The sequence below is a fragment of the Heptranchias perlo genome, chromosome 14 (genome assembly GCF_035084215.1).
Source record: "Heptranchias perlo isolate sHepPer1 chromosome 14, sHepPer1.hap1, whole genome shotgun sequence".
NCBI lineage: Eukaryota > Metazoa > Chordata > Chondrichthyes > Hexanchiformes > Hexanchidae > Heptranchias > Heptranchias perlo.
In genome coordinates this window covers 38,423,245-38,495,333 of record NC_090338.1, presented here as the reverse complement: position 1 = coordinate 38,495,333, position 72,089 = coordinate 38,423,245, and the positions used below count along the sequence as shown (strand labels likewise).

At 41.4% G+C, this 72,089-nt stretch overlaps 1 protein-coding gene and 1 long non-coding RNA gene across 4 annotated transcripts in view; both read left to right on the top strand.

Annotated features, from left to right (window-relative positions):
* Positions 1-880, top strand: part of LOC137332455 (transcriptional activator protein Pur-alpha-like) — a 23,058-nt gene extending 22,178 nt beyond the window's left edge. Inside the window, exon 3 of the transcript XR_010965669.1 lies at positions 340-880. The gene's annotated coding sequence lies outside the window, so the exon portion shown is untranslated. The remainder of the gene's footprint in view (positions 1-339) is intronic.
* A 23,347-nt stretch (positions 881-24,227) lies between these two features.
* LOC137332122 (uncharacterized) lies at positions 24,228-55,927 on the top strand. Of its 3 annotated transcripts, none has more exons than XR_010965590.1 (4): positions 24,228-24,470; positions 33,562-33,774; positions 36,303-36,413; positions 54,538-54,719. It is a non-coding gene; the product is annotated as an uncharacterized lncRNA (long non-coding RNA). The 3 variants fall into 3 exon arrangements; XR_010965591.1 differs by lacking the exon at positions 24,228-24,470 and adding an exon at positions 55,274-55,927 and having other exon boundaries at positions 32,814-33,774; positions 54,538-54,604; XR_010965589.1 differs by lacking the exon at positions 24,228-24,470 and having other exon boundaries at positions 32,816-33,774.
* The last annotated feature ends 16,162 nt before the right edge of the window (positions 55,928-72,089 follow it).

Sequence of the window (72,089 nt, the reverse complement as noted above, 5' to 3'; positions counted from 1 at the left end):
ATCCAAGGTCAGAGGTTCCTCTTGACGACCCCTTCCTGGCCAAGGTGGTGGTTAGAACAACCATGGAAGACAATGGCAGATGCTGCAGCACTGTGCAGTACCAGGGCTGCCTCCAGCATCTGCTGAGGTTACTGCAACACCATGTAGTACTGAGTCTACTCAGGTTTTGAGGCAAGAGCTGGAAAGACAGTTGTGTCATTGGAAAGTCTTGATACATCATAAAAGGCAATTTACAACCTGATTTCATTCGTGTTGAAACAGTCGATGGTACAACCAATTACAATTTCCTCCGGTATTAGATGAATCTCTCTGACCTGGAGTGTTTGTGCTTCATTTTAGGTTTGGACTGCAGACCCAATACTGAAGACAGACTCCTGGTGAGTTCAGGTGCATCGTGCAGATCCTTCTTATGTTCAGAAAAGCCCACAACAGGATGTGCAAAATTTGAAGCCTGGTATGAGCATATAGTGGAGCACTTTTAATTGGAAAAAAACAATGTATCAACACAGAAACTGAGGATGCCACAGCTTCACAAGTTGGAATAATCAGATTTCAAAGCAGAAAAGATTTAGAACTGTTCTTAATGAAAAAGTAAAATCTTCCTGCTGAACAAAAAGAAAAGAAAACTGAAAATGATCTTGCAAGCTGGGTTTTATGTAGTATGAGAAATGGAATATCATGTAACTTTATAGTATAAAACTCTTAGACCCAGTCGCAGTTATTTCCCCATTGTAAAATGGCTCTAAGCAAACTATCTGCCGACAAGTCAACAAATAAAAGGCATAATTTTCCAATGCCATGCGTTTTATGCAGCGATGCAGTTTTGCAATCCCTGAAAACTTGACTAAGATGTTAATTTTTAGGGAACATACCACATAATATGATTAAGGAGCAGGATCTCTCAAACACCATTGTTGCAATAAACAAAGATAGAAAAATTCAGACAAAGAGAATAGTCATTTTTACACCGTCATGCTGTCAGTGGGACTAAATAAAATGCTTCTTGAAGGGGAGTAGAAAAAAACAACTTGGGTGCCTAGTTGCTACCTCTTGTACCAATGTGTATTCTCCCAGGTACTGAGGGGATGGTTTGAGCAGCAAGTGTATCTGTGGACACTGACCAACTTAACTTGTGTGATTGGGCAACAAGAAGTGCACATCTGAGCTAGGTTTGGTTCACTTTTTTCCTCTTCCTCCTACCAGTGCATGATTAACTTACTGTTAGGTAGTAACATAGCTAAGAAATCTTTAATAATGATCTAGTCAAGGTAGGATTGAGTTGTGCTGCAGAGGCAGGTCTGGTTCAGTCAGTGTTTCTTCCTCTTCTGTCTGTGGAAGAGTAAATTACTGTTATGCAGTGTTCCAGTAACTTAGCCAAGAAATCTTAATACAGATCTAGTCAAGATAGGATTCATATACAGCCCCTGGATTTAGAGTCTTTTGCTGTAATACTGAGCTGCTACAGCAATATGTTTATGCTACAGTTTTTTATGGTGGCTTGCTGACTGTTGGTGTATTCCTAAAGTTCTGTTGCTGTGGTTGACATTGATGGGACAATGAGCACGTAGCTCCAGATCTTAGCTGGCAAAACATTTAAAAGCAAAACATTGTTGCAAACTTCTGGAGTTGTCAAACCTTTTGAGTTTTTTTTCCTTTTCCCTTTCCTCTCCTGAAGGTGTTGACTCCTTGATGGGGTATATTTCTGAGTGTCAGCTATCCACTTGTTTTCCCCCCCACTCCCATTATGTATGTGTAAGCTTTGATGGTACGTCCATAAACTATTCAAATGCAGTGGGCATCGCAGCTGAGCCTGGTCCTGTTCTTGCCTGACATTCCAAAACATGCAGTTCTAAATAGCTATAAAGAGTAGGAACCCTAGTTGACTTTCCCCACTCAGGTCAATTGTAGTGTCCCAAAAGCTTTCCTGATTGAGATCAACAAATTCAGCAAAAATTGGGGATAGAGTTTGCATAGCTCAGCTACTAACTGGGTAAACGAACTGAACTATCAGAGACTTTAGAGCTTTAGATAATAAAATTAGAAATGTTTTCTAGCTTGGGAGATTGGGTGGTACTGTGTGATTAATGCACTAGCTTTCCAGCTAAGATGTGGGTTTGGCTTAAAGAAGGGGAGGATTGGGTACTTGATTATTCCTGGCTACAAGGTGTTCAGGAAAGAGAGGGAAGGAAAGAAAGGAGGGGGTGACAGTATTGATCGAAGAAACAATTATGGCACTGGAAAGGGATGATGTAGTTGTAGTGAGACTCTATTTGGCTAGAATTAAGGAGCAATAAAGGAGCTACTGGGTGTATACTATAGGCCACCAAATAGCGGGAGGGAGATAGAGGAGCAAACTTGCAGGTAAATTACAGACACGCAAGAACTATAGAGTAGTGATAATAGGGGACTTCAATTATCCCAATATAGACTGGGTCAATCAATAACAGTGTAAAGGGCGAGGAGGGAGATGAATTCCTGAAATGTGAACAAGAGAACTTTCTTGATCAGTGTGTTTCCAGCCCAACGAGGAAGGAAGCAGTGCTGGATCTAATTCTGGGGAATGAAGTGGAGCATGTTTCAGTGGGAATAGTATTTGGGGATCAGTGATCATAGGTTTAGAATAGTTATGGAAAAGGACAAGGGACAATCAAATGTGAAAATACTTAACTGGAGGAGGGCTAATTTCAGTGAGTTAAAAAGATTTCTTGCCCAGGTGGATTGGAATCAAAAATTGATAGGAAAAACAGTAATTAAACAATGGGAGGCCTTCAAGGAGGAGATGGTTCGGGTACAGACTAGACACTTTCCCACAAAGGGGAAAGAAAGGGCATCCAAAGCTAGAGCTCCCTGGGTGACTGAGGATATAGAGCTTAAAATGAAAGAGAAAGGAGACTTATGATGAATGTAAGGTTCATAATTCAGTGGAGAACCAAGCTGAATGCAGAAAGTACAGAGGAGATCTAAAAAAGGAAATGAGGGGCAAAGAGAGAGTATGAGAATAGATTAGTGATTAACATAAAAACCCAAAAGTCTTTTACAAACCTATACATAGTAAAATGGTAGTCAAAGGAAGGGTGGGACTGATTAGGGATAAAAAAAGGAGATCTTGTGGCAGCAGAGGGCATGGCAGAGGTAGTAGAGAAGAGAATGCTGCCAATGTAGCAGTAAAAGAGGAGGTAGCGATATTGGATAGGATGAAAATAGATAAAGAGGAGATACTTAAAAGATTGGCAGTACTCAAAGTAGAAAAGTTACCCGGTCCAGATGGGATGCATCCTAGGTTACTGAGGGAAATAAGGGTGAAAATTGTGGAGGCTTTGGCCATAATCCTCCTCAGATATGAGGACAATGCCAGAAGACTGGAAGATTGTAAATGTTGTACCCCTGTTCAAAAAAGGGGAGGGGGATAAACCTGGTAATTATAGGCCAGTCAGCCTAACGTCAGTGGTGGGGAAACTTCTAGAGACAATAATCCGCGACAAAATTATTTGGCTCTTGGAAAAGTATGGGCTAATAAATGAAAGTCAGCACGGATTTGTTAAAGGAAAATCATTTTTGATTAACTTCATTGAGATCTTTGATGAAGTAACAGAGAGGGTTGATGTGCGATTGATGTTGTGTATATGGACTTTCAAAAGGCATTTGATAAAGTACTACATAGCAGACTTGTTAGCAAAATTAAAGCCCATGGGATGAAAGGGACATTGGCAGTGTGGATACAAAATTGGCTCAGGGACAGAAAGCAGTGAGTACTGGTGAACGGTTGTTTTTCAAACTGGAGGGAAATATACAGAGGTGTTCCCCAGGGGTCAATATTAGGACCCCTGATCTCTTTGATATCTATTAATGACCTGGACTTGGGCATAAAGGGTATAATTTCAAAGTTTGCAGATGACACAAAACCTGGAAATGTAGCAAACAATGTGGACAATAGTAACAGACTTCAGGAAGACATAGACAGACTGGTGAAATGGGCAGACAGATGGAAGATGAAACTTAATGCAGAGAAGTTTGAAGTGATACATTTTGGTAGGAAGAATGAGGAGAGGCAATATAAACTAAATGGTACAATTTTAAAGGGGGTGCAGGAACAAAGAGGCCTAGAGGTGAATGTACACAAATCTTTGAAGGTGGCAGGACAAGTTGAGATGGCTGTTAAAAAAGCTTATCGAATCCTGGGCTTTATTAATAGAGGCATAGAGTACAAAAGCAAGGAAGTTATGCTATACCTTTTATAAAACACTAGTAAGGCCTCAGCTGGAGTATTCTGGACACCACACATTAGGAAGGATGTCAAGGTCTTAGAGAGGGTTCAAAAGAGATTTATGAGAATGGTACCAGGGATGAGGGACTTCAGTTATGTGGAGAGACTGGAGAAGCTGGGGTTGTTCTTCTTAGAACAGTGAAAGTTAAGGGGAAACTTGATAGAGGTGTTCAAAATCATCAACGGTTTTGATAAGGAGAAACTGCTTCCAGTAGCAGAAGGGACGGCAACCAGAGGACACAGATTAAAGGTGATAGGCAAAAGAGCCAGAGGCGACATGAGGAAATATTTTTTTATGCAGCAAGTTGTAATAATCTGGAATGCACTGCCTGAAAGGGTGGTGGAAGCAGATTCAATGGTAACTTTCATAAGTAAGGAGTCTTACAACACCAGGTTATAGTCCAACAGCTTTATTTGGAATCACAAGTTTTCAGAGCTTGTGATTCCAAATAAAGCTGTTGGACTATAACCTGGTGTTGTAAGACTCCTTACATTTGTCCACCCCAGTCCATCACCGGCATCTCCACATCAACTTTCATAAGAACATAAATAGGAACAGGAGTAGGCCATATGGCCCCTCAAGCCTGCTCTGCCATTCATTGAGATCATGGCTGATCTTCCTCAACTCCGCTTTCCTGCCCAATCCCCATATCCCTTGATTCCCTTGGTGTTCAAACATCTAACAATCTCATTTTTGAATATACTCAATGACTGAGCACCCAAAGCCCTCTGGGGTAGAGAATTCCAAATATTCACAACCCTCTGAGTGAAGAAATTTTTCCTCATCTCGATCCTAAATGTCCGACCTCTTATCTTGACGCTATGACCTATAGTTCTAGACTCTCCAGCCAGGGAAAACAGCGTCTCAGCATCCACCTTGTCAAGCCCTCTCAGAATTTTATACATTTCAATGAGATCACCTCTCATTCTTCTAAACTCCAGAGAATATAGGCCCATTCTATACAATCTCTCCTCATAGGACAACCCTCTCATTCTAGGAATCAATCTAGTGAACCTTCGTTGCACTCCCTCTAAGGCAAGTATATCCTCCCTTAGGTAAGGAGACCAAAACTGCACACAGTACTCCAGATGTGGTCTCACCAGAGCCCTATATAATTGCAGCAAGCCCCCCCTTACTCTTATACTCAAACCCTCTTGCAGTAAAGGCTAACATACCATTTGCCTTCCTAATTGCTTGCTGGACCTGCATGTTAACATTTTGTGATTTGTGTACAAGGATACCCAAATCCCTCTGATTACCAACATTTCTTAGTGTCTCATCTTTTAAAAAATATTCTGCTTTTCTATTCTTCCTGCCAAAGTGAATAATTTCACATTTCCCCACATTGTACTCATCTGCATTCTGCCCATTCGCTTAACCTGTCTATATCCCTTTGCCGCCTCTTTGTGTCCTCACAGTTTACTTTCCCACCTAGCTTTGTATCATCAGCAAACTTGGATACGTTACACTCGGACCCCTTATCTAAGTAATTGATAGATATTATAAACGGCTGAGGTCCAAGCATTGATCCTTGCGGCACCCCACGAGTTAAAAAAATTGCCAACCCAAAAATCTGACCCGGGATGGCAGGTTGTAACTCGTGGGGTGCCAAAAGGGAATTGGATAAATACTCGAAGGGAAAATGTTTACAGGGCTATGAGGAAAGAGCGGGGCATTGGGACTAACTGGATCGCTCTTTCAAAGAGCTGACACAGGCACGATAGGCCGAATGGCCTCCTCCTGTGCTGCACCACATTATCATAGAATCATAGAAAATAAGAACAAGAGTAGGTCATTTGGCCCTTTGGGCCTGCTACGCCATTCAAAATGATCATGGCTGATCGTCTAATTCAGTACCCTGTTCCCACTTTTTCCCCATATCCCTTTAGCATTAAGAAATATATCTATCTCCTTCTTGAATATATTTAATGACTTGGCCTCCACTGCCTTCTGTGGTAGAGAATTCCACAGGTTCACCACCTCTGAGTGAAGAAATTTCTCCTCATCTCGGTTCTAAACAGCATACCCCGTATCCTGAGACTGTGACCCCTGGTTATGGATTCCCCATCAATCGGGAACATCCTCTCTGCATCTAGTCTGTCTAGTCCTGTTAGAATTTTACATGTTTTGATGAGATCACCTCTCACTCTTCTAAACTCTAGTGAATATAGGCCGAGTCGACCCAATCTCTCCTCATACATCATTCCTGCCATCCCAGGAATCAGTCTGGTAAACCTTCGTTGCACTCCCTCCGTGGCAAGGACATCCTTCCTCCAGATAAGGAGACCAAAACTGCACGCAGTGCTCCAGATGTGGTCTCATCAAGGCCCTGTACAACTGCAGTAAGACATCCCTGTTCCTGTACTCAAATCCTCTTGCAATGAACGCCAACATACCATTTGCCTTCCTAGCTGCTTGCTGCACCTGAATGCTCGCTTTCAGCGACTGGTGTACAAGGACACCCAGGTCTCGTTGCACCTCCCCTTTTCTCAATCTATCACCATTCAGATAATAATCTGTCTTTCTGTTTTTACAACCAAAGTGGATAACCTCACATTTATCCACGTTATACTGCATCTGCCATGTTCTTGCCCACTCATCCAACTTGACTAAATCACATTGGAGCCTCTTTGCATCCTCCTCACAGCTCACATTCCACCCCAGCTTTGTGTCGTCTGCAAACTTGGAAATGTTACATTCAGTTCCCTCATCCAAATCATTGATATATATTGTGAATAGCTGGGGCCCAAGCACTGATCCCTGCGGTACCCCACTAGTCACTGCCTGCCACCCGGAAAAAGACCCGTTTATTCCTACTCTCTGTTTCCTGTCTGTCAACCAATAGTCAATCCATGCCAGTATATTCCCCCCAATCCCATGTGCTTTAATTTTGCACACTAACCTCTTGTGTGGAACCTTATCAAAAGCCTTCTGAAAATCCAAATACACCACATCCACTGGTTTTCCCCAACTATTCTCGTAGTTACCTCCTCAAAAAACTCCAGTAGATTTGTTAAGCATGATTTCCCTTTCATAAACCCATGCTGACTTTGTCCAATCCCATTAATGCCTTCCAAGTGTTCTGTTATCACATCCTTTATAATAGGCTCTAGCATTTTCCCCACTACTGATGTTAAGCTAACTGGCCTGTAATTCCCTGTGTTTTCTCTCCCTCCTTTTTTAAATAGTGGGGTTACATTTGCCACCTCCAATCTGTAGGATCTGTTCCAAAGTCTATAGAATTTTGGAAGATGATCACCAATGCATCCACTATTTCCAGGGCCACTTCTTTTAGTACTCTGGGATGTAGATTATCGGGCCCTGGGGATTTGTCAGCCTTTAGTCCCGTTAATTTCCCTTTTTTTTTTACTAATACTTATTTGTGTCCTCCTTTGTGAAGACAGAACCGAAGTATGTGTTTAATTGTTCTGCCGTTTCTTTGTTCCCCATAATAATTTCCCCCATTTCTGACTGTAAGGGACCTACATTTGTCTTCACCAATCTTTTTCTCTTGACATATTTATAGAAGCATTTACAGTCAGTTTTTATGTTCCCTGCTAGTTTACGCCCATACTCTATTTTTTCCCTCTTAATCAATCTCTTTGTTCTCCTTTGCTGAATTCTAAACTGCTCCCAATCCTCAGGCTTGCTGCTTTTTCTGGCAATTTTATATGTCTCCTCTTTGGATCTAATACTATCCCTAATTTCTTTTGTAAGCCACGGTTGAGCCACCTTTCCTGTTTTATTTTTGCGCCAGACAGGAATGAATAATTGTTGTAATTCCTGCACATGGTCTTTAAATATTAGCCACTGCCTATCCACCGTCATCCCTTTTAGTAAAGTTCCCTAATCTATCCTAGCTAACTCGCACCTCATACTTTCGTAATTTCCTTTATTTAGATTCAGGACCCTAGTTTCGGATTCAACTACTTCACTCTCCATCTTAATGAGGAATTCTATCATGTTATGGTCGCTCTTCCCTGAGGGACCCTGCAATACAAGATTATTAATTAATCCTTTCTCATTGCACAATACCCAGTCTAGGATCGCCTGTTCTCTAGTTGGTTCCTCAACATATTGGTCTAGAAATCCATCACGTACACACTCCAGGAATTCCTCCCCAACAGTATTGTTGCTAATTTGGTTTGACCAATCTATATGTAGATTAAAGTCACCCATGATTATAGTTGTACCCTTCTTGCATGCATCTCTAATTTCCTGTTTAATGCCTTCCCCTACATCTCCATTACTGTTTGGGGGCCTATAAACAACCCCCACCAACATTTTCTGCCCCTTGGTGGTTCTTAGCTCCACACATACAGATTCCACATTGCGATTTTCCGAGCCAATATCCTTCCTCACTTATTGCATTGATTTCCTCCTTTACTAACAATGCTACCCCCACCTCCTTTCCCTTTTTGCCTATCCTTCCTAAATATTGAATACCCCTGGATGTTCAGTTCCCATCCTCGGTCACCCTGCAGCCATGTCTCCGTAATCGCAACTATATCATACCCGTTAATATCTATCTGTGCTGTTAATTCATCTACCTTATTGCGATATATTAAGATACTATGAATCTAGCTGAGATGAAAGTTCCATTGGTTTGGCTGTAAAGATCCTACGTGAAATAAATTTGGGTGGTCTCAACCATTTCTAGCTGCAGAATGGCTGGCTTGGCATATGGAAAATGTGACACTGGTCCAACAGAGGGTAAGCGGGGAAGGGAGGGCTATACATAACATCTAACCACATTATATCTTTACCTGACAATGTTTGATACTAATACTAGGTCCCCAAAATGAAGTGTTCCATTTCTCAGTGTTAATCATCACTCATCTTAATGAGTGCAAAATTCACAAAAAGCAGCATTTTAGAACTTGAAAGAAGTATTGAAGAATGCATGACAGTGGCCATATTTAGTTCGAAGGATGACCCTGTTTTTAATTTTAAAACCAATTTCTTAAATTAGCTCACCTCACCAGCAAATTAGTTCTTCCTCACTATTTCAAAGAATGGTGCATGGAACCATAATTTTCTATTTCTTAGCTCAATACCTGGTAATATCCACTTTGCATTATTTTTAATGAACTGTGAATAGGTTCTACAAGGCAAAGTTCAATGATGAAGCATTAGGTCTCCATATTTCAACCTCAAATACCACCAATATGCAGTCTCAATTTGGGATGCCAACCACCTTGTGGTGAATTGATTTTTTTTTTAAACTTGTATGTATTTTAAGATTTTGTTTGAAATAGGTTTTTAATAACACCGTTGTGGGGGCTTATCCTAGAGAACTCTCATTAATGTCATGTGAAACAAATAAGACAGCTCTGCTCTATTTACAAGTTAATTTGACAGCATTTCCAATAGATCAGATTGTGTGTTGAATACATAATTAAAAGAAAATACTTTATAAATGGTATTTTGTCCTCAGTAATATATATATACAAACAGCATAAGGGAACCTAAAAATGAGTCATGGGGAAGAACTTAGTGGATTTAATATAAGTAAAATGTAAAAAATGGTAATAGAGAAAATAATGAGACTTAAGATAGACAATTCTCTAAAACCTGATGGTTTTCAGCCCAGGGTATTAAAAGAAATAGGTGAGGAAATTGTAGATGCATTAGTCATAATTTTCCATAGCTCACTAGATTTAGGAATTGTGCCTTTGGATTGAAAAATTGTAAATGTAACTCCATTATTTTAGAACGGAGGGAGAGAAAAACCAGGAAATTATAGACCTGTTAAACTGACGAGTCTGTAGTTAGACTAACATCAATTGTGGGGAAGTTACTGGAATCTATCATCAGAGATAGTGACTGAGCGCTTGGACAAGTATGAACTGATCAAAGATAGTCAGGATAGATTTGTGAAGTGTAGGCCATGTCTAATCTAGTTTAATTTTTTGAGGAGGTTACTAGTATGGTGGATAGGGGAGTGTCTGTGGATATTGTCTATTGGACTTCCAGAATGCATTTGATGAGGTTCCACAGAAGAGATTATTAGCAAAATTGAGTGCATGGAATTGGAGGTAACCTTGTGACATAGATTGTTAATTGGCTGAGAAGTTGGAGCTGGAGTAGGGATAAAGGGTTCATTCTCTGATTGGTGGGATGTGACAAGTGGTGTTCCCCAGTGTTGTATATCCAAGTTTGCAGATGGCACTAAGTTAGAATGGGCAGTAAGATGTGTGGATGGGAGCAGAAAGTTACAATGGGACATAGACAGACTAAGTGAGTGAGCAAAATAATGGCAGATGGAGTTCAATGTGGGGAAGTGTGAGGTCATCCCCTTAGGATCTGAGAACAACAACAACAACTTGCATTTATATAGTGCCTTTAAGGTAATAAATTGTCCCAAAGTGCTTCACAGGAGTGCTATCAAACAAAATTTGACTCGAGCCACAAAAGGAGGTATTAGGACAGGTGACCAAAAGTTTGGTCAAAGAGCTAGATTTTAAGGGGTGTCTTAAAGGAAGAGAGAGGTGGAGAGGTTTAGGGAGGGAATTTCACAGCTTAGGGCCGAGGCAGCTGAAGGCATGGCCCCAATGGTAGATCAATTAAAATCAGTGATGCGCAAGATGCCAGAATTGGAGGAGCGCAGAGATCTGAGGGTTGTATGGCTGGAGAAGGTTAGAGATAGGGAGGGGTGAGGCCACGGATGGATTTGAAAATAAGGATTAGAATTTTAAAATCATGGCGTTCCCAGACCAGGAGCCAATGTTGGTCAGCGAGCATGGGGGTGATGGATTAAAGGGACTTGATGCAAGTTAGGATACAGGCAGCAGAGGTTTGGATGAGCACAAATTTAGGGAGGGTGGAACATAGGAGGCCGGCCAGGACAAAGACAAATCAGAATATTTTCTTAATGGTGAGAGACTAGGACTGAGGAGGAGCAATGGATTTAGGTGTCCATGCACTCAAATCAATAAAAGCTAGTGCACAACTACAAAAAGTAATGGAAAAAAGCTAATGGAATGTTGGGCTTTATCTCAAGGGGGATGGAATTCAAAAGTGAGGAAGTGATGCTTCATCTGTACAGAGCCTTGGTCAGACCCCATCTGGAGTGCTGCATTTAATTTTGGGCGCCGAACCTAAGGAAACATATATTGGCCTTGGGTACAGCGCAGATCAAGCAGAATTATGCCCGTGCATAAAGAGTTAAATTATAAGGACAATTTGCATAAACTTTGTATTCCCCAGAGTTAAGAAGGTTGAAGGTGATCTAATTAAGGTATTTAAAATGATTAAGGGATTCAGTAGGGTAGATACAGAGAAACTACTTCCTTTGGTGGGGAATCTAGAACAAGATGACATAATAAAATTAGAGCTAGGCCATTTAGGAGCGAAAAAAGAAAGCATTTTTTCACACAAGGGGTAGTGGAAATCTGGAACTTGCTCGCCCAAAAGTCTGTGGGTGCTGGGTCATTTGAGATTTTCAAGACTGAGATTGATTTTTATTTATTAGGTAAGGATACCAAGGGATATGGAACAAAGGCGGGTAAGTGGAGTTGAGTTACTGATTAGCCATGATCTAATTGAATGGCGGAACAGACTTGAGGGGCTGAATGAACTACTCCTGTTCCTGTGTTACATCTCTTCTAGCATTATGAGGTGTCAAAAAGTAGCTAAAATATCAATCAGCATAAGAAAGGTTAAGATTTTTATACGCGTAAACCATTAAATCAGCAAATTATAGGTGTAGTTGGACACAAAGCCCATAGAGAGAATAAGTTTACTATTGTTTTGAGAAATGTTATAGAGATGGCAACTTTTAGAATTAGCATATATTTGTTAACCAATTTTGTACAGAATATATTATTGTGCATAAAAAAATTTGATTCTGAACTGGCTTCTGTAAGTTTGAAATTGGAATATGTTAATTTCCTTTACTTCGTGTTGTATAATTTTCATCCTGCATTTACAATTTTCTCAATGATTTACTTATGAGACATGACACAATAATATGTATATGTAATAAGATATTAGATTTTTTTACACTTTAGTTTAATTCTGCATAGGGGAATGACAAATTAATTTAATTTGCTCTGTGATAGTTTTGTTTCGTCATTAACATTTTAAGAAAGCTTTCCATTTTCCCTAGTTTGCTTTAATTATTTTCTGGGTTTTGGTTTATATTTCTTGATTTCATGCATGTATTTTAACTCTTCAGCAGTGAAAAGTGATTTTGTGATTTTTTTTAAAGTGGAAAAGTACATTTCAAACAAAAATTCCTAGAATAGGTTTGTGTGCTAATATGTCCCACAGATTTGACCTTTCTGCTGTTCAGCTGTTAAAGTATGTAAAATAACCTGATAAATATACTAAATTTCAGCTCTGAGGTAATGTTATTTCCTGTAACTTATCCACTGTTTAGTTATATTGCAAGAAATTAGACCAAATTTGGGGGGGGGGGGGGGGGGAGGGAAGAGGCAGAGGAATGGGGGTAAAATAGTGGTCGTGGCCTTTTCTTCCTACAATATGGGATTTTGCTACTTTTATCACTATTTCTTTTTGGAGAAATTATGGAGAAAAACTGGCATTCTCCTGCCTTTCACTAAAAGAGGAGTTTTGGGCGCTATAGGTATGAAATGAAAGTTTCAGATAATTGGATGTTGGGATAAGCCCATTTCACTGAATTTGGATTTGTTGATTGCGCAAGTTTTCGTGTTCCTTTTTAATTCAATTCTGGAATTAGTGGGCCAGCTGTACTTCCCACTTGACATCACAGCATAACAGTTTTATATTAGCAGCAACAATGAGCAGAATAACTGAAGTTAAATCAGCATTAGTTTCAGCCTTGGGTGTTAGGCTACCTCTCAAAGGAAACGTTTGCACTTGAATTTTAATAATTGATGGGGACTGGTGGTGCAGACAGCGGCCTTTCACCTCTGGGTTTAAAGCCAGAGAGTTAAATTGATGCCTGCAGTGGAAAAAGTCCATTCCCTAGCATCAACATCTACTTTGATGAGAACAGAATAGTAGTAGGCTTCCTACAGTTATCGAGACAGGACCATCCTACTCCTTAGGACATCAACTTGAAAGTTTTTGGGAGCTGAGTGGGAAGAATTCCAGCCCACAGTGACAGATCTAGCCCTTCAGTTTCCATTAGTGCACTAGGTTTACCAGGAAATCATCAACAAACCCTGGAGTACTGCAGACCTGTCTGGCTCAGGTATCCATTTACTGAGTCTGCCACAGAGGCTTAACCTAATTCTGAACTTCCATGACTGGGCATGTTATCTTGGAGCCATCTCAACCCTCAAAAAGACCCTGATTACCATGTCTTCGCTCCCCCCCCACCCCAAATGCAAAATAGTCACTAGTTGGTCATGAGATACTGAGTACGGTTTTGATACTCAGCTTAGTAGATAATACACCAGCATCATGACCGATCATAAAATACATGCGTGCATTGCTAACCTGCTGACTACTGCGTGGAGAGATGCATCTCCTCCAATTGGTAGTGCCGCTATTTGATATGCAGAGATTGAGCAACAGCTGCTTGCCTCTCTTTAACCAAATCATGTTAGGCACTAAATCCTCAATATGTGAACATATCGGGGAGATGAGTTTTTTTTTAACGCAGCAAGTTGTTATGATCTGGAATGCACTGCCTGAAAGGGTGGTGGAAGCAGATTCAGTAGTAACTTTCAAAAGGTAATTGGATATATATTTGAAAAGGAAAAATTTGCATGGCTATGGGGAAAGAGCAGGGGCATGGGACTAATTAGACAGCTCTTTCAAAGAGCCAGCACAGGTACGATGACCTAAATGGCCTCTTTCTGTGCTCCATGATTCCATGTTCTCACTTCCAGTCTTCTGGAAACTCCTTCCAGCAATTGTTGTCACAAATCTCGGGAGTACGTTTTCATCAGCTGTATAATGTACGTCAGTCTTCAGTGTAGTGGAAGGACCTAGCCAGGACAACTTGCACTGTGCCCACCACCTTAATAGTCAAGGTGTCTGAGTCCAGTGCCATGTGCCAGGCTTACTCATTACCAATTGCTTAATCTATGCCCTCATGCGAGGGGCTTTGGCAAAGAGACGTGCACTGTGAGGCTCATTCCCCCTCAAGGGTACTCAGTCACAAATTACTGGAGGCCTGGGTCCTCCCTTCCTATACCTTTTATGATCATTATCATTTACCATTTTGTTTAATAAAGTCAACTGTTCTTTAAACAGGCTCTGCTCCTCTGGTTTTCTTAGCAAATTAATATGACTGGATACTAGCTGCATAATTATTTGCTGCAAAATATATTTTAAGTGTCAGTTGGTAGCTTTCTCCCTGTCTGTCAGAAGGTTGTGGGTTCAAGCCCCACTCCAGGATTTGAGCACATAATCTAGACTGACAGCACAGTGGTGAATGAGTGATGCATTGTCAGAGGTACCTTCTTTCAGGGTGAGATATTAAACTGAGAGTCCACCTATTTGCTCAAATGGAAGTAAAAGATCCCAAGTCTCTTTTCCAAGAGAGAAATGGGGTTTTCCAAATGTCCTGGCTCCCTCCTCAACCAACACCGAATTATCTCCTCATTCACTCGTTTGCTATTTGTGAGACAATCTCTGATAGAGATGGCTGCATACAGGGACACCACCATTCCTGGCTGAATGGAGAAGTTTGAGTAATTTCCCCATCAATCACGCCTGGAGACCGCACTGCTGTAAGTGACTGGGATTGATTTTATGCACATAATTTGTAACTATGCTCCACTCACTGCATTTTGCTGGAGAAATCACCCTGCTTTTATCAGGAGAAGTTGTTGTAGTTTTGATCATGAGTTCTGTATGCTGTAGTAGACTCTCTAGGCTGTTTGCTGTAGTGTGCTGTTTAAATAGACTCTGCTGAGTAAATAGACTTTGTTTGCAGTTTGCTGAATAAATAGACTTTGTTTAGTAATGGTCCTGATGTTGCCATTTACAGCTCCTCTAGACCAATCTTTTGTTTCTCTACTTGTCCCATTACTACCCTCCTTGCCTTAGTCATTTAATCACTCCTGCCCTCCACCCTATCAGAAAGCTTCCCTTTTGTTCTTTCCTCTCCTCCCCTTCCTTCCCCTCCCCCTTTTCCCTGGCTCTCTACTTAGAACATAAAAACATAAGAAATAGGAGCAGGAGTAGGCCATACGGTCCCTCGAGCCTGTTCCACCATTCAATCAGATCATGGCTATTCTTCAACCTCTACTCCACTTACCTGCCTGATCCCCATATCCATTGATTCCCCTAGAGTCCAAAAATGTATCTATCTCAGCCATGAATATACTCAATAACAAAGCATCCACAGCCCTCTGGGATCGAGAATTCCAAAGATTCACAACCCTCTGAGTGAAGAAATTCCTCTTCATCTCAGTCTTAAATGGCCGACCTCTTATCCTGCAACTGTGCCCTCTAGTTCTAGACTGTCCAGCCAGGGGAAACAACCTCTCAGAATCTACCCTGTCAAGCCCCCTCAGAATCTTGTATGTTTCAATGAGATCACCTCTCATTCTTCTAAACTCGAGAGTTTGGGCCCATTCTACTCAACCTCTCCTCATAGGGCAACCCTCTCATCCCAGGAATTAATCTAGTGATCCCCCATTGCACTGCCTCCAAGGCAAGTATATCCTTCTATAGATAAGGAGACCGAAACTGTACACAGTACTCCAGGTGAGGTCTCACCAAAGCTCTGTACAATTGTAGTAAGGAACGAAATCAGAAACAAAGATCCCACTTTGTATTCAGTTTCTGCAATTTAAGCATTGCAGCAATATAGTTCTCTGTACTGATAACTGTAATATGCGGAAATATATATAAAATATATATTTGTATTCATGATATATATTATTGACTGCCAAGGTGTGTGTATATATACATACACAAACTTGCTTAAAAACTGTTTAATCTTCAACAACTTCCAGTTCTGAGGAAGAGTCATCGACCTGAAAGGTTAACTCTTTCTTTCTCTACAGATGCTGCCTGACTTGCTAAGTATTTCCAGCATTTTCTGTTTTTATTTCAGATTTCCAGCATCTGCAGTATTTTGCTTTTGATTTGCTATAATATAGACCGTTTGCAGTGAGTCCTGTCCTAAGTCTCGCCCCACCTCGAACTCATTGGCTGACACGGTGGTGTCAATAAACACTCTGGATAGGGAACTGCAATTGAAAAGTAATCTGTTGGCGGTAAAGCACTTTCGGACTTCCCGAGAGAACAAGATTGGGATGCTGTGTAAATGCAAGTTCTTTTAAACCACGTTCACATTAAGAAGCATGAGTGGGACCTGTTTATAGATTATATTGGGGCCCGTTGACTTTGCAGTCCATACAGCGATTTCTGACTGTGAGCTACTGAAGAGAAAACGCTTCGCTACCGAATCCTGAAATTACATATATATATATATATGTAATAATAGGCTTAGTGTGATGTGCAAAGTTAAGTTTTTCATGCAGCTGAAACTCCTAGTATTTTCAGTGGACATTTGTAGTTATTTAAACCACAAGTATAAGTGAATGCCATGAAAATTGAACTCGTTTTGTTAAAAAGATTTGAACGGTCTTTGTAATTTTATGCAATATACACCTATCATGTTTACAGTTTTTTTTTACAAATCATAGTTATGTGGGGTTAGATCATCACTGCTATTTGTTTTGCAACTTTTCACATTTAAAATTCAGATGGAATAACGAACACCTTGTGAGAAACCGACAGGATGGTAAAAATATGACAGCAAATGGTGTCTGCTGTGTTTGGACAATTACGTTTTTTTTTAAAGTGTTTGAAAATCAATAAACTTGAGAAAACCAGGTTATTTAGTGAATGGAATAGGATTTGATGAGGTCTGCACATTAAGTCTGAACAAAGACGGTGCTCATAAATCAGACTTATAATCAGAATGGTTAAAACCAAGAACCGGTCAGAAGGAGCGAATCTCCCAACTATCCTATTGAATGAATTGTCATTTTTGAACAAGCGGAAATAAGCGAGAAGTGCAGTTTGTTTAAAAATATTGCAAGATCGTGTTACAAATTATGATTAAACAGTAAATCTCTTGATGCAACAGTCTGAATTTCAACTAACATGAGCTGTACTGTGTCCTTTAATACTACAAGTATTTGCCGATCGGAGTCGGGAAGTGTTAAATTTATGTCGAGGTTTGTGTATGTATATATCTCGGCAGTAAAATCTAATACATATCGTGCAGAAATATATGTAAAATATATATTTGTATTTATCAGTTATCAGTACAAAGAACTACATTACTGCAATGATTAAATTGCAGAAACTGAATACAAAGTGGGATCTTTGTTTCTGATTCCATTCCTTATAATTATAAGTGCACAAGCAATACAAAATGCAACATCTACTGACAGCGATCCGTCTAACTACAGTCCTGCCAATAACTTGGCAGTATATCCAGTCAGTTGAAATGCAGAACACGAGAAACCTGCAATAATCGATGATGTCGCCGCGATCTGTTTCTCGGAGGAGTGTCTGCTTTATCAGAGACCACGGCTAATAAATAAGTCGTCCGTTGCAGTAAAACATGTGTGGACGTTAAATAAAGGGTGCATCTGGCGATTTAAGAGTTCAGAATCACAGATTTCGAAGAAGTCATCCTTTGGCTAAACTTAAGTGTAGGAGGAATCTGGTTCGGAGCAGCGTTTCTGTCCTGGTCCTTTGTTTTAGAACGGTTAACGAGCGTTCGTTCCTTAACCTTCAGCCAGTGTTAAAAAACGTAAGATAAATATGTATAGTTGCCAACAAAGATTTTTTTCCATTTAAAAAGAACATGCCATGTTCCAAAAGTTATCGTTTTATATTTGATATAAAGTTCTCGAAGCGATCTTGGGGCCAGATTTTGTTTAAGAAATTGCTTTGACTGAAGAAGTGACCGCAACAATCTCCCGATAACACTTAACAATTATAGTTTATCTGTTGAAGCCTGTACACATTCCTGTGTGTGGGTAACGTCCCCAACTTTTCCCCGATATTATGGTTAAACTAAAAACCAGAAATACCTTCTAATAATTTGGGATTTCTCTAGCAAAGACCCGGCACAGACATAATGGGCTGAATGGTGCGCCCTGTGTTGTAATCTTCGATGGTTTTATGGTCTCATGCCCATTTTAAATCCGTTTTGTACGTTCAGATTGTTTGAAAATCTTAAATGGGTATTGCCATGACTTTTGATTCAACTATAGTCTTAACATTAGAGTGAAGGTTAGAAGAAATTAGTAACTCATGGAGAGTACTTCCATTATTTCATGTATATTTAAATCTCCAACTATGTTCAATAATGTTTCACTATGTGGTTAGGATTTGTAAAGAGCCTTAAAATGCTTCCAGGGAAAGTGATATTAAATTTGACCTCTGATATTATTTTGGTCATATTTTTAAATAATAAATACATTACTAGCAAAAAGTGGAAGACTATAAAAAACGGATTAAAGATCAGCTGCTGTAGAGGTACTGCAATACAGTATATACGTGCAAAATCACTATCTTTCAGGGCTTAATTTAAAAAGATTAGTAAGGTAAAAAAACAATTTGAATGCCACTACTTTAAAAGAAGTCTGATTTTATGTTTAGTTACATTGAACTACATCATCTTTTGTATTTAGGGAACAGGTGATAAACTAGCTTTTCTGCTAATGCAGCAACTATTGTTACAGGTCAGCTTCAGTATATTTTGTTAACATTGATGTAAACCTTGAGATTTTTTGCAGTGAGGTATTGAATTATTCAAATTAAGTACCTAAAATTTCTGATGTATGTAGTGTAAAATGTTTCTATCACTGTTGAATTAAGATATGCAATTAGTGCAAGTGACAACCAGCTTGATCTCTCAACATTTAATATGAATGAATTAGCTTTTTAATGTTGAACATTATGCCAGTTAGTTTTGATCGAACAATTTCAAACGTCTTATCTAATGATTTTAATGGATTTTCAGAGCCTACAATTCTGGTTTATTTCTCATAAAGCTCAATGTAATCAAATAAGAAATCAGATGTTGCACTTCCTGTATTTTTTTTTAAAAAGGTGTAGTATTCAAGTTGACTGGCTGTGTTACTGATTTAGTGTGAATCCTGAAAGCTTTCAATGCTAGGTTGCACCTTTCTAACAGCCATATATCACTGTCTTTTTTAAAAAAAAATGTCAAGCAACCATAGTTAAGTAAAGAATTGGCTTGAAAATTTGGTTTACATTGGTGAGGGAATAGATCATTTTGGCATTGAGTTTTAGTGCTTGTCCGTTGCAGTAGTTAAAATAAAGATTTAAAGTTTAAAATCTATGCTGGAGTTGGAAAGAGCAGCTTATTCTAATCCGTCCCTTCCTACCAATTTCTATCGCACTCAGTCTCTCTTCCTCACTCATCCATCCCACTGGTCTCTGGAGTACTGACGTGCTCTCTTCACATGCAGATAGGCTTGTTTATCCTCCTCCCAATCTCTTCACTGCTGTTGTGTGGCCTTGCTTCCCCTCGCTGCATATTTACTTTCTTTCCCTTTCTCTCCCTCCCTTATATCAACATTAGAGATAATCTTTGTTATGACACAATTCCTACGGTAATTTTACTTGGAACAGGTGTGAAAAATGTAACTAAATGGTTGGTGAGAAATTTTCATAATTTTCAGAATGATTCACCTTCAACGAGACTTCATTTTTCCCTGAATAGGCCTCAAAAATCCTCCACCTCAATTCTGAGGGTTGACTCATCTCTCAAATCCTACATCTGACTGACCTATGCCTTCATGTCTATAAAATTTCCCTTCCCCTCCATTTCCATCTCTGACCATTTTTCTTGTACTCAACACTGCTTAAAACAGCCACTCCATCTGTTTCCAAAGTTGGGAATCCTCCCAGTTTGCCTGTTTTTTAGCAAGGGAAACCTGTAGCTGATATTATACCTGCCTTGCTGTCTGTTCCTTTAACCACATGGTCAACCAAGCACATCAGTATCTAGTTTCAATTTCACATGGAAATTACAACCTGTAGCCCTCAGCTGAGTGGCTGCAAGGTTCAGCACCATGATGTGTACTGAAACAGCTATGATATAGGCAGAGATATTTACCATGGGGGAAAGCAAATGGTAGCTACATTGGGCAGGAGATTAAGAATCTGACAGTAATGGCCAGATGCTGAGTCTGACCAACTTTGGTACATGAACCCAGAAAAGTGCGTTGAAGTGTAAATGGCCACAGTGCTGCTGTTATTGTACTAGTAGATCACCTGTGGCATTGCTTATGATGATTCAGAGGAAACGCAGTTTTATAATCAGAACTTAAGATAAGAAAAATCTCCCCTCCCACCATCTGTGTCTTGCACCTTTTAACACTTAGTATATTTACAGTTTCTAACAAGCAGCACAATACAGGTGATAATCAGCTGATAATAGGCATTCTGTTTGCTTTAAAATTCAGTTATTTTTAAATAAATTATTAGGATGAGGAAAGACACTCAGGTAGATTTTCAACATGCCACTGGGTGTAAAACTGGCATGACGATCGGCCGTTCATTATAGAAACCACCCAGTTTTCATTTCCATTAAATTCAAGTTTTACGCCTGGGTGGCAAGTTGAAAATTTACCCATCCGTGTCTCTAATATGCTTTTTGAACTTTATAGAACACAAAATAAAAGCTATAACTGGAATGTAATCAGCACAGTTTATCATTATTTCTCTCTGTCACACAGAAGCACACAACCCCTCCATTTAAAAAAAAATCACTCAATTTGTCCTCTAGGTTTTCTTCAAATAATTTGGAAAAACAACTAAGCAGAAACTGCTAGATGCTGAAGAATGTTCCAGCAGTTCAGCTGAGTAAATGCTGCTGATGCATCATGGGAAAATGGATGCACTGCACGTGACCAGACAACACAATCTTCCTTCAATAACAGGCACGGTTCTGGGCAAAAATATAAAGTTTATGCCCAGGCTTTTGGGAGAGCTGAAGCCTTTAAATAAAAACTTTAATGAAGACATTGAAAGACAATTCAAGTGACAAATTTGATCATTTATTATGAAATAATGTAATTATTTTTTTATTTTGATTCAAACCACATTTCAGACGTAATAAATTTCAGTTACTGAGAAAAGAAACAGTGGACAAATTGTTTTTTTTAGAAAGCACTTTGAACGATTTGTAAGGAAAGGATAAAGTGCCACCTAGTGGCACAACAGGTAATAACTACAATTTGGTGTTCTAGGTACGTATTGACGTTTTAACATTGGAATTCCTATTAGAAATGGTTACGTAGCAGTTTGCAACGTAAGTTTGTGACACAATAAGTGCATGCCATATGCAAGACTTTTTAATAAAATACGAATATAATTGTCGTAAATATTTTAAATGTGCATATAACTAAACTCTAATCATCCTAATTTATATGTGCGCAGATAATATTGTACTGGCTATGGGAGCAACAGTTTGTGATGTTACAGTTGTGCTGACCTGTCCCAAGGTCTACAGGGCATCTTGGAATGAAAGACTGGAGATTTTTTAAAAAGTCAGTCAAAATAAATTGAATTTGATCAAAAATCATATTTTAACATTTTTGACTTGCAGCTAAGTTTAATTAAAAATAGGATTGGTCTCAATGTTTCAAAAATTGATAAACATCTTGCACCAATATATGTGAGAGCAAAATAGCAGTGTTACTGAAAATGGACACAAATTTTACTTTGAACCAAATCAACTTAGAAGAAATGCATGGGATATTTTATGAAGCGTATTAACTGAAAATAAGTATGTCATGCAGATTCGATTGTAATCTTGTAGCATTGTACGTTGAAAAGGGGAATGATTATTTTAAAAATACAAATCTAATCAAATCAACACTAAGCAAACATTAAAATATTGTGTTTAGATGTATTGTTATTGCTGAATGATTTAATTCCAGCTCATTAAATTCAAATAAATTTTAGACAATTAAAACTACAGTCCCTTCTTTATTGGATTACGCTTTGCTGAATTAGAATTGAAAACGCACAATGCACATGAACTTGAACTTCACAATAATATGAAAAAGACAGCATTAGAATGAATCGTTCAATATCCTTTGTGTATAGAAGTATGCCCAAGTTGCCAGTAGGGAGAATCACCATGAATGTAGTCTCTCTAAGGTGCTGATGAGTGAGGCCACTAATTTACAGTTTTCACGGAAAAATAGAATCACTGAAATCAATCCCCAGAATATTAGTAAAGACCCCAGATTACCATGTAATAAAAATGGAATCTAACTCATCCGATCACTATAAATCAACGGCTGTAATTATAAACAGAATGAATCGTAACATAGATAAAAATCCCAGAATCTCACGTAATAAAAATGGAATTTGACTTATTCAGTCAATATAAATAAGTGACCCTGTTGACGAGGTTGGGACAGTATCCACATAATTCTTTCCTGCATCTTAAAGGTGTGTCCTTAAGCTGATAAAACGGTTCTTTTCTCTGTTCCTGCTACTCTGTTTTATTGACAACGAAAGGTTCATTTTTTGGTTTCTGCAAACCAGAAGATGGAGATGGAATTTAGACATTGTATAAAATGCTGCTGGGTTTTCAGTGCTTGATTTCCGAGCAAAACTCAGCATCCTACCCAGTTTATACTTTTCCATCCACACCAGTCTGCAGTGCTGGTAGATGCCAAGAAATGCCCATTCTCTGTCAATGCCAAAAGACGTTCTGGTTTTCAGTCCTGGGAAGCATGCAGAGCCAAAGGGAGAAAATCCTTAGCACCCCGTGTTTCTAGGACACTGGCCTTGATCTGTTCAGTTTCCCCTGGTATCGGATCCCAACTCTCAGGGCAATATTTTTCCAATACATTAATTCCTAACCACGTGTGGCTAGGAATTAATGTATAAGAATCCAGATGCAGCTAATAGCATTCTGATTAATAAATAAAAATGAGTAATAGAAATCATCGTTGAGCATGTGATATCAGTACTCTTATTCGCATGGCGTATGCGTGTGTACTTTAACCTTTTTGCACGTTTGTTGGTAAATTAGTAAGACGAAAAGCAGAGTGTGTGTGTTTTTTGATCATTGTGTGCGCGTTCCTTCCTTGGTTACTGTTTATTGATTATCTGCTAAAATGGTGCGTAACACGGGTGAAAACGCCAGATTTCAGCACCGTGGAAACACCAGCCACATTGTATGGAGAGAAGAACTGTGAATGTGGTCAGCACGACCAATCGGAATAACCGCTCAAGGCCAGCTCCAACAGGACGTGTAATGGCAAAAGGCAAGCAGCATCCAACCGCATTCTGGATGGAGAGCAGTGGCGGGTTTGGCACATCTCATTGTGCAAGTCAGTATTCTCAGTAATCACTCTGACGATTTCAGAAGTACCGCTTGCAACTGCTGGACAAAAATCTAGAAGCTTCACAAAGATGCGCTTTATCTGATGAATTCATGCCAGAATTCCAAACTTTGGTGAAAGAGAAAGACTGCAAAGTTTTGGACTGATTTATGGTAGATGTTTGTTAAGTAAATATACACTTGAAGTACATTTACCTGTATTGTGTGTAAAGAATTTTCTATTAAAATTAGTGCATGTGGCCAAAATGGTGTTGTAGCCACTACTGTGGCTAGTCAGCAATTTCTTTTGGGTAAGCCATACAGCACCAAGCATGAGGTCTCCAGATTGGAAGGATACTGCGAGGTGAATGCTGCCCTAAGCTATATGATCTTAACACATGGAGCACAGTTTTTTTAAAAAAATGCTGTTCCTTTTTAATATTTTGCAAGATAACCATGCAAAGGCTCACGATACAACATTAAAAACAACTTCCTCATTAGGAGCATCGATTGTTGTGGAAGCACCCAATGCTGACTCGACCTTGTATTTAGGTTTGTGTAAAATTCATATATTGTGACCTAGCAAAAGTATCATTTTTAGTGCAGACAATTGCTATCATAGCTGTCAAGGTCTTATCATCTGACAATACATCAACTTGCAACAGCCAGGAAGCAGTTGTTACCACCAATACAATGATAAACCCATTAGCACCATTTCGTCCATGGCAGAATAGGGTCAAGCTGAACGAATGACTGACATTGGAGCATCGCGGAAAGCCCTGGTAAGAATATCGGAACGCTGACAGCACTGAAACCAAGTGAGGAACCTGAAAAGTGACGTCGTAGCCAACGCAGAGGAAAGAGGCGGAGGAGTCTGTGGAATGAGAGGAAAGAGCAGCGGAGTCCGAGGAATAAAAGTTAAGTGTTCAGTTATTTATTCACGCTTTAATATTTAACTATATATTAGATTAAGGGGCTACTAAAATTTTTAAAATTAATACGAGGTAAGGGCACAAACAAAATTATCAACTTCAAGTAAATAGATGTAACAGACTAATATACTAAATTGAGAAATGTAAGTAACTATTCGAAACCAAATTAAATCCAGCTCAGAGTCTCTGAGTCACAGTCACTATACGTAAGGAGGTATAGGAACAGGAAGAGGAGTGTGTGACTGACAGTCAGCAGGGTAAGGGGAACCTAGTGGAGGCAGAAAGGTAGGAATCGCAGAAACTGGTCCTGTCCAACACGAAGGATGTACTTGCTACCTGTGGGGATAAGGAGGAACGCTGTTGGTGGGGAGGGGCTGGCCAGAATGGTAACCAGTGCATTGTGGAGCAGGAGGCAGTCCAAGGGGAGAAACAGCAGAAAAGAAATAGGGGATTCTATAATTAGTGGGATATTTTCTTAATGGTGAGAGTCTAGAAATGATGGAGGAGCAAAGTGATCTGAGTGTCCAGGGTACACAAATTACTAAATGCTAGTGCATGGGTACAAAAAAGTAATCAAAAAGGCTAATTGAATGTTGGCCTTTACCTCAAGGGGGTTGGAATACCCTCTCTGTGTTGTGACTGTGTTCAAATATGTATCAGACTGTATCCAGATATTTCTCCTCCTCCCTTATGTGTCGGAGTATCTCTAACTCGCACTCCAGCTCAACGACACTGAGCCGCAATGGCCAGAGATAGAAATTTCCCACACGAGTTCATCAGGGACAGTTTCACTGTCCACAAATTCCCACATTCTGCAAAATCATGCTTAAGTTATACAGAGCCTTAGTCAAATCCATTTGAAGTACTGCATTCAGTTTTGGACACCGCATCTCCGGAAGGATATTATAGGCCTTCAAAGGGATACAGCACAGATTCACCAGAATGCTACGAGGTTTTAAAGGGTTAAATTACAAGGACATGTTGCATAAATTTGGCTTGTATTCCCCTGAGTTTAGAAAGTTGAGGGGTGATCTAATCGAGGTGTTTAAAATGATAAAAGGATTCGATAGAGTAGATGCACTGAAGCTAATTCCTCTGGTGGGGAATCCAGAACATAGTGGCACAATCTTAAAATTAGAGCTAGACCATTGAGAAGTGAAATGAGGAAGAACTTTTTCCACACAAAAGGTAGTGAAAATGTGGAATTCTCTCCCCCAAAAGGCTGTGAATGCTGGGTTAACAGAAATCTTCAAGACTGAAATTGATAGATTTTTATTAGGTAAGGGCATCAAGGGATATGGAACAAAGGCTGATGAATGGAGTTGAGTTACGATCAACCATGATCTAAGTGAATGGTGGAACAGGCTAGAGGGGCTGAATGGCCTACTCCTGTTCCTATGTTCCTCTAAGATTCACCACAGATACTGTCAATATGACTGAGTTGGACAATTGAGTGTCACTAATTTGAAAAAGGGGTTCCTGAAAGTGAGTTGTCAGGGCAGAGATTTTTTTTAATGAAAGTTAGGTTCTTCATATAGTAAAATGAACTAGCTATTGGAAACCAAACTGAAAAGTAATGCAAGCTTGGCCCCCATTATCAAGGACTTCACAACTAGTTCATGCTCCAAAAACAAGTGACACTTTCAATCAATCTGCAGGAGCCTTCGCCATCCAAAAAATGCCTTTTTCCTTTTCTCAATTTAATGACCTAAACCTAGATGCGACATCTATTGCTAGATTTACTATGAAGGATGCCAACTGTAAGAATTATCTTGTGATTGGCCAATGATGTAAGTGTAGTAAGGGGTGGGGGAATGGATGCATGTGTATCTGTTCAAATAGCAACTTCTCTAGAATGTTTCTGTCAATATATTATAAAGATGTACACCAGATGTCTCCAAGATATCCAGATAAAACAAAGGATAGTAGTTGGGCATGTACAGCAGAGCCCAAAAATGAATCTCAAGATTGGCTGCCAACTATTAAACCCATTACTTCAGGTATGGGTTGTCTTGACTTGAAAAATAAAATTTCTCAAAAATGATATAAGTATCCTCGGCTCAAAAACATGACAAATGAAGTTGTTATTCATGTGTGGAAACCCTATCTTTGTATTCTTTGGATTGCTTGAAGTTACATAGGATTGGATCAAAATAGAAATTGTCAAACATGCCATGTATAAGGTTGCCAACCCTCCTGGATTGTCCGGGAGTATCCTGGAATTTGCGCTTTAAATTTGTCGCTGCAGCAGCGGTCCCCCCACTCCACGATGTCACTGGCTGCTGCCACATAGAAACCACTGGCATGGTGATGTCACCCCCCCCCCCCCCCCCAGCTGCAGAGCCGGAAACGATCAGGAGTTGGCTCAGGAGTCGAGGGGACACAGAAGGGGGAGTCGGGGGAGAGAGGGAGACTGGGTGATAAGGGATCGTGGAGAGAGACACTGCAGAATGGGGTCAGGGATGGAGAGTCAGGGGAAAGGAGACTGCGGGAAGGGGGCTCGAGGGAGAGAAAGTGACTGGGGGTCAGGGGTTTGGGGCTCGGACAGGGGGGAGAGGGAGAATGGGATCGGTGTGGGGACCAGCATTTTCTATAGAGCCGGGCACAGCAGCAGCAGAAACTTGGTGAACGGAAGCGGCGCCGAGAGAGTAGCAACCAGTAAAGGGCGAGTGAAACCTGGGGACTTTTCTATTAGTGAATGGGGAACAAGTAGATGGAGACAGGATTCTCACTGGAAGAACCAAGGAGGAAGAGAGAAGGAAGGTTCTTAAACTGGGGGCTATTATACCATGGGATGCTTCACCACAATTGACTATTAAGGTAGAGACTAGAACATCATTTAAAACGGAACATGATAAGTATTTGAAAAGGAGGAATATAAAGTGATCTGGGGGAATGCGGTTACAGGAGAGAGTGCCAGCACAGGCACCAGGAGCCAAATGGCCTTCCCTGTGCTGTAATTTCTATCATTCTATAAAAATTCTCCTTTATTGAGTCCGGGCTCTGGGAGTGTGTTAGAAATGTTGGCGCTGAGCTGAGTTTAGGACAAGATGCCCGTTGTGAAGTGCCCCAAACACCGAGCCCACTGCCCTTTGTGCAACCTCTCAGTTTGATTCAGGTCGGTCTGTGTGGCTGGTTTTGACGTTCAGTTCAAGTACAGATCATCTCTGACTGAGGCTCCCAATTCAGAGTTATCATCTTCACACAGAACCGGAGTTCAAACCATAGTCCAAAGGAGCTAGGGAGAGAAATCGGGCCTAGTAAAATTGGCATCGACTGTGGAGCCTGACCATACCTTGTGCAGTGCAGAGTGATTTTGGCTGTAGTTTCAGGGTGACTACCAGTCGCTTATAGGATTACTAGTCATTACAGGTAGTATATTGTGGCGTTACACCTATTACTACCAGGTACATATAGACTGTCAGTGAGTTATTACATCCTTGTTGGTTATGAGGGGAATCTGAGTGTTACCAGTATTACTATCACTTTCAGTGCAATTTTAGTGAGTTACTATTAGTTACTCGTCAAATCAGTTCTTCCCACCTCTGGTTTCAACCTCTGCGAATCACTCCCGCACCTTTTGATTTCCCCTCATCCCCACCCTCGGTTTCCCTTCTTTGCTTGTTCACCTGTGGCATCCTGATTCTCAGAACTTCTCGCATAACAGCTGATGACGCGGAGCCTTTTTTTTATTCGATCATGGGATGTGGACGTCGCTGGCGAGGCCAGCATTTATTGCCCATCCCTAATTGCTCTTGAGAAGGTGGTGGTGAGCCGCCTTCTTGAACCGCTGCAGTCCGTGTGGTGAAGGTTCTCCCACAGCGCTGTTAGGAAGGGAGTTCCAGGATTTTGACCCAGCAAAGGTACCACAAGCAAAGATACTCGACTACAGGGGACCCAACCTTTATAAGGTAAATGCAGTAACATTTGCAGACATCACGTGATCCGATGTCATGTAGTCAGAACATCACGTGATCAAACTTCCAGGAATGCCTCCAACCAAAGTTGGCAGCCCTAGCCTTGTAGGACAATGCTACCTTGATGTGGTCCTGGTCTCAACACTACATACCCTTATTTACATCGCTCTTGTCCTCTTTTGCATTGTACTGCAAAATATATTTAAGGATGTATGCAAACAGTTATCAAACTTTAATTTTTGATCCTTTTACAAATGTTCATTTTTTATTCGAAGATGGTGGCCACATTTATTACAAACCTACCATACAAAATGCATTTTTGTTTACTATCGAATCCATAAGATATGATCATTCATTGTTCTTACGTTGAATAACTTCTCCTTTGACTCCATTCACTTCCTCCAAATAAAAGGTGTTGCTATGGGAACCCATATGGGTCCCAGCTATGCCTGTCTTTTCTTGAGATACATGGAACATCCTTTGTTCCAGTCCTACACAGGGCCCCTCACTCACCTCTTATTCCAGTACATTGATTACTCTATTGGTGCTGCTTCCTGCTCTCGCCCTGAACTGGAAAATTTCATCAACTTTGTTTCCAATTTCCATCCCTCCCTTGCCCTCACATGGTCCATTTCCAACTCTTCCCGAACCATCCTCGACTTCTCTATCTCCATTACTGGGGATAGGCTGCCAATCAATATCTACAATAAGCCCACCGACTACAACTACCTTGATTACATTTACTCTCATCCCACTTCCTGTGAGGACTCTCTTCACTTCTTCCAGTTTCTCTGTCTCCTTCGCATCTGTTCCGATGATGCCATCTTCCACACCAGTGCTTCTGATATGTCTTCCTTTTTCCTCAACCAAGGATTCCCCTCCACTGTGGTTGACAGGGCCCTCGACCGTGTCCGTCCCATTTCCCGTACTTCTGCCCTCACTCCTTCCCTTCCCTCCCAGAACCATGATAGGGTCTCCCTTGTCCTCACCTTCCACCCCATCAGCCTCCACATTCAGCGGATCGTCCTCCACCATTTCCGCCGCTACATGCCACCACCAAACGCATCCTTCTCTCCCCTTCCCTTTCAGCATTCCAAAGGGACCGTTCCCTCCGCGATACCCTGATCCACTTGTCGATCACCCCCAACACTAGCTCTCCTTCCCGTGCACGCAAAGGAGATGCAGCAACTGCCCTTTCACCTTCTCTTCCCACCGTCCAGGGCCCCAAACACACCTTCCAGATGAAACAGCAGTTTACTTGTACTACTTTCAATTTAGTATACTGTATTCGCTGCTCACGATGCAGTCTCCTCTACACTGGGGAGATCAAATGCAGATTGGGTGATCATTTTGTTGAACACCTCCATTCAGTCTGCAAGCTTGGCGCTGAGCTTCCAGTTGCTTGACATTTTAATTCTCGGTCACACCCCACTTTGACCTCTCTGTCCTCGGCCTCCTTGGTAGGAAGAATAGAAAAGCAGAATATTTTTTAAAAGGTGAGAGACTAAGAAATCATGGTATTGAGAGGGATTTGGGTATCCTTGTACAAGAATCACAAAAAGTTAACATGCAGATACAGCAAGCAATTAGGTAGGCAAATGGTATTTTAGCCTTTATTGCAAGGGGGTTGGAGTATAAGAGTAAGGAGGTCTTGCTGCAATTAAATCAGACTCTGGTGAGACCACATCTGGAGTACTGTGTACAGTTTCGGTCTCCTTACCTAAGGAAGGATATACTTGCCTTAGAGGGGGTGCAACAAAGGTTCACTTGATTGATTCCTGGGATGAGAGGGTTGTCCTTTGAGGAAAGATTGTGTAGAATGGGCCTATATTCTCTGGAGTTTAGAAGAATGAGGGGTGATCTCATTGAAACGTATAAAATTCTTAGAGGGCTTGACAGGGTAGATGCTGAAAGCCTGTTTCCCCTGGATGGAGAGTCTAGAACTAGGGGTCATAGTCTCAAGATAAGGGGTCAGCCAATTAGGACCAAGACGAGGAAAAATTTCTTCACTGAGTGTTATAATCTTTGGAATTCTCTACCCCAGAGGGCTGTGGATGCTCAGTCGTTGAGTATATTCAAGACTGAGATCGATAGATTTTTGGACACTAAGGGAATCAAGGGATATGGGGATAGGGCGGGAAAGTCGAGTTGAGGTAGAAGGTCAGCCATGATCTTATTGAACGGCGGAGCAGGCTCAAAGGGCCGTATGGTCTACTCCTCCTATTTCTTATGTTCTTAACGTTCTCCTACACTGTTCCAATGAAGCTTGAGGAACAGCATCTCATCTTTCGATTACGCACTTTACGACTTTGATTTCAATAACTTCAGATCATAACCACTGCTCCCGTTTTTTCGGACAGCAGGTGCTGGTAATTGTTCTGCTGTTGCCATTTACAACTCCTCTAGACCCATCTTTCATTTCTTTACTTGTCCCATTACCACCCCCTTTGTCTTGCAACATCATCCCTTTTCTTATTTAACCACTCCTGCCCTCTAGCCTATCACAGATCTTCCCTTTTGTTCTTTCCTCCCCTCCCCTCTTCGGCCCCTCACATTTTGCCTGACTCTGTACTTTCTTATAAACTGTTAAATCTTTACTTCTTTCCTGCTCCACAGATGCTGCCTGACCTGCTGAGCATTTCCAGCATTTTCTGTTTTTATTTGATTTCCAGCATCAGCAGTATTTTGATTTTCATCAAAAACAAAATACTGCCGCTGCTGGCAATCTGAAATTAAAACAGAAAATTCTGGAAAGACTCAGAAGGTCAGGCAGCATCTGTGAAGAGAGAAACAGAGTTAACGTTTCAGGCCGATGATCTTTCATCAGAACTGAAGGAAGTGAAGATTTAATAGTTTTTAAGCAAGTACAGAGTCAGGCAAAGGGGTGAGGGAGGGGAGGAAAGAACAAAAGGGAAGGTCTGTGATAGGGTGGAGGGCAGGAGTGATTAAATAACAAAATGGATGATGGTACACTCCCACACCATTACCTCTGGAGTCCCCCAAGAATCTATCCTTGGCCCCCTCCTATTTCTCATCTACATGCTGCCCCACAGCGACATCATCTGAAAACACATCAGATTCCACATGTACGCTGACAATACTCAGCTCCACCTCACAACCACCTCCCTCGACCCCTCCACCGACTCTCATTTGTCACGTTGCTTGTCCGACATCCAGTACTAGATGAGCAAAAATTTCCTCCAACTAAATATTGGGAAGACCGAAGCCATTGTCTTTGGTCCCCGCTGCAAACTGTGTTCCCTAGCCACTGACTCCATCCCTCTCCCTGGCCACTGTCTGAGGCTGAACCAGACCGTGCGCAACCTTGGCGTCCTGTTTGACCCTGAGATGAGCTTCTGACCACATATCCGCTCCATCACCAAGACCGCCTATTTCCACCTCCATAACATCACCCGTCTCTGCCCCTGCCTCTGCTGAAAGAGTCATCCATGCCTTTGTTACTTCCAGACTGGACTAGTCCATTGATCTCCTGGCTGGTTTCCCATCTTCCACCCTCCATAAACTTGAGCTCATCCAAAACTCTGTTGCCCTTATCCTAACTCACACCAAGTCCCGTTCACCCCTGTGCTCGCTGACCTATATTGGCTCCTGGTCCGGCAACACCTTGATTTTAAAATTCTCATCCTTATTTTCAAATCGCACCTCGCCCCTCCCTATCTCTGTAACCTCCTCCAGCCCTACAACCCTCCAACATCTCTGCGCTCCTCCAATTCTTGTCTCTTGAGCATCACTGATTTTAATCGCTCCACTATTGCGGCCGTGCCTTCAGCTGCCTAAGCCCTAAGCTCTGCAATTCCCTTCCTAAACCTCTCCGTCTCTCTACCTCTCTCTCCTCCTTTAAGACGCTCCTCAATCCTACCTTTTTGATCAAGCTTTTTGGTATCTGTCCTAATACCTCCTTATGTGGCTCGGTGGGAAATTTTGTTTGATAACGCTCCTGTGAAGCGCCTGGAGACATTTTACTACATTAAAGGCGTGATATAAATGCAAGTTGTTGCAAGGCAAGGAGGGTGGTAATGGGACAAGTAAAGAACCAAAAGATGGGTCTAGAGGAGCTGCAAATGGCAACAGCAGAACCATTAGCAGCACCTGCTGTCCGAAAAAATGGGAGCAGTGGTTATGATTTGAAGTTATTGAAATCATCGTTGAGGTGTAAAGTGCCTAATCGAAAGATGAGGTGCTGTTCCTCGGGTTTCCGTTGAGCTTCATTGGAACAGGTGTAGGAGTGGGATGGGGAATTAAAATGGCAAGCGACCGGAAGGTCAGGGTCGCGCTTACGGACTGAGCGGAGGGGTTTAGCAAAGGGACCATCCAATCTGTGTTTGGTCTCCCCAATGTAGAGGAGGCTGCATCGTGAGCAACGAATACTGTATACTAAATTGAAAGAAGGACAATTTTGATCAGTGATTGGATCATGGTAATGTCCTCTAAACTGTCATTGTTGTATCTGTAATTGAACAACCCGGAATGTCCTGAGAATAATGTCAGATGACGATACCTCTTTAAGCATCTGCAACCCAGAGGTTCCTTCCGCAGCAACCACATAATGATGTTCCTCCAAAAAGAAAATGAGACCAGGGTTAGGATTTTAAAAATAGATCTGAAAACGTCGCTCGCATATTGATTTTCCTGGACTGCATCATGGGAACAAACGTAAAAATATTTACGTTTTGTGCAGACGAATGTAGTGAATTATTAAAATGTGCAGTGTAGTGTACGTAACTTAAAAATGTGTTCGGTAGATAAATCCACTATTAGCGGGGTTATGGAAACCTTTCAGTCCGTTGATGCTGGAGACATAAATCCTTCTTTCCCTTTCAACGTTGAACGCATGCAGTAATCCTGGCACGTGGGTGGTTGCCGTTTCGGAACCATAAAATCACACCAATTATGAGTGAAATCAATGTTCACAAAAGCTGTCCTCTCCCGCAGCAGTCTTCCCGATTAATCGGTGACGAGCAGCACTCTTTACAGTTGAATATCCTACAATGTGACGATCGAACCAGCCCTCCGCCAAGGGTGCAATCACCAACTAGCTGAATGCACATGATCAATTTTTTTTGTGCCATTTTTATTTTCTGTCCATTTTGAATTTGTTCCTCGCTAGACTCCATCTTGTGGGTATTTTTTGTTACTAGGTCGGTGCAGCAGCAGTGCGCGCGCCTGCCGGGAGCGGAGCCTCGTCACATTCACAGCCCGGGCTGTCAGCTGCAAAACCAGCAGTTTCGCTCCGAAGATCCCCGCTGTAGCAGCAGCAAGCAGCGGACAACAGCTCCTCAAGTGTATCTCTGGTCAGAGGCTGGAAGACGCACAGCTTCAGATCAACGGCGGTGCGCAGGAGGGAAAGAAAAGTATTTTTTATTTAAAACTTCTGTTTTGGTCTGCAACCTCTGCCTCGTTTTAATTCCGTGGAGTCTCCACTTTAATTCTAGTTTACTTCGTTTAATTGTAATTGCTTTTTTCAACATACATAGTGTTATTTTTTTAATCTAAAATAGGCGGCTGTTAATATGCAGTTGATTTTTTTGTAACTTTAAGTTTAGACAAAATAAATTCTTCTATTACATCTATCCCATCATTAAGAATTTTGCAACAATACAATAACGTGTAATCTTACAGTAAAATTCTTAGTAAGGTATAACTATTACAATAATCCTATGCAGCGCAAAATCGATGGCAAATAACGCACCATTCGCCTAAGTGTCTGCCTGTTTATCCATCCAGATGCACTTATTGAAACCAATAATGATTGAAAATATAGGATAACTAGTTATACACGCTATGGCAAGGGGTAAGTGAGAAAGCATGAAGGACGAAATGCCGCGATATAAAAAATCGAAAAGAAATACAAATTCAAAATGAAGCAAAACATTAACGGGAAGTAAAAGGGGTAACAAAGGTAGGAGGGATATAAATAAAAGGCTCCCGAGTAGCCGTGTTGCTGATGTTTATCTCATCCGTAAAAAAGGTTTAAATAAACACAATTTAAGGGATAGTATATGTAATTGGGTGACGACTGGAAAATCTGCCAAAGCAACCAACTTTCTAATAGGGTCTCCAGGCTCATCGACTCCTCCCCAAAAGAAACGCGCATTCCACATATATTTCATATACAGTTAATGCAGTTTATTTCTCTTTTTAAGAATACAAAAGAAGGAAACACTCTTGCTTGCATAAGACAGCTTCACTAGGTTTCTATTGGATTGGCTAAGTTGTTCACTAAATCAAAAGCAAAATACAGCGGATGCTGGAAATCTGAAATAAAAACAGGAAATGCTGGAAAAGCTCAGCAAGTGTGGAGAGAGAAAGAGTTAACATTTCAGGTCGGAGGCTTTTCGTCTTTTCTACCTGAAACATTAACTATTTCTTTCTCCACAGATGCTGCCTCACTTGCTGAGCTTTTCCAGCATTTTCTGTTTTTATTTGTTTGTTCACTAAATTGGGTTCACTTGGGATGCATTTTTCTGTAGCTGCCAGTCTGAGAGCATTAGCTATAGAATATGTTTCCGCTAGACAGTACCTTGTTTAATACTGCCTGGTTCCCAATGGGAGTCTCATCAGGAAAGAGCTCTGTCAGTGCACACAGGGTTAGATTCCTGCTAAATTCCAAGGGGGTGCAATTGGTTTACCGAACCAGCCGCCTGATTTTATTTTCTATTGATTCAATCGCGGCAAAGAAGTGGCCACGATGACAAAACGGCCCTATTTACATCGGCCCAGGGAGCTGCCAAAGTGCAGTTCGCATGCAGCTTGACGGATTAAGCTTGGCCGCCATAAATTGGCAAAGTGCGGGACGGGGGGTCGCCATCACTGAGGGGGGTCCCGGGTTGGTAGCGGCCCAGATTATTTTTGTGAGGCCCTGAGGAGCACTCCTGCTTCTTTCTCCAGGCCGCATAAAATAAAATGTATCTCGGCTGATCCTCCTGGGCTCTATCGCCCACGGAAGTGATCCGAACCTGCACAGAGCAAGCTCCGACTATTTCCTACCTAGAATGGCAACTGGGGTCTTAGGACCCCGATTTGCTTATTGAAATGGCACCTGAAACTGGCAGGCACTTTGGGCACCCGGCAGCACGCCCCTTTCAAATAGCCCAAGCCGCATCGTCAGGGTTAATGGGGCTGTAACACTGCCGACCCGATTTTGAGGCCGGTTACCGCCCGGTGAAAAAAAGTTAAAATCAACTCCAAAGTTCTGCCAAGAATATCTCCTTTAGCCAGTGTGACCCTTCTGAAACCACCAACAGCCATAGCAGGTATTATTTTATCTTTGTGCTGCATGAACTTCTTTTACTTCTTATTGCCTGTGTAAAAGATTGAGCTTTTGGACAAAATCAATAACTAACGATGTAAGTGTCCTTTTATCATATAGTTGATTGTAAAAGAACGTGGCCATATCAGCAGCAGATATATTTGCCAATTATGGAGATTAAGCCAAAATTGATGACACCAGACAAAGATTATAAATTATTTCCCATATCTTTAAAGTATCATCGGAGCTAGTAAGGTTAGTCTGGGGAGAGAGAGTCTTCGCCAGAACGTCTAAAGATCAATTATCAATAATTACTATTATAAAACATTCTTAGGTAACCTCCTCCTCCTCCTCGCACATAACCAAAACGTTAATGTATTACATTCAAACTGACGATATCAATGTTAATTTAAATTGAACATACATTAGTCACTAGAATATCTAACATACAATATTTTCGTCTTGTTTTCCCATTTCCTTCTCCTTTGAAAGTTCACTAAATTTTGTAATAAACCCTGTTTCAATGTCTCAAAAACCTTTCCAATATTTTAATGTCCCGCGTCTAGTTTTACTCACTTGTATTCTCTCCACTCCTTCATTTTGCCGTTCCGTTTGCTCTGATTCTTTCAGAGCGCTGGCATCCTTCGTGTTGGGAAGACGGCAACATTTATCGGCAGGACCGGAGTCTCCGCCCCACAGTGTATCGGAGCTCCCCGCAGCTACGGGTATGCCAAGCACGCTGTGAGTATCAATGATAATAAAATGCTCGCCAGTTGCCAGAAAACCAACAAGTTCGATCTTATGCAAAAGATTTAGCAGTGACGGAGGTGTGGGGTGTCAAAGGATTCTATCTAATCATGGAAAGCACGTAGGCCGACTGTAACAAAATAATATAAGCTCCATCTGTGGTTACCAAGAATAAAACTAAATTGGGAAGAGTTAGGCCAGAGTTCCTTTAATCCTTCCATCATTTCATCAATTTACGGTACGATTGTTTACCAGTACACAGAGACTCGGGCTGATTTGTTAAGGTACCTGGAAAATTGGAGATAAATTGCAATTTCTTTAATGTGCTTTTTTGCAGTCAACTGAGAGCAAATCGCACTTTACAATTTGTTCAAAACCTATTTTCTCTTCCTCTTTCTGAAGCTAATTTTCAAGCTCCGTGATGTGGCATCATGATTTTACAAGACTGCCCATGATAGGAAAGAAGAGTTTGGAACTTGTCTGGATGTGGGAAAAAGGCATTTTCTAGGTCCAAGTACCATCAGGAGGCAGATGACTAATCTAACTCAAAGTTTACACTTCAACCTTAAGCTCATTGAAGTTGGGGTGCAAATGCACCCTTGATCACATGAATTCAAAACATAACAGTCAAATTTGTTAACAGTAAAATAGTGTAGTCCAGTAAATGAGTTACTTTTTCAATGAGGGAAAATCACATTGTGAATGTTAAGAACCTGTTTATTTAAATACCTTTTGAGCATTTAACCAGAGTATTACTTAAATGGAGTTACATCGAAGCAGCACAGAAAGAGGCCATTTGGCCCAACTGGCCTATACCGGCGTTTATGCTGCACACGAGCCTCTTCCCTCCCTACTTTATCTAACCCTATCAGCATAACCTTCTACTCCTTTGTCCCTCACGTGCTTCTCTAGCTTCCCCATAAATGCATCTATGCTATTTGCCTCAACTACTCCTTGTGGTAGCATGTTCCACGCTCTTACCACTCTGGGTAAAAAAGATTCTCCTGAATTCTGTATTGGATTTATTAGCAACTATTTTATGTCCCTTCGCTCCAGACAAGTGACAGGCAATGACCACCTCCAACAAGAGAGAGTGTAACCACCTCCCTTTGACATTCAATGGCATTACCATCGCCGAATCCCCCACCATCAACATCCTGGGGGTCACTGTTGACCAGAAAATTAACTGGACCAGCCACATAAATACTGTGGCTGCAAGAACAGGTCAGAGTCTGGGTATTCTGCAGCCAGTGACTCACCTCCTGACTCCCCAAAGCCTTTCCACCATCTACAAGGCACAAGTCAGGTGTGTGATGGAATGCTCTCTTGGATGCGTGCAGCTCCAACAACACTCAAGAAGCTCGACACCATCCAGGACAAAGCAGCCCGCTTGATCGGCACCCCATCCACCACCCTAAACGTTCACTCCCTTCACCACCGGCGCACCGTGGCTGCAGTGTGTACCATCTACAGGATGCACTGCAGCAGCTCACCAAGGCTTCTTCGACAGCACCTCCCAAACCCGCAACCCCTACCACCTAGAAGGACAAGAGCAGCAGGCATATGGGAACAACACCACCTGCATGTTCCCCTTCAAGTCACACACCATCCCGACTTGGAAATATATCATCGTTCCTTCATCGTCGCTGGGTCAAAATCCTGGAACTCCCTACTTAACAGCACTGTGGGAGAACCTTCACCACACGGACTGCAGTGGTTCAAGAAGGTGGCTCACCACCACCTTCTCAAGGGCAATTAGGGATGGGCAATAACTGCTGGCCTTGTCAGTGACGCCCACATTCCATGAACGAATAAAAAAAAAGTGACAACATTTTCTCTATGTCTATCCTATTAAACCCTTTCATTATCTTAAAGACCTCAATCAGGTCACCACTTAGCCTTCTCTTTTCTGGAGAAAAGAGCCTCAGCCTGCTCAATGTTTCCTGATAGGAATAACTTCTCAGTTCTGATATCATCCCAGTAAATCTTTTTTGTACCCTTTCCCATTCCTCCGTATCCTTTCTATAATATGAAGACCAGAACTGTTCACAATACTCCCAAGTGTGGTCCAACCAAGGTATTATACAAGTTTAACATAACTTCTCTGCTTTTCAATTCTATCCCTCTAGAAATGAAACCCCAGTGCTTGATTTGCCTTTTTATAGCCTTATTAGCCTGTGTTGCTACTTTTAGTGATTTGTGTATTTTTTTTTATTCGTTCACGGGATGTGGGCGTCGCTGGCGAGGCTGGCATTTATTGCCCATCCCTAATTGCCCTTGAGAAGGTGGTGGTGAGCCGCCTTCTTGAACCGCTGCAGTCCGTGTGGTGACGGTTCTCCCACAGTGCTGTTAGGAAGGGAGTTCCAGGATTTTGACCCAGCGACAATGAAGGAACGGTGATATATTTCCAAGTCGGGATGGTGTGTGACTTGGAGCGGAACGTGCAGGTGGTGTTCTTCCCATGTGCCTGCTGCTCTTGTCCTTCTAGGTGGTAGAGGTCGCGGGTTTGGGAGGTGCTGTCGAAGAAGCCTTGGCGAGTTGCTGCAGTGCATCCTGTGGATGGTACACACTGCAGCCACAATGCGCCGGTGGTGAAGGGAGTGAATGTTTAGGGTGGTGGATGGGGTGCCAATCAAGCGGGCTGCTTTATCTTGGATGGTGTCGAGCTTCTTGAGTGTTGTTGGAGCTGCACTCATCCAAGCAAGTGGAGAGTATTCCATCACACTCCTGACTTGTGCCTTGTAGATGGTGGAAAGGCTTTGGGGAGTCAGGAGGTGAGTCACTCGCCGCAGAATACCCAGCCTCTGACCTGCTCTCGTAGCCACAGTATTTATATGGCTGGTCCAGTTAAGTTTCTGGTCAATGGTGACCCCCAGGATGTTGATGGTGGGGGATTCGGCGATGGTAATGCCGTTGAATGTCAAGGGCAGGTGGTTAGATTCTCTCTTGTTGGAGAGGGTCATTGCCTGGCACTTATCTGATGCGAATGTTACTTGCCACTTATGAGCCCAAGCCTGGATGTTGTCCAGGTCTTGCTGCATGCGGGCTCGGACTGCTTCATTATTTGAGGGGTTGCGAATGGAACTGAACACTGTGCAGTCATCAGCGAACATCCCCATTTCTGACCTTATGATGGAGGGAAGGTCATTGATGAAGCAGCTGAAGATGGTTGGGCCTAGGACACTGCCCTGAGGAACTCCTGCAGCAATGTCCTGGGGCTGAGATGATTGGCCTCCAACAACCACTACCATCTTCCTTTGCGCTAGGTATGACTCCAGCCACTGGAGAGTTTTTCCCCCTGATTCCCATTGACTTCAATTTTACTAGGGCTCCTTGGTGCCACACTCGGTCAAATGCTGCCTTGATGTCAAGGGCAGTTACTCTCACCTCACCTCTGGAATTCAGCTGTTTTGTCCATGTTTGGACCAAGGCTGTAATGAGGTCTGGAGCCCAAACTGAGCATCGGTGAGCAGGTTATTGGTGAGTAAGTGCCACTTGATAGCACTGTCGACGACACCTTCCATCACTTTGCTGAAGATTGAGAGTAGACTGATGGGGCAGTAATTGGCCGGATTGGATTTGTCCTGCTTTTTGTGGACAGGACATACCTGGGTAATTTTCCACATTGTCGGGTAGATGCCAGTGTTGTAGCTGTACTGGAACAGCTTGGCTAGAGGCGCAGCTAGTTCTGGAGCACAAGGCTTCAGCACTACAGCCGGGATGTTGTCGGGGCCCATAGCCTTTGCTGTATCCAGTGCACTCAGCCGTTTCTTGATATCACGTGAAGTGAATCGAATTGGCTGAAGACTGGCTTCCGTGATGGTGGGGATATCGGGAGGAGGCCGAGACGCATCATCCACTCGACACTTGTACCCCGAGATCCCTTTGCTCCTCTATCCCATTCAGACTCTTATTATTCAAATAGTATGTGGCCTCCTTATCCTTCCTACCAAAATGCACCATCTCACACTTATCTATAGTGAAATTCATTTGCCAATTAAACGCCCATTCTGCAAGTTTATTAATGTCCTAAGAACATAAGAAATAGGAACAGGAGTGGGCCATACGGCCCCTCGAGCTTGCTCCGCCATTCAGTAAGATCATGGCTGATCTTCTACCTCAAGTCCACTTTCCCGCCCTATCCCCATATCCGTCAGAGTCCAAATATCCATTGATCTCTGTCTTGAATATACTCAACAACTGAGCATCCACAGCCCTCTGGGGTAGAGAATTCCAAAGATTCAGAGCCCCCTGAGTGAAGAAACTTTTCCTCACCTCGGTCCTAAATGCCCGACCTCTTATCTTGAGACGATGACCCCTACTTCTAGACTCTCTAGCCAGGGGAAGCAGCCTCTCAGCATCTACCCTGTCATGCCCTCTACGAATTTTATACATTTCAATGAGATCACCTCTCATTCTTCTAAACTTCAGAGAATATAGACCCATTCTATTCAATCTCTCATCCCAGAATCAATCTAGTGAACCTTTGTTGCACCCCCACCTCCCCGAAGGCAAGTATATCCTTCCTTTGGTATGGTGACCAAAAATGTACACAGTACTCCAGGTGTGGTCTCACCAGAGCCATTTATAATTGCAGCAAGACCTCCTTACTCTTATACTTCAACCCCCTTGCAATAAAGGCTAACATACCAATTACTTGTTGTACCTGCATGTTAACTTTTTGTGATTTGTTTACAAGGAAACCCAAATCCCTTTGACCACCAACATTTCTTAGTCTCTCACCTTTTAAAATATATTCTGCTTTTCTATTCTTCCTACCAAAGTGGATAATTTCACATTTCCCCACATTATACTCCATCTGCCACCTTCTCGCCCACTCACTTAACCTGTCTATATCTCTTTGCGTCCTCCTCACAGCTTACTTTCCCACCTAGCTTTGTATCATCAGCAAATTTGGATACAATACACTCAGTCCCCTCACCTACGTCATTGATATAGATTGTAAACAGCTGAGGCCCAAGCACCGACCCTTGTGGCACCCCACTAGTTACAGCCTGCCAACCCAAAAATGACCTGGTTATTCCTACTCTCTGTTTTCTGTCCGTTAACCAATCCTTAATCCACACTAATATATTACCCCCAATCCCATGAGCCCTAATCTTGTGTAACAACCTATTGTGTGGCACCTTATCAAATGCCTTTTAAAAATCCAAATATATTACATCTACTGGTTCCCTCTTATCTACCCTGCTAGTTACACCCACAAAAAAACTCTAATAGATTTGTCAAACATGATTTCCCTGTCATAAAACCATGTTGACTCAGCCTAATCATATTATGATTTTCTAAGTGTCCTGTTACTACATCCTAAATAATAGATTCTAGCATTTTCCCTACTATTGATGTCAGGCTAACTGGCCTATAGTTCCCTGTTTTCTCTCTTCCTCCTTTCTTGAATAGCGGGGTTACAGTTGCTGCCTTCCAATCTCTCTAGAATCTGTTCTAGAATCTAGGGAATTCTGGAAGATCAAAACCAATGCATCCACCATCTCTGCAGCCACCTTAAAACTCTAGGATGTAGGCCATCAGGTCTTGGCGATTTGTCAGCTTTAGTCCCATTAATTTATCCAGTACTTTTTCTTTACTAATCTTAATTACTTTAGGTTCCTCACTCTGTTTAGACCTTTGGTTCCCCACTATTTCCAGCATGTTTTTTGTGTCTTCCACTGTGAAGACAGATACTAAATATTTGTTTAACGTCTCTGCCATTTCCTTATTCCCCATTATAATTTCTCCTATCTCTGTCTCTAAGGGACCTTCATTTACTTTCACTAATCTTTTTACATACTTGTGGAAGCTCTTACAATCTTTTTATATTTCTTTCTAGTTTACTCTCATATTGAATTTTCTCCCTCTTAATCAATTTCTCCGTCATCCTTTGCTGATTTCTAAAACCCTCCCAATCCTCGGCTTGCTACTCTTTTTGGCAACATTGTAAGCCTCATCTTTTAATCTAATACTATCCTTAACTTCTCTAGTTAGCCACGGTTGGATCATTTTTCCTGTGGAGTTTTTATTCCTCAAGGGAATGTATATTCGTTGAGAATTATGATTTATTCCTTTAAGGGTTTGCCAAGTCATGATGAATATTTATAAAACACTGGTTTGACCACAACTGAAGTATTGTGCCCAGTTCTGGGCACTACACTTTAGGAAAGATGTGAAGGCCTTAAAGAGGGTTCAGAAAAGATTTACTAGAATGATTCCAGGGATGAGGGATTTTAGTTACGTGGATAGACTGGAGAAGCTGGGGTTGTTCTCCTTGAAACAGAGAAAATTGAGAAGAGATTTGATAGAGGCATTTAAAATCATGAAGGGTCTAGACAGAATAGATAGAGAGAAATTGTTCCCATTGGCAAAAGAGTCAAGGTCCAGAGGACATAGATTTAAGGTGATTGGCAAAAGAACCAAAGGTGACATGAGGAAAAACTTTTTTACACAGTGAGTGGTTAGGATCTGGAATGCACTGCCAGAGAGGGAGGTGGAGGCAGATTCAATCATGGTTTTCAAAAGGGAACTGGATAAGTATTTGAAAGGAAAAAAGTTGCAGGGCTACGGGGATAGGGCGGGGGAGTGGGACTAGCTGGATTGCTCTTGCATAGAGCCAGCACATACTCAGTGGGCTGAATGTCCTCCTTCCGTGCTGTAACCTTTCTATGATTCTATTATTCTATGATTGCTTAGCTACCGTCATATCTTTTATTCTAATTTCCCAATTAACCTTAGCCAATTCACCCCTCATACCTACATAATTGGTTTTGTTTAAATTTAAGACCCTAGCATTGGACTTAGCTACATCACTCTCAAACGTCAATATGAAATTCTATCACATTATGATCACTCATCCCCATTGGATCCTTAATTATAAGGTTACTAATTAATCCTATCTCATTACACAATACTAGATCTAAAATAGCCAGTTCCTTAGTTGGTTCCTCGACATATTGTTCTAGAAAACTGGCTCGAATGCATTCCATGAACTCGTCCTTCAAACTACTTTTGCCAATTTAGTTTGCCCATTCTATATGAAGATTAAAGTCCCCCATGATTATTGCATTACCCTTGTTACATGCTCCTCTAATTTCCTGATTTATACTCTGTCCAACACTATAGCTGCTGTTAGGGGGCCTGTAAAATACTCCCACCAGTGTTTTCTGCCCCTTGTCATTTCTTAGCTCCACACAAACTAGTTCTACATCTTGATTTTCTGAGCTAAGATCCTTTCTCACTACTGCCTTTATCTCATCCTTTATTATCAGGGCTATCCCCCCCCACCTTCCATTTTGCCTATCTTTTCTAAAAGTCAAGTACCCTGGAATATTTAGTTCCCAACCTTGGTCACCCTGCAACCACGTCTCAATAATGGCTACTAGTCCTTTTGCATTTTGAAGCATTCTTCCTTTGCATTAACTATACCCCCCAATTTGGTGTCGTCCACAAATTTTGAAATTGTGCTTCCACTTCCAGAATCCAAATCGTTAATGTAATTGTGAATAACAGTGGTCCCAGCATTGATCCCTGTGGAATACCACTTCCCACCTTTTGCCAGTCTGAGCAACTACGCTGAACCCCTACTCTCTTTTCTGTTTTATAGCCAACTTGCTATCCATTCTGCTACCTGCCCCTGACTCCACATGCTCTGACCTTAGTCATGAGTCTACAATGCGGTACCTTATCAAAGGCCTTTTGAAAATCCAAATATATTACATCAACTGCATTATCCTTGCCTACACTTTCTGTTACTTCTTCAAAGAATTCAATAAGGTTGGTCAAGCATGACTTTCCCTTCTGAAATCCGTGCTGACTATTCTTTCTTATATTTTCATTCTCTAGATGTATTTCTGTTACATCTTTGAGTAAAGATTCCAATATCTTTCGTACCACTGACATTAAGCTAACTGATCTACAGTTCCCTGGATTTAGAATCATAGTTTGGTTACAGCATAGATGGAGGCCATTCGGCCCATCGAACCCGTGCTGGCTCTTTGTAAGAGCAATCCGGTTAGTCCCAATCCCCTGCTCTTTCCCCGTTGCCTTGGAATTTTTTCCCTTCAAATATTTATCCAATTCCTTTTTGAAAGCCACGATTGAATCTGCTTCCACCACCCTTTCAGGCAGCGCATTCCAGATTACCACTACTCGCTGGGTAAAAAAAAATTTCCTCATTTCGCCTTTGGTTCTTTTCCCAATCACCTTGAATCTGTGTCCTCTGGTTCTCGACCCTTCCACCAATGGGAACAGTTTCTCTTTATCTACTTTATCTAAACCGTTCATTATTTTGAACACTTCTATCAAATCTCCTCTCAACCTTCTCTGCTCTAAGGAGAACAACCCCAGATTCTCCAATCTATCCACGTAACTGAAGTCCCTCACCCCTGGAACCAATCTAGTAAATCTTTTCTGCACCCTCTTTCAGGCTTTCACATCCTTTCCAAAGTGCAGTGCCCAGAATTGGACACAGTACTCCAGTTGTGGCCGAACCAGTGTTTTTTTTATAAAGGTTCAACATAATTTCCTTGCTTTTGTACTCTATGGCTCTATTTATAAAGCCCAGGATCCCATATGCTTTTTTAATTGTTTTCTCAACCTGTACTGCCACCTTCAAAGATTTGAGCACATATAACCCCAGGTCTCTCTGTTGCTGCACCCCCTTTAGAATTGTACTATTTAGTTTATATTGCCTCTCCTCATTCTTCCTGCCAAAATGTATCACTTCGCACTTCTCTGCATTAAATTTCATCTGCCAAGTGTCCACCCATTCCAGCAGCCCGTCTATGTCCTCTTGGAGTCTATTACTACCCTCCTCACTGTTTACTACACTTCCAAGTTTTGTGTCATCTGCAAATTTTGAAATTGTCCCTGTTCACCAAAGTCCAAGTCATTAATCTATCTCAAAAATAGAAGTTGTCCTGGTACCGACCCCTGGGGAACACCACTGTATACCTTCCTCCAGTCCAAAACACAATCATTCACCACTACTCTGTTTCCTGTCACTTAATCAATTTTGTAACTATGCTGCCACTGCCCCTTTCATTCCATTGGCTTCAATTTTGCTGACAAGCCTATTATGTGGCACTTTATCAAACGCCTTTTGAAAGTTCAGATACACAACATCAACCACATTGCCCTCATCAATCCTCTCTGTTACCTCATCAAAAAACTCAATCAAGTTAGTTAAACATGATTTGCCTTTAACAAATCCTTGCTAGCTTTCCTTTGTTAATCCATACTTGTCCAAGTGACTATTAATTTTGTCCAGGATTATCGTTTCCAAAAGCTTCCTTACCACCAAGGTTAAACTGACTAGTCTGTAGTTGCCGGGTTTATCCTTACACCCTCTTTTAAACAAGGGTGCAACTTTTGCACTAGTCCAGTCCTCTGGCACTACCCTCATATCTAAGGAGCATTGGAAGATTCTGGCCAGCACTTCTGCAATTTCCACCCTTCCCTCAGCAACCTAGGATGCATCCCATCTGGACCAGTTGACTTATCTACTTTAAGTACAGCCAGACTTTCTAGTACCTCCTCTTTATCAATTTTTAGCCCATTCAGTATCTCAGCTACCTCCTCTTCTGACTTTGGCAGCATTTTGTTCCTTGGTAAAGACAGATTCAAAGTACTCATTTAATACCTCAGCCATGCCCTCTGCTTCCATGCGTAGATCTCCTTTTAGGTCCCTAATTGGCCCCACCCCTCCTCTTACTGTCCGTTTACTATTTATATGCCTATAGAACACTTTTGGATTCCCTTTTATATTGGCCGCCAGTCTATTCTCATACTCTCTCTTTGTTCTTCTGATTTCCTTTTTCACTCCTCCTCTATACTTATATTCAGCCTGGTTTTCACTTGTATTATCAACTTGACATCTGTCATACGCCCCCTTTTTCTGCTTCATCATATTTTCTATCTCTTTCATCATCCAGAGAGCTCTGGCTTTGGTTGCCCTACCTTTCCCCTCGTGGGAATGTACCTAGACTGTACCCAAACCATCTCCTCTTTAAAGGCTGCCCATTGTTTGATTACAGTTTTGCTTGCCAATCTTTGATTCCAATTTACCCGGGCCAGATCTATTCTCAACCCACTGAAATTGTCCGTCCTCCAATTAAGGTTTCTTAACTCTAACCAAATAGATTCTGTCCTTGACCCCGCAAGGATATCCTCGCTCTCAGGCATTGCAATATTCTACTTAATCAATACTGCCACCCCGCCCTCCTTTTTATCCTTCCCTATCTTTCCTGAACACCTTGTATCCAGGAATATTTGGTACCCAATCCTGCACTTTTTTGAGCCAAGTCTCCATTATCATCACGACATCATATTCCCATGTGGCTATTTGCACCTGCAGCTCACCAACCTTATTTACCACGCATGCACTCTAAACCTATCTTAGACCGTCTCATATTCTCTCTTAGTCTGATCCCAACTAATACTGTCCTATTTCTTACTCTAGTGTTCTCTATCTCTCTCAATCCTTTGTGCACCTTGTTTCTCTTTGTTCTATCTCCCTTTTTAAATATAGTAATCACATTAGCTCTCCGCCAGTCCTCGGACACTATTCCCTTTTCAAATGAATTTGTACATATGTGTAATAGTGTCTCTGCTATTGCCTCCCTAAATTCTTTTAATATTCGCGGATGCGATCCATCCGGACCAGGGGTTTTATCCTATCTAAGTTTGATTAATTTATCAATTATCTTACCCCCCCCCCCCCATTTCTATCTTAAATGTTTTCATATCTTTTTTGATCTCTTCTTCTAATGTCATGCCCACCATGTTAGTCTTCCTGGTAAATACTGAGGCAAAGTAACTATTCAATATTTCTGCCATTTCGCTGTCATTACCTGTGAGTTTATCTTGTGCATCCCTTACTGGCCTGATCCCTATCCTGATTTTTCTTTTGTTATTTATGTGTCTGTAGAATACTTTACTCTTTCTGTTCATATTCCTTGATGATTTAATTTCATAGTACCTCTTTGTTTTCCTAATTGTTTTTTTGACTTCTTTCCTAACCTCTTCGTATTCCCTTTTGCATTCCGCTCCTTTATTGTCTATATATTTAGAGTATGCCTTTCTCTTTAATTTCAATTTTACCTTTATCTCTTTATTTATCCATGGTGTTTCATTATTGACTAGTTTGTTCTTGCTTTTTAGAGGAATATATTTCTCCTGAACTCTCTTGATCACCATTTTAAATATTTCCCACTGCTGTTCTATCTCTTTGTCATCATTTTTTTTCCAGTTTACCTTCCCTAGTTCCATTCTCATCTCAAAATTAGCTTTTTTTCCAATCTGTTACTTTGGTCTTTGTCTTACTTATGTCTTTCTCAATCATTATTTTACACCTTATTATGTTACGATCGCCATTGCCTAGATGTTCCCCATCTCTTACTTCTCTTATCTGTTCGGGTTCATTTCCCATTACTAGATCCAGCAGTGATTCCTCTCTTGTTGGGCTTCTCACATACTGGGTAAGAAAGGGGTCCTCTATACACTGTAAAAACTCAATTTTTTCCCCTTTCCCTACCCCATCTTGCCAGTTTATTTGGGGATAGTTGAAATCTCCCATGATTATTATTGTGTTTTTTACTCATTTCATAAATTTGTCTACATATTTCATCCTCCACTTCCTTCCACTATTTGGTGGTCTGTGTGGAATATACCTAATAATGTGATTGATCCTTCTTATCCTTTGTCTCAAGCTATATGGATTCTGTTTCTATCTTAATGTTACTTACGTCCCTTTTTTCTATTGCCATTATGTTGTCTCTAATTAGTACAGCTACCCCCCACTTTCTTTCCCTATCCTTTCTAAACACATTATATCCTGTCAACTAGTGTCCGATAATTTCAGAGTTAAAATTGCAGATTTTATCACCCTTATACAGAAACGATTTATGATCAATTAAAAATAATGTGTAATTCTGAATTTTTTCGTAATTCCTAATTGCTAGGGGCAGACTTGAGCAAACAACAAGCATGAAACTGAATAAATTGTTTTGTGTCCTGCTACAAGTAAAAACTCCTTGGTTCTATGTTGTGAATAGATAATGAACCTGTGGCCCAGTGTACAGCAATCATTTAATAAATATGTCTTCCAAATAAAGTTTCTGTAGTGGCAAACAAGAAATTCCATTATAATTATTATATATTGAGTATATATATCCACTGAATCTCACCCAGGGCTTCTTATAAAAGCTCTTCAGGATACCAATCTGTAATTGAGAATACTTTATACAAAATGAAGGAATCTGGAAAGCCTCAGATACCTATTGCTATTCCAGGAAAAATAACACCTTGCTATGCGGCTGTGATGTGCTGCAGAGCTCATTGTTAGCATGTGGCTTCACCCTGGATGAAGAATCCCCCAACTTCACTCTACAGGTTGATCAATGGAACTCAAAGAAAACTAATGTTCAGAGAGAGGAAGGACATATGTATGGTTTGGCGAACAATGTTTTGCCTTACACCAACCAAAATGACTAAAATTGGGGATAAAATATTGGTGCTTGTTGGGGCCAACAATGTTACACAGATTGAAGTAAACGTTATCCTCCAGACAGAAGTCTTATGAGCAGTTGTAAATTTTGGCCATCCAATTCCACTCCTTTCTTGAGTGTTAAATCTATGTTGCAATGCACCAGCATTCCTCAGGGACAATATCATCATTATGCAGCAGCAGAATAATGATATAGAACAGTCTATTGCCACCCTGGTTAACCATTAATGGTGAAAGGTGGTATATGGCATCTCTGGGTAAGAATAGCTTCTGCGTTCCTGCTAGTAACACAGCTATTCGTGCTGATAGTCCTCACAGTAATAGTTTGCTTGTTTTTTTTTAAAACCATGAAACAAGTTGAGATAAGAGAGAATACAATTAAAATATTAGCTGTGATGGGAAATAAGTTTGCGAGGCCACAAAAAGGAGGTCATTTTTAGCCTCAAAGTGGAGAATGTAAGAATATAGTTGTTTTTACATTACTTTTATTTCCATCAAAGACAGAACAGTAATGTAGACTGAATTGGTTAAAATGTGTTCTCGCAAATCCTATCTTTTCCCCTCAATCACATTGTTAACATTCGAGAGGATGAGTTTCTGGGTTGAAAGCATTGTACTGTACAGATAGGCACATACAGATTATTAAATAATTAAGCTAGTTGGATGGCCCAACGAGGAAGGAGGCCATTGATGGATCTAGTTCTGGGGAATGAAGTGGGTCAAGTGGAGCAAGTGTTAGTGGGAGAATATTTAGGGAACAGTGATCATAGTATTATAAGGTTTAGATTAGTTATGGAAAAGGACAAGGAGCAATCTAGAGTAAAAATTGGAGGAGGGCCAATTTCAGTGGTTGAGAAGGGATCTGGCCCAGATAAATTGGAATCAAAGATTGGCAGGTAAAATTGTAATCGAACAATGGGAGGCCTTTAAAGAGGAGATGGTTCGGGTACAGTCTAGGTACATTCCCACGAGGGAAAAGGTAGGGCAACCAAAGCCAGAGCTCTCTGGATGATGAAAGAGATAGAAAATATGATGAAGCAGAAAAAGGGGGCATATGACAGATGTCAAGTTGATAATACAAGTGAAAACCAGGCTGAATATAAGAAGTATAGAGGAGGAGTGAAAAAGGAAATAAGAAGAGCAAAGAGAGAGTGTGAGAATAGACTGGCGGCCAACATAAAAGGGAATCCAAAAGTGTTCTATAGGCATATAAATAGTAAACGGACAGTAAGAGGAGGGGTGGGGCCAATTAGGGACCTAAAAGGAGATCTACGCATGGAAGCAGAGGGCATGGCTGAGGTATTAAATGAGTACTTTGAATCTGTCTTTACCAAGGAACAAAATGCTGCCAAAGTCACAGTAAAAGAGGAGATAGTTGAGATACTGGATGGGCTAAAAATTGATCGAGAAGGTACTATAAAGGCTGGCTGTACTTAAAGTAGTTAAGTCACCCAGTCCCGATGGGATGCATCCTAGGTTGCTGAGGGAAGCAAGGGTGGAAATTGCAGAGGTGCTGGCCATAATCATCCAATGCTCCTTAGATATGAGGGTGTTGCCAGAGGACTGGAGAATTGCAAATGTTACACCCTTGTTCAAAAAAGGGTGTAAGGATAAACCTGGCAACTATAGGCCAGTCAGTTTAACCTTGGTGATGGGGAAGCTTTTAGAAACGATAATCTGAGACAAAATTAATAGTCACTTGGACAAGCATGGATTAATGAAGTTAAGCCAGTGTGGATTTGTTAAAGGCAGATCATGTTTAACTAACTTGATAGAATTTTTGATGAGGTAACAGAGAGGGTTGGTGAGGGCAATGTGGTTGATGTGTATCTGGACTTTCAAAAGGCATTTGATAAAGTGCCACATAATAGACTTGTCAACAAAATTGAAGCCCATGGAATAAAAGGGGCAATGGCAGCATAGATACAAAATTGGCTAAGTGACAGGAAACAGAGTAGTTGTGAACGGTTGTGTTTTGGACTGGAGGAAGGTATACAGTAGTGTTCCCCAGGGGTTGGTACTAGGATCACTGCTTTTTTTGATATATATTAATGATTTGGACTTTGGTGTACAGGGACAATTTCAAAATTTGCAGATGACACAAAACGTGGAAGTGTAGTAAACAGTGAGGGGGATAGTGATAGACTTTAAGAGGACATAGACAGACTGGTGGAATGGGTGGACACATGGCAGATGAAATTTAACGCAGAGAAGTGTGATACATTTTGGCAAGAAGATTGAGAGAGGCAATATAAACTAAATGGTACCATTCTAAAGGGGGTGCAGGAACAGCGAGAGCTGGGGTTATATGTACACAAATCTTTGAATGTGGCAGGACAGGTTGAGAAAGTGGTTAAAAAAGCATATGGGCTCCTGGGCTTTATAAATAGGGCATAGAGTACAAAAGCAAGGAAGTTACATTGAACCTTTATAAAACACTGGCTCACCCACAACTGGAGTATTGTTCCAATTCTGGGAACTGCACTTTAGGAAGGATGTGAAGGCCTTGAAAAGGGTGCAAAAAAGATTTACTAGAATGGTTCCAGGGATGAGGGACGTCAGTTACGTGGATAGACTGGAGAAGCTGGGGTTGTTCTCCTTAGAGCAGAGAAGGTTGAGAGGAGATTTGATAGAAGCGTTCAAAATAATGAAGGGTTTAGATAAAGTAAATATAGAGAAACTGTTCCCATTGGCGTAAGGGTCGAGAACCAAAGGACACAGATTTAAGGTAATTGGCAAAAGAGCCAAAGGCGATATGCGGGAAAATGTTTTTACGCAGCAAGTTGTTATGATCTGGAATGCGCTGCTTTAAAGGGTGGTGGAAGCAGATTCAATCGTAGCTTTCAAAAAGGAATTGGATAAATACTTGAAGGGAAAAAATTTGCAGGGCTACGGGGAAAGAGTGAGGGTTTGGGACTAATTGGATTGTTCTTACCAAAAGCCGGCACGGGCTCGATGGACCGAATGGCCTCCTTCTGTACTGTAACCATTCTATGATTCTATGCTATCAAGCTTAAAGGTTTGTTAGGATTAAGACACTTACGGGACTAAAGTCGGCTGATACGCGGACTCCTAAGGACCCAAAATGGCATCGAGATGCGCGCGCACACCTCCGGTGTGATGTGCACAGGAAGCCATATTGTTAAAGGTGTTTGACTACGCGCACTTAACGAACACCGGCAGCATGTAAAGTAGGGAGATGATGCACTAGATCAGTGTGCAACACTGATTGAAAGGGACAGATGCAATTTTGGAACTCCACGCTCCAGCCAATGCACTGTCTTAACCTTGCACAGCTAATCAGTCTTAAACGGCATGGAGGACCCCCCGCCTCCACCAGCGCTATTTAAAGGGATCATGCAGGAGTTACAGATGGCTGGATTATTGCTTCTGGTTGCTGATGCATTTGAAGCTGTTTTTGGAGAACCCCTACTAGATCAAGGGGACATAGCCTAAAAATTAGAGCCAGGACTTTCAGGAGTGAAGTTAGGAAACAATTCTACACACAAAGGGTGGTAGAAGTTTGGAACACTCTTCTGCAAACAGCAGTTGATGCTAGCTCATTTGTTAATTTTAAATCTGAGATTGATATATTTATGTTAACCAAAGGTATTAAGGGATTATGGGGCTAAGGCGGGTATATGGAGTTAGGTCACAGAACAACCATGATCACATTGAATGGCAGAGCAGGCTCGAGGGGCTAAATGGCCTACTCCTGTTCCTATATTAAAATTTCAATACTCTACAGGCTGTCTAGCTGACAGGCAACAGCAAGGGCACTGGTGGAATGGAAGGGATGGAACAGGAATGCTGTCATCATGAGAGAGGACAGCAGGTTCATGTTTAATGGAGCCACTGCCACTTGCTGCCTTATGTTATGCGCCAGTTTCTCCTGCAAGAAAGCAGGAAGTGTGTCGGTGAGTGTCCTGCAAGATATCTGGGTGATATGATTGTCATGTTTGAATAGCTGCCAGTATGTGTGACCTGTGAGTTGTGGGTGTGCGGCTTGCAACAGTGGTAATGTGTGAGGGTAAGATGAAGCATCCGATTGGAACAGTTGAGTACTGATTGAAAGAGTTTGTTGGTAGGTGGGTGATGGGGGGTTGTAGTGCGTGGAGAAGTGGATGCGACTAGTGGTGCAGTTGATAGGATATGGCACTTGACAGTTGAACTCATGCACCTTGACCACTCGTATCAAATCATTGCACTTCTTCCTGCACTACATCCACGTTCATAGTGCTATGCTTCTGGCATTGACCTCGTCCCCTACTGCCTCCCACTGTCTCGGGAGCATATGTCTGGAGGGCCTCTTGCCCCCCCCCTACGGATGTAGGATGCTCCTCCTTCTGTCCACCTCTTGCACCAAGGCCTCTAGTGCATCATCAGAGAACCTTGGTGCATGCTATCTCGCAGGCCCAGTACAAACTCAGGTCAGCAGATTAGCAGGGTCTGGCGTGCAGATTGGAGGATGTAGGAAAAGTGTGAGCAACCTTTATTCAATGTTTTGAAGGAACTCAACAGTTTGTAAACGTAAGGACGGGACCTGCAACTGTGTTTTACGTGTACAATTTCTGATCTCCATTCAGACCCACATCTTATATTTCGAAAATATTAAGCAGCCAAGTTGTTGCTCATTAAAAATTTCAGAGTTCCCATCATCACCATGCTTCACTATATTGCAGCACAAATTCACTTCACCATTGACTTCCAACACTTCCTGCAGCCACAGTACATCTTCCCTTTAAGAGGTGCAGGCTGCGTTTAAGTGGTGCTCGCCAGCCATGATATCTGGGCCTCCTGCTGGTGAGCAACCACTCAACAGTGCAGGTAGGGCTGGCTGCACACAGCAATCATGTAAAACAGCAGGCGGCATGAATGTTACGTGCTGCCTGCATCTCAGTGACCGGGCGCGGATTAATAGCGGACAGCAATCCCTGCACCTGTTTTCAGGGGTTAACCAATTTAACCCCCATGGACTTTTAAAACACAAGCTTTTGATCACAATGGGGGGTGTAGTGCAAGGGAAGGAGATGGCTGTAATATAAAAGACAATATGTTGCTATAAAGCATGCATCACAGGTTGTTTACAATAAAGCTATGGCTTGGGGAAAAGCAATGATGATAAGTAGCAGTATGGTGTGAAAAGGCAAGGGGCCTCTCATCTCTGTTTGGCAATTGGTTCGAACAACTGGGTGGTCATAAAACATTAGATGGTGTTGCATCCAGCAGGAAGCTGACCATAAAAGCAAATGGTATAAGAAGAAGTGTTTTTACTTAGTTGCTATCTTCAAGACTATGTGGCGTGAACAGGCTTGGAAAAGCCATCTTCATGGTTTCTCATTAAATCCACATACGTGAGTGTCAGATGTAACGCTAATGTGCACTGCTCTGTATGGATGTTTAAGATTAATGTTTTGTCAATAATAAATGAAGTGAATTATCAGACATGTTACTGTCTCTAGCTTTTCGAATATCTAGCTTATCGGATATTCTGTAGATGTCTACAGAATCATCAAAATTGTGAAACCCACCTCCTATTATTCAAACTGATTTAAGTTCACTGATCATGGAATTTATCACATCATGAATTTCTCTTTTCAGCTCTGCAAAGTTATGAAGTATCCATCTGACTGGACGGAGCACAATCTGACTCCTTGGTTGATTAATGGTAAAGTTAAGAGCTTCATCTGGGATATGTAAATGTGCATGAAAAAGTATAGTGTAGTGTCCTGTTCAGCAGATTCTCTCCCCTCAATAAAGATTTCTTTGGCATCAATTCAAAATTGTGCTATAATTGACACTTCATTGGACTTTTTTTTAATAAGCAGATTAATTAAAATGTAATTTGATTGATTTTCAATTACTGATATGATCTAATCAGCAAGCTGGGTCTTCCACTGTGCTCAGTTTTCTATTTCCCTATTACCCATGAGCTGAACTATTGTACAAATAGGTTGTTTCCTTAATGAAATTATTAAGTGATCTTTTTCTCACCATCATGTAGGAGCAATTTTTGCTTGTAGGAAATATCCATTCTGTAGTCATTTAGATCTGCTCAGACCATGCACTAACATATATAGTAGTTGGCTTATTTGCAGAGTACAATCGCACAAGTGATTTTTGATAACTTAATGGACGTTATTCTTAAAGCATATACCCCAAGGAAACACTTCTACCTCTCCAAATATTCCAAGAATGGTTATATTGTGTTCCAGTTAAAGTGCTGCACAAGAGTCACTAGAAACATAATGTTGTAGGGGTTTCATGAGCTGAATAAGTGTTCGGCTGTAAATGTTAACAGGTGTTTCCTGCTGGTATAATCATTTTTCACCCACAGACTTAAGACGGTGTGGAATCTTTTGTGGAAAGAAGGCGGCTGAACAATTTTTACATTGATATCCTGGGTTTCCATGCCTCTACAGAGCTTGCTTACCACATCAAACCCTATATGGACCTGCATACACTAGTAAGCCTATCAAACCCGAAAGGAAATCCCAGGCCAGCCACAAGGAAATGCTCATTCCTCTACTCATCACTAATTAAATATAATTATCTCAGGAAGAGGGACCGTGGTAACTCGAAACTAAATATGGTATTTGTTTAATGTTGCATGTTTTAAGATTAATAGGACTATACAAAAGCATGAAAGGATAATCTTTAGTATGTCAAGCCATTGTACAGTCTCTGGCATTGCGGCTGTAACCTACTTTTTGGTAGTCTTATATGCAATGACATTTATCATCTTGGAGGTAACTCCAAAATTACATGTCTGATGCTGGCAGTTTGGAACCAAGTCAATCCTCTGTGGCAAATTCAATAATCCAATACCTGAGCCAGGCAGGTTCACAGTCACCGTACTCTTGTAAACAATTTTTCCACAACATTCACCTGAGGAAGGAGGAAGCCTCCGAAAGCTTGTGAAATTTAAAATAAATTTGTTGGACTATAACTTGGTGTTGTAAAATTGTTTACAATTGTCAACCCCAGTCCATCACCGGCATCTCCACATCACTGTACTCTTGGGCATTGTTAGTTGACCAGTCAGATTATCTTACTAATGACAGCTGGAGGGCTAGAGCTGTCAATGGGGACTGGGATTCTTCCCACTTGGTTTCAGGTAGACCTGTAAAGCAATGTTCTAATGGGTAGGATGGTACTCGGTCGACAAGCAATGAGACGCTTGCCAATGCACTCTGTTTAAACTCCAGCAATACCTCTGCATTCACCTGGAGAGGTGGGTCTTTAAGCTTTGGCATTGCGAACCCATCACTAGAGTTAGGTAAGTGGAGTGTATTCCTGTAAGAAAAAAGTGCTCACTTCATATGAGGCAAACAAAAATACTAAATCAAAAGCAAAATATTGTGGATGCTGGAAATCTGAAATAAAAACAGAAAATACTGGAAATACTCAGCAAGTCAGGCAACATCTGTAGAGAAAGAAACAGAGTTAACGTTTCAGGTTGATGACCTTTCATCAGAATTGGATGAAGTTGAAGATTAAACAGTTTTTAACCAAGTACAGAGCAATGCAAAGCCGGGGGAGGAAGGGAAGGGGAGGAAATTACTACCTGTGCAATTTCTCAGTAGCTCGCTTTTGAGACTTTTAAACATGGTGACTGGCTTTCTACATGTTCAGTCCACCAGCTGACTAAAAAAGTACAACATTTATTGCACAGAAAATAAATTTTAGGTATATATTTATTATGTTGTTCTAATGTGTACAATGAAGATAACATGACACAGGATTGTAATGTATGAATTTCTTTTTTGCAGCTCAATATTTTTTGTGTTTCTCTTTCAATACACTATGGCTGATACGATAGATACAAATAGAGACAACAAAAACAATAATAACTTGCATTTGCATAGCACTTTCAATGTAAAAGAAAATCCCCTGGGGGGGTTCACAGAGATGTAATCCGACAAAAAATGGACACTGAGCCATAGAAGGAGATATTAGGAGGGGTTACCAAAAGCTTGATCAAAGAGGTGGTTGTCAGGGAGGGTTTTAAAAGAGGAGAGGAGGTGGAGAGGCAAAGAGATATAGTGAGGGAATTTCAGGGAGGGCCTTGATGACTGAAGGCACGGCCGCTAATGGTGGTGCACAAGAGGCTAGAGTTAGAGGAACGTAGAGTTCTTGGAGGGTTGTAGAGCTGGAGGAGGTTACAGAGATAGGGAAGAGTGAGATCATAAACAGATTTGAATGAGAATGAGCATTTAAATTTGAGACATTGGGGGACTGGAACCAATGTAGGTCAGTGATGGGTGAGTGGGACTTAATGTGGGATAAGATATGGGTAGCAGAGTCTTCGATGAACTGAAGTTGGAGATTGGAGGTGGGGGCTAGCCAGGAGAGCATTAGAATAGTCGAACCTGGAAGTGACAAAGGCAAGGATGAGGGTTTCACCAGCAGATCGGATGAGGCAGGGGCAGAGTCAGGTGATGTTATGGAGGTGGAAGTAGGCAGTCTTTGTCATCGAGAGGCTACGGGGCAGAAGCTCAGCTCGGGGTCAGATAACACGTCGAGGCTGCGAACAGTCTCGTTCAAACTGAGACAGTGGCTTTGGAGTGGGATGGAATTGGTGGCAAAGGGTACTGTGTTTGCAGCAGAGGGCCAAAAGCAATGAGCATAGGAACAGGAGTAAGCCATTCAGCTCCTAGAGACTGTTAGCTATGATGTAACCATTCAGTTAGATCATGGCTGATCTGTACCTCGACTCCATTTACCTGCCTTTGTTACATATCCCTTGATACCCTTACCAAACTAAAATCTATTGATCTCAGTGTTGAAAATTTCAATTGACCCAGCATCCACGGCCTTTTGGGGCAGCAAGTTCCAGATCTCCAATACCCTTTTTGTGAAAAAATGCATCCTGATTTCACTCCTAAATGGCCTAGTTCTAATTTTAAGATTATGCCTTCTTGTTCTGGATTCCCCACCAGACAAAATAGTTTCTCTGTATCTACCCTATTGCATCCCTTTATCATTTTAAATAACTTAATTGGATCACCCCTTAATCTTCTAAACTCAAGGGAATACGAGCCAAGCTTATGCAACTTTTCCTCATGATTTAACTCTTCACGACCTTGTATCATCTACCCGACAATGTGGAAAATTGCCCAGGTATGGCCTGTCCACAAAAAGGAGGACAAATCCAATCCGGCCAATTACCGCCCCATCAGTCTACTCTCAATCATCACCAAAGTGATGGAAGGTGTCGTCGACAGTGCTATCAAGCGGCACTCACTCACCAATAACCTGCTCACCGATGCTCAGTTTGGGTTCCGCCAGGACCACTCGGCGCCAGACCTCATTACAGCCTTGGTCCAAACATGGACAAAAGAGCTGAATTCCAGAGGTGAGGTGAGAGTGACTGCCCTTGACATCAAGGCAGCATTTGACCAAGTGTGGCACCAAGGAGCCCTAGTAAAATTGACGTCAATGGGAATCAGGGGGAAAACACTCCAGTGGCTGGAGTCATACCTAGCACAAAGGAAGATGGTAGTGGTTGTTGGAGGCCAATCATCTCAGCCCCAGGACATTACTGCAGGAGTTCCTCAGGGCAGTGTCCTAGGCCCAACCATCTTCAGCTGCTTCATCAATGACCTTCCCTCCATCATAAGGTCAGAAATGGGGATGTTCGCTGATGATTGCACAGTGTTCAGTTCCATTCGCAACCCCTTAAATAATGAAGCAGTCCGAGCCCACATGCAGCAAGACCTGGACAACATCCAGGCTTGGGCTCATAAGTGGCAAGTAACATTCGTGCCAGGCAATGACCATCTCCAATAAGAGAGAATCTAACCACCTGCCCTTGACATTCAATGGCATTACCATCGCCGAATCCCCCACCATCAACATCCTGGGGGTCACCATTGACCAGAAACTTAACTGGACCAGCCACATAAATACTGTGGCTATGAGAGCAGGTCAGAGGCTGGGTATTCTGCGGCCAGTGACTCACCTCCTGACTCCCCAAAGCCTTTCCACCATCTACAAGGCACAAGTCAGGAGTGTGATGGAATACTCTCCACTTGCCTGGATGAGTGCAGCTCCAACAACACTCAAGAAGCTCGACACCATCCAGGACAAAGCAGCCCGCTTGATTGGCACTCCATCCACCACCCTAAACATTCACTCCCTTCACCACCGGCGCAGTGTGTACCATCCACAGGATGCACTGCAGCAACTCGCCAAGGCTTCTTTGACAGCACCTCCCAAACCCGCGACCTCTACCACCTAGAAGGACAAGGGCAGCAGGCACATGCGAACAACACCACCTGCACGTTCCCCTCCAAGTCACACACCATCCCGACTTGGAAATATATCGCCGTTCCTTCATCGTCGTTGGGTCAAAATCCTGGAACTCCCTTCCTAACAGCACTGTGGGAGAACCTTCACCGCATGGACTGCAGCGGTTCAAGAAGGCGGCTCACCACCACTTTCTCAAGGGCAATTAGGGATGAGCAATAAATGCCAGCCTTGCCAGCGACGCCCACATCCCATGAACGAATAAAAAAAAATCTGCGCTCTTCCTTTCCAAGGCCAATATATCTTTCCTGAATTTCGGTGCCCAAAACTGAAGGTAATACTTCACATGGGGGCAGGGTGAGACTGAAAATTTGCCAGTGGTCTGATCCCGTGAGAGGCAAGTCCAGGTGTGTAAAAGCAGAATGGCCAAAACAGGCTTTAAACAGCATTTCTTAGCTGCAGAATTTTGTATTCAAAATCTCCAGACTCTTCTGTGTCAGGGACTCCTCACTTGTGCCTTGATCAGCTGATCCTGGCAGCTGCTGCACCTTAAGCATCTTTGTTTGTTACCCAGAGTGCACTGGGAGTGTAAAACCAGGAAACTGGGAGCTGCAGCACCACTGGCCCTTTAATGTATGCAAATTAGGTCAGCCAGGACTTGGGCAGCTCCTGGGAAGGTGAAGGGACTTGGGAGAAGCGTTTTAATCGTGGAATTCGGCCAGTAACAGCTTTCACCCAATTTTCTGTTTAAAAAAAATTTCTTGTGCCATTTATATACTACTAATGCACTGAAAACAGCAGAAACATTCACCCCAGTTAGTTTAAAGCAGTTCTGAATTCATCAGTCTTGAATAGGTTGCCATAAGCAGTTTTACTTAGTGAACTAAAACATTAAGCGGAATATTTTCCTCAGGTAGTAAAGTAACAATGAAGTAGATGTGTGTAAGCTGGTGAGCCATACTGCTAGAAGGTACAAATCAGGCCCAAAATCCCATTTGAGTGTTACTTTGAGTATTGCTTCAATTACAAATGGACATAAAGGCAACATGGAGAGGGAAAACACCTTTTTGAGAACTTGTATAGGAATGTGATTACCTTAATGGGCACTGAAAAGAACTTCTAACATAATTCCCTGAAAAAAGGGTGCATATAGACAGAAAGCCCTGAACTTCCACCTGCTGTTAGTTGTACGAACAGTCAAAATTTGAACTTTCAAAACAACACCTGATTTATGGAGGGATATGGTAGATGAGGTTGTGCTATACCAAACCAGATTCCTGTTGACACCGCCAATCCAACACCCACTGAATCTGAAGTGTAGCAAATACTGTACATAACTGTTGTTCCCGCTCAAAAGTTCATCCTCTGCAGGGAAGCTCAGAAATTGGACAATGGCAATAAACAATTTACATTAGTTTGAGTCTGTGAGCATTTAGGAACTTTGGGGGGAACATTGGAACCGGAGTAGGCCATTCAGCCCCCCCCGAGCCTGTTCCACCATTCAATTAGATCATGGCTGATCTGTATCTTAACTCCATCTACTCATCTTAGCTCTGTAACCCTTAATACCTTTGCCTAACAAAAATCTATCAATCTTAGTTTTGAAATTTTCAACTGACCTACCCTCAACAGCTTTTTTGGGGGGTGAGTTCCAGATTTCTACTACCCTTTGTGCGAAGAAGTGCTTTCTGACATCAAACTTGAACGGCCTAGCTCTAATTTTAAAGTTATGCCCCCTTGTTCTGGACTCTCTCACCAGAGGAAATAGTTTCTCTCTATCTTTAGCAGCCTTTAAGGAGGAAATGGTTCAGGTACAATCCAGGCACATTCCCACGAGGCAGAAAGGTAGGACAGCTAAAGCCAGAGCTCCTTGGAGGACAAAAGAGATAGTGAGTAAGATGAACCGGAAAAAAGGGGCGTATGATAGATGTCGGGTTGATAACACAAGTGAGAACCAGGCAGAACGTAGAAAGTTGAGAGGGGAAGTGAAAAAGTAAATAAGAGGGGCAAAGAGAAAGTATGAGAATAGACTGGCGGCCAACATAAAAGGGAATCCAAAAGTCTTCCCCAGGCATGTAAACAGTAAACGAGTAGCAAGAGGAGGTGTGGGGCCAATTAGGGACCATAAAGATCTACTCATGGAGGCAGAGGGGATGGATGAGGTATTAAATGAGTAATTTGCATCTGTCTTTACCAAGGAAGAAGATGCTGCCAGAGTCTCAGTAAAGGAAGATATAGTTGAGATACTGGATGGGCTAAAAATTGAAAAAGAGGAGATACAAGAAAGGCTAGCTGTACTTAAAGTAGATAAGTCACCCAGTCCGGATGGGATGCATCCTAGGTTGCTGAGGGAAGTAAGGGTGGAAATTGCGGAGGTACTGGCCATAATCTTCCAAACATCCATAGCTACGGGGGTAGTGCCAGAGGACTGGAGAATTGCAAATGTTACACCCTTGTTCAAAAAAAGTTGTAAGGTTAAACCCTGCAACGATAGGTCATTTAGTTTAACCTCAGTGGTGGGGAAACTTTTAGAAACAATAATCCGGGACAGAATTAACAGTCACTTGGATGAGAGTGGATTGATTAGGGAAAGCCAGCATGGATTTGTTAAAGGCAAATCATGTTTAACTAACCTGATAGAGTTTTTTGATGAGGTAACAGAGAGGGTAGATGAGGGCAATGTAGTTGATGTGTATATGGACTTTCAAAAGGCGATTGATAAAGTGCCACATAATAGGCTTATCATCGAGATCGCGGCCCATGGAATAAAGGGGGCAGTAGCAACATGGATACAGAATTGGCTAAGGGATAGGAAACAGAGTAGTGGTGAATGGTTGTTTTTCGGACTGGAGGGAGGTGTACAGTGGTGTTCCCCAGGGGTCAGTGCTGGGTGCACTGCTTTGATATATGTTAATGACTTGGACTTGGGTGTACAGGGCACAATTTCAAAATTTGCAGATGACTCAAAACTTGGAAGTGAAATGAACAGTGAGGAGGATAGTGATAGACATCAAGAGGATATAGACAGGCTGGTGGCATGGGCGGACACGTGGCAGATGAAATTTAACGCAGAAAAATGCAAATTGATACATTTTGGTAGGAAGAGCGAAGAGAGGCAATATAAACTAGAGGGCACAACTCTAAAAGGGGTAGACGAACAGAGAGATCTGGGTGTATATGTGCACAAATTGTTGAAGGTGGCAGGACAGGTTGAGAAAGCGGCTAAAAAAGCATACGGGACCCTGGGCTTTATAAATAGAGGCATAGAGTACAAAGGTATGGCAGTCACGATGAACCTTTATAAAACACTGGCTCGGCCATAACTGGAGTATTGTGTCCGGTTCTTGGTAATGCACTTCAGGAAAGATGTGAAGGCCTTAGAAAAGGTGCGGAAGAGATTTTACTAAAATGATTCCAGCTTTGAGGGATTTTAGTTACGTGGATAGACTGGAGAAGCTTGGGTTGTTCTCCTCGGAACAGAGACAGTTGCGAGGAGATTTGATAGACTTGTTCAAAATCATGAAGGGTCTAGACAGGTTAGATAGAGAGAAACTGTTCCCATTGGCAGAAGGGTCAAGGACCAGAGGATATAGATTTAAGGTGATTGGCAAAAGAACCAAAGGTGACATGAGGAAAAACTTTTTTACACAGCGAGTGGTTATGATCTGGAATACACTGCCCGAGGGGGTGGTGGAGGCAGATTCAATCATGGCCTTCAAAAGGGAAATGGATAAGTACTTGCAAGGAAAAAATTTGCAGGGCTACGGGGAAAGGGCGGGGGAGTGGGTCTAGCTGATTGCTCTTGCATAAAGTCGGCGAGTTGGGCCGAATGGCCTCCTTCCTTGCTGTAACCTTTCTATGATTCTATCAAATCTTTTAATCATCTTAAACACTTCAATTAGATCACCCCTTAATCTTCTATAAGGGAATACAAGCCTAGTTTATGCAATCTGTCCTCATGACCCTTTTAGCCCCGGTATCATTCTGGTGAATCTGCGCTGCACCCTCTCCAAGGCCAATATATCCTTCCTGAGATGCAGTGCCCAGAACTGAATGCAGTACTCCTGATGGGGTCTAACCAAAGCTCTGTGCAGATGTAACATAACTTCCACCACTTTGTATTCCAGTCCTCTTCAGACAAAGACCAACATTCCATTAGCCTTTTTCAGTATTTTTTGTAGTTGTCCACTAGCTTTTAGTGATTTCTGTACTTGGACCCCTAAATCTCTCTGCTCAACCAGTTCTTAGCTACAAACCATTTAGAAAATATTCTGATCTATCTTTCTTAGGTCCAAAGTGGATGACCTCACAATTTCCCACATTGAACTCCTTCTGCCACAGTTTTGCCCACTCACTTAATCTATCAGTGTCCCTTTGCAACTTTCTGCTCCCATCTACACTATTTATTGTGCCACCTAATTTAGTGTCATCACCAAACTTAGATATACGGCTCTCTATTCCTTCATCCAAGTAATTTATACAGTGTCAGCTGTGGCTTATTGGGTAGCTTTCTCATCTTTGGTACAGAAGGTTGTGAGTTCAATTCCCACTCCAGCGACTTGAGCTCAAAATGTAGGCTGACACTCCAGTGCACTACTGAGGGAGTGCTGCACTGTCGGAGGTGCCATCTTTCAGATGAGATGTTAAACTGAGACCCCGTCTTCCCTCTCAGGTGGACGTAAAAGACCCTTTGGCAATATTTCAAAGAAGAGCAGCGGAGTTCTCCCTGGTGTCCTGGCCAATATTTATCCCTCAATCAACATCACTAAAACAGATTATCTGGACATTATCACATTGCTGTTTGTGGAACCTTGCTGCGCACAAATTGATTGCCGCATTTCCTACATTACAACAGTGACTACATTGGCTGTAAGGCGCTTTGGGACGTGAAAGGTGCTACACAAATGCAAGTCTTTCAATTTATTGAAAAGCTGTGACCCCAGTATAGATCCCTGGGGGACACCATGAGTCACATCCTGCCAATTTGAGTACGTAGCCATTATCCCTACTCTCTGTCTCCTAACTCCTAACCAATTCCCTATCCAAGCCAACAAGCTGCCTCCAATTCCATGCGCTCTCATAGAATTGGACTTTAAAAATGATACTGAAAACTTCAAGTTAACTGCATTTTTTTCAAATTATGAATGAGATATTCACAGATTCAAATGAATGAAAATCATTGTATGCAAATACTTAAGATTGAGCAGGAGTTAGGTCTGGCAGCGGGAGTTATCCTTGCATCATGCTAAACCCTCCACTTTTCAATGATTGATTACAACAAGTTACCCAAATCTTAATCAGTATCCCTAAGTGTCACATTTCTGGATGTTTTTGACCATTTTTCCACAAATTTGGAAAAAGAGTTACTTGTAAAAATTGGGCTTATAAAGCAAAGTGTATTCACACTAATTACAAATAAAGCACTTAGACACTAAGTGGTTAAAATGCTAATTCTCCCAAAGACTGTAAGCAATAAACAATTGATTAACTTGTCTTGGTAATCAATAAACACCTTACACCCATTGTATTGGCAAGTCTCTGCTCGCAAGTGCTCAGCAAGGGTTTCCTGGCAGGCCTTCTCTTCTGGTAGTGAAATAAAGATAAAGACAAGAGACAGTCAGTCAGGTCCAGTAAAGGCTGTGAAGTCAGTCAGGTTTTAAATAGAAAGCTGCATGGGCAAGCTTTGGCCAGGTTCAGAAGGAGTAAGCAGGTATTTAGTTAGGATTTGTCAAGCAAGGCAACCCACTGGCTAGGGGAAGTGTACCATTATGTGAAGACTAGTATGGATTGATTTAAGTGAAATCGATCAATAACTGTTGTCCTCTATGTTCATAAAACAGCTTAGCAGTTTCTATCTGGCCTCATCTCACCAGGTCTGCCTTCGAAAAAATTGGAGAGGCATGTGTGAAAGAAACAAATGTCCAATTCAGATCACAAAGGGACACTATTGTCAAATCCATGGGTTACGTTATTGTATAGTTAGATTTTGGGTAGCACAACCCTGAATATAGGACACTCAGGCCACTTATGGGAATGACCAGTACTGCTGTATCGGAGAGACTATCAAAGGCAGACCCTAAACTTGTAACATTAGTTTTATGAACTTTTTTGGCCATCCATTTCTAATACCATCAGTTTACTACTCTGCACAGCTGGATTAATTACATTTTTGTTTTTTATACCACTTAAGAAGTGTGTGTGATTCGTCACTTTCCTGGTGTTAGGCTAATGGATTTCTGTTACATGAAACTTAGCAGAAGTAAATTGAAGCGCTGACTATTTTGATTGGCAGCCATGTAACACTATAAAGAAAAGCAGCATAATTAGTTCTTTCAGGAGAAAAGAAGAAAATAGTCTCATAAAAGGTTTAAGTATGGTCAATTGTGGTGTAGCTTTCTTTCCTAGTTGCCTTTGTCTTGCAGTTTTAAAGTATAAAATACAGTAACAAAGAATGGGTGAGACATACAGTACAGGTATTTTCCTTTCAATCAGTTTGAATTATGCACTAATTCACTAAAATACTTTTGTCCCCCCCCCACCCAAACACTCATTTAATCAAATCTACTGAAGTATGTCTTTTCTCTTGTCATTTTGGAACAAGATTGAAATAGTCAAAATATATTGAATTTCTGATAGTCAATGGTTACCTATTCAGTGAAACAGCATTTTTCAAAAAGAATGAAAAACTAGTTAAAACACTTTTATATGGTAATGAAAAACAAAAGAATTGGGGCTTCAGTTTATCAAATATGAAATATGATTTCAGGCCTAGCAAATTAACCTTTGCTACAGTAGTTGAGTTCTCTCACTTGGGCACGCTCCAGCCACCAGTCCTGCAAATTAGGACTTCATCAAACAGGAGCACTCAAAGATTTGACACTAGATATTCACACCCATCTAGTCCATAAAGTCATTAGTAAAGCTCACCCAATGCTACAAGGTACCATGCGTAACATACCAGGTACACTGTACGCAATGGATGTCACATGCAGTTTGCTGTAATCCAAAAACAATAGCAATAAAAAAAAATCATATATTGCTTTTTTCTTTTCAGTGATGAAAGCAGGGCTTTGTCTTGTACTAAATATGGAAAAATTTTGTGTTTTAATTTATACTATTTTGAAATAACAAAGTTAAGTTGAAAACTAACTTTCCTTGCCTAACTACAAAATGAAGGTCTGGAAATAAATTGGCTACAGGACCAGGCCATGTTGTTTGATGCAGAAACTTTGCCCTACTTGATAATCAAATTATTATTGATCAACACATTAATAGATAGGCTTTGATGATCTATAAACATCTGCATCACCCATGTACAATCATTATATTGTGAAATTTTTATCTAAAAGCCATGTTGTGTAATGAACTGTGTAAGAAACATGTTCTATTTAATTCCTTGTCAACTGAGACTTTCTACTGCTTTCTCAGTACTTGTAAGATCAGTACCTTAGTGTGCCTTTGTGCTTCTATGTATTATCTTCATTGTAAATGAATCTATTTGTTTTAGCCTGTATTCATTTAATACGTGTGAGGATAAAGATGAAGGCTGCAGGAAAGATGCCCAGAATGCTAACCATGGCACCGTGGAGCATGAGGCAGTTCAAGGGGGGGAAGATCAGAATAGAAAGATTGTAGTCATAAGGAATTCCATAATCAGGGATAGATAGCATCCTCTGCAGTCATGACCGAGAGTCCAGGAGGGTATGTTGCCTGCCAAGGGTACAGGACATCTTGGAGCAACTGGAGAGGAACTTAGAAAGGGAGGGGAAGGATCCAGTTGCCGTGCTCCATATCAGCATCAGTGACATAAGGAAGAACAAGGAGGAGTTCTTGCTAAGGGAATATCAGAAGCTAGAAACTAAATTAAAAAGCAGGACCTCACAGGTGGTAATCTCAGATTTACTACCTGAGCCAAGTGCTAATTGGCATATGGATAGGCAGATCAGAAAGGTGAATGTGTGGCTGAAAGACTGGTGTGGGAAAGAGGGGTTCCATTTCATGGGATACTGGCACCAATACTGGGACAGGAAGGAGCTATACCACTGGGACGGGCTCCACTTGAACCGGAATGGGACCAGAGTCCAAGCGGAAAGGATAAATAGGGCAGTGCATAAGGCTTTACAAAAGCCTAAAGATTAAAAAAAAGATGAGCGTAAAGGTCAGACCAGAGTAAAGAATAAAGATAACATAATCTGTCAATGAACAAATACAGTTATAAAACAGAAATATAAAAGGACTGTTAAAAATGAAGTAAAAGGAACAACTATTAAAGATGAATTAACCTGCCTGTACAGCAATGTATACAGCTTCCAAAATAAAATGGGGGAACTGGAGGCAATAATCCATAGTGAAGAACTAGGTGTAGAGGGAATAACTGAAGCATGGCTACATAAAGAACAGGACTGACAACTAAATATTGCAGGCTGTAACATAATCAGAAAGGATAGGGAAGGAAGAAGGTGGTGGAGTAGCTGTATTAATTAGAGATAACATAATGGCAGTAGAAAAAAGGGACATAACTAACTGAAGGATAGAAACAAAATCCATATGGATTGAAATAAAAGATAAGAAGGGACGATTACGGTAATAGGGATATACTACAGACCACTTAACAGTGGAAAGGAGGTGGAGGAAGAAATATGTCAGCAAATATGTGAAATGAGTTAAGGGCATAGAATAATAATCAATTTTAACTATCCCCAAATAAACTGGCAAGAAGAGGTAGGTAAAGGGGTACAGGAGATGGAGTTTTTACTATGTGTGCAGGATTCCTTTCTTACCTGGTATGTTAAAAGCCCAATAAGAAAGGGAGCACTGCTGGATCTAATAATGGGAAATGAACCAGAGCAGATAAGAGAAGTAAGCATAGGGGAATATTTAGGCAATACCGATAACAACATAAAGTTAAAGATAAAGATTGAGAAGGACATAAGTAAGACAAAGACTAAAGTAATGAATTGGAAAAAAAACCTGATTTACAGCAGATGAGAATGGAACTATCATAGAATAGTTACAGCACAGAAGGAAGCCATTCAACCCATCGATTCCGTGCCAGCTCTCTGCAAGAACAATCCAGCTAGTCCCCTTCCCCCCCTCTCTTTCACATACTTATCCAATTCGCTTTTCAAAGCCATGATTGAATCAGCCTCCACCACCCTTTCAGGCAGTACATTCCAGATCATAACCACTCGCTGCCGAAAAAAGTTTTTCCTTGTGTCGCCTTTGGTTCTTTTGCCAATCGCATTAAATCTGTGTCCTCTGGTTCTCGACCCTTCTACCAATGGGAACAGTTTCTCTCTATCTACTATGTCTAGACCCCTCATGATTTTGAACACGTCTATCAAATTTCCTCTCAACCTTCTCTGCTCTAAGGAGAACATCCCCAGTTTCTCCAGTCTATCCATGTAACTGAACTCCCTCATCCGTGGAACCATTCTCTTCTGCACCCTCTCTAAGGCCTTCACATCCTTCCTAAAGTGCGGTTACCAGAATTGGACACAATACTCCAGTTGTGGCCGATCCAGTATTTTATAAAGGATCATCATAGCCTCCTTGCTTTTCTACTCTATGCCTCTATTTATAAAGCCCAGGATCCCATATGCTTTTTTTAAGCGCTTTCTCAACCTGCCCTGCCACCTTCAACAACCTGTGCACGTATACCCCCAGTCTCTCTGTTCATGCATCCCCTTTAGAATTGTACCCTTTAGTTTATATTGCCTCTCCTCGTTTTTCCTAACAAAATGTATCACTTCGCACTTCTCTGTGTTAAATTTCATCTGCCACGTGTTTACCCATTCCACCAGCCTGTCTATGACCTCTTGAAGTCTATTACTGTCCTCCTCACTGTTCACTATACTTCCAAGTTTTGTGTCATCTGCAAATTTTGAAATTGTACCCTGTACACCCAAGTCCCAGTCATAAATATATATCAAGAAAAGCAGTGGTCCTAGTACCGACCCCTGGGGAACACCACTGTATACCTTCCTCCAGTCCAAAAAACAACCGTTCACCAGTACTCTCTGATTCCTGTCACTTAGCCAATTTCGTATCCATGCTGCCACTGCCCCTTTTATTCCAGGGGCTTCAAGTTTGCTGACAAGCTTATTATGACACAAAGATTGGTGGCATTGTAAGCAGTGTAGATGAAAACATAAAATTACAAAGCGATATTGATAGATTAGGTGAATGGGCAAATCTGTGGCAAATGGAATTCAATGTAGACAAATGTGAGCTCATCCACTTTGGATCAAAAAAAGATAGAACAGGGTCCTTTCTAAATGGTAAAAAGTTAAAAACAGTGGATGTCCAAAGGGACCTCGGGGTTCAGATACATAGATCATTGCAGTGTGATGAACAGGTGCAGAAAATAATCAAGAAGGCTAATGGAATGCTGGCCTTTATATCTAGAGTACAAGGGGGCAGAAGTTATGCTGCAGCTATACAAAACCCTGGTTAGACCGCACCTGGAGTACTGTGAGCAGTTCTGGGCACCGCACCTTCAGAAGGACATATTGGCCTTGGAGGGAGTGCAGCGTAGGTTTCCTAGAATGATACCCGGACTTCAAGGGTTAAGTTACGAGGAGAGATTACACAAATTGGGGTTGTATACTCTAGAGTTTCGAAGGTTAAGGGGTGATCTGATCGAAGTTTATAAGATATTAAGGGGAACAGATAGGGTGGATAGAGAGAAACTATTTCTGCTGGTTGGGGACTCTAGGATTAGGGGGCACAGTCTAAAAATTAGAGCCAGACCTTTCAGGAGCGAGATTAGAAAACATTTCTACACACAAAGGGTAGTAGAAGTTTGGAACTCTCGCAAACGGCAATTGATACTAGCTCAATTGCTAAATTTAAATCTGAGATAGATAGCTTTTTGGCAATCAAAGGTATTAAGGGATATGGGCCAAAGGCGGGTATATGGAGTTAGATCACAGATCAGCCATGATCTTATCAAATGGCGGAGCAGGCACGAGGGGCTGAATGGCCTACTCCTGTTCCTATGTTCCTTTGTGGCACTTTATCAAACGCCTTTTGAAAGTCTATATACACCACATCAACCACATTGCCCTCATCAACCCTCTCTGTTACCTCATCAAAAAACTCTATCAAGTTAGTTAAACATGATTTGCCTTTAACAAATCCGTGCTGACTTTCCTTTATTAATCCACACTTGTCCAAGTGACTGTAAATTCTGTCCCGGATTATTGTTTCTGAAAGCTTCCCCACCACCGAGGTTAAACTGACTGGCCAGTAGTTGCTGGGTTTATCCTTGCACCCTTTTTTGAACAAGGGTGTAACATTTGCAATTCTCCAGTCCTCTGGCACCACTCACATATCTAAGAATGATTGGAAGATTATGGCCAGTACCTCCACAATTTCCACTCTTACTTCCCTCAGCAACCTAGGATGCATCCCATCCGGACGGGGTGACCTATCTACTTTAAGTACAGCCAGCCTTTCTAGTACCTCCTCTTTATCAATTTTTAGCCCATCCAGTATCTTAAATACCTCCTCTTTTACTGTAACTTTGGCACCATCTTCTTCCTTGGTAAAGACAGATGCAAAGTGCTCATTTAATAGCTCAGGCATGCCCTTTGCCCCCATGAGTAGGTCTCCATTTTTGTCCCTAATCGGTCCACCCCTCCTCTTACTACCCATTTAACTAGGGAAAATAAACTGGAAAAATTAACTGATAAACAAAGAAATAGAACAGCAGTGGGAAACATTTAAAACGGTGATCAACAGAGTCCAAGAGAAATATATCCCACTAAAAACCAAGAACTAGCCAGTAATGATACACCAGGGATGAATAAAAAATAAGAGCAAAATTGAAACTAAAGAGAAAAGCATACACTAAGTACATAGGCAACAAAGGAGAGGATAACAAAAGGGAATACGAAAAGGTTAGAGGAAAAGTTTTTAAAAAAACAATTAGGAAGGCAAAGAGAAACTACAAAATTAAGTTATCAAGAAATATAAAAAGAAATAGTAAAGTATTCTACAGACACATAAATAACAAAAAAAAAATCAGGATAGGGCTAAGGGATACAATAAACTCAAAGGTAATGACAGCAAAATGGCAGAAATATTAAATAATTACTTTGCCTCAGTATTTACCAGGGAGACTAACATGGTGGGTATGATATTAGAAGAAAAAATCAAAAAAGATATAAAGACATTTAAGATAGAAAGGAGGGAGACAATTGACAACATAACTAAACATAGGGAGGATAAAACCCCTGGTCCAGATGGATTGCATTCACACATACTGAAAGAAGTTAGGGAAGAGATAGCAGAGGCATTATTACATATATATAAAAATTAATTAGAAAAGGGAATAGTACCAGAGGATTGGCGGAAGCTAATGTGATTCCTATATTTAAAAAGGGAGATAGAACAAGTCCAGGGAACTATAGATCAATTAGCTTAACGTTGGTGGTAGAAAAGATAATGGGATTCTTACTCAAAGATGTACTAGAAAAACATCTAGAAACCGAAAAAAAGAATAGTCAGCATGGATTTCAAAAAGGAAGGTCATCTTTGACCAACGTTATTGAATTCTTTGAAGAAGTAACAGAAAGGGTAGACAAGGATAATGCTATTGATGTAATATATTTGGATTTCCAAAAGGCCTTCGACAAGGCACCGCATAGTAGACTCATGACTAAGGTCAGAGCACGTGGAGTCGAGACAGGTAGCAGAATGGATAGCAAGCTGGATGCAAAACAGAAAATAGTTAGTAGGGGTTAAAGGTAGTTACTCAGACTGGCAAAAGGTGGGAAGTGATGTTCCACAAGGATCGGTGCTGGGACCACTGTTGTTCACAGTTTACATGAACGATTTGGATTCGAGAATCGGAAGTACAATTTCAAAATTTGCGGACGACACCAAATTGGAGGGTA